At 47.1% G+C, this 72,089-nt stretch overlaps 2 protein-coding genes across 2 annotated transcripts in view; both read left to right on the top strand.

Moving 5' to 3' along the window:
- Positions 1 to 6,886, top strand: part of LOC130293904 (protein kinase C delta type-like) — a 12,955-nt gene extending 6,069 nt beyond the window's left edge. Inside the window, exons 2-3 of the mRNA XM_056543149.1 lie at positions 4,245 to 5,116; positions 6,278 to 6,886. Coding sequence (XP_056399124.1) covers positions 4,245 to 5,116; positions 6,278 to 6,290 — 885 coding nt within the window. The 3' untranslated portion in view covers positions 6,291 to 6,886. The remainder of the gene's footprint in view (positions 1 to 4,244; positions 5,117 to 6,277) is intronic.
- Positions 6,887 to 44,577: 37,691 nt separating this feature from the next.
- LOC130293947 (protein kinase C delta type-like) lies at positions 44,578 to 57,403 on the top strand. The gene is made up of 3 exons (XM_056543267.1): positions 44,578 to 45,447; positions 54,749 to 55,620; positions 56,783 to 57,403. Exons 1-3 carry the CDS (start codon positions 44,779 to 44,781, stop codon positions 56,793 to 56,795), a joined length of 1,554 nt encoding a protein of 517 aa, XP_056399242.1. The 5' UTR covers positions 44,578 to 44,778; the 3' UTR covers positions 56,796 to 57,403.
- The last annotated feature ends 14,686 nt before the right edge of the window (positions 57,404 to 72,089 follow it).

The raw sequence follows: 72,089 nt of genomic DNA, 5'->3' as shown, positions 1-72,089 counted from the left end.
CATCATTCCACCCTCCTCCTCCTCATCATTGCCCCCCCACACCCCATCCTCAGTCTCCTCATCATTCCACCCTCCTCCTCATCATCATCATTGCACCCCCCCAGCATCCCCTCCTCCTCCTCATCGCATTCCCCCCACCCCATCCTCAGTTTCCTCATCATTGCACTCCCCCCAGCTTCCCCTCCTCCTCCTCATTATCATTGCATCCCCCCAAACACCCCATCCTCAGTCTCCTCATCATTGCCACCCCCCCAACACCCCATCCTCAGTCTCCTCATCATTGCAACCCCCCAAACACCCCATCCTCAGTCTCCTCATCATTGCAACCCCCCAATACCCCATCCTCAGTCTCCTTATCATTCCACCCTCCTCCTCCTCATCATCATTGCACCCCCCAGCATCCCCTCCTCCTCATCATCGCATTCCCCCCACCCCATCTTCAGTCTCCTCATCATTGCACGCCCCCCATCTTCCTCTCCTCCTCCTCATTATCATTGCATCCCCCCCAACACCCCATCCTCAGTCTCCTCATCATTGCAACCGTCCCCCCCAGCACACCCCTCCACCTCATCATCATTGCAAACCCCCCTCCCCCTGGGTCCCGGTCCTCATTCTCCTGCTCATCAATATTACATCACCCCAGCATCCGAACCTCGATCTCCATACCTTCCTAGAGATTCGCAATGCTGCAGTGTGAGGATGCGGGGAAGGCTGCTGCTCATGTCACGCATTGCAGGGGTCAGAGGCTGTGACGCGTCAGAGGCTTGGTGCAGACGTGCGTGCCTACGCGGTGCTCGTCTACTCCCATAAGCCCCTGTCCTTTTCATGCAACCCAGAAATTATTTTTAAAGAGCCCGCGCCTTTGCAGGTGATAGTGCTGGCAGCGTTGGGCCCAGGCCGCGCCTGAGGTCCCGGCCTGTTGCTGCAGCATGTAGCATAGTGTAGTGGCAGGGGGACCGCTCCTCAGTGGCCTTTTTGGCGGCCAGCTGGGCCTATTTTACTGTAGGGGCCTGGAGCTGCAGCTCCATCAGTCCCTATGTTATTCCGGCCCTGCCCCACACCACTTACTTTATATGACCGATCCCCACACCACTTACTTTATATGGCCCATCCCCACACCACTTACTTGATATGACCGAGGTCCACACCACTTACTTACATGGCCCACATGTGATACATCAAGGTGCATCCAGATGAAGTATCCTCATTGAATTTTGTTCCCTTCAATGCTGCTCTTTTACTCTTTTAGGTATCCATACATGGACCTCTATAGCTTCATTACAATCTTACAGAAACCTACTTGGATCAGGAGATGAGAACCACACTGATCCCAACCAACTCAAAGACATGTCTATTCATTTTTCAAATTATTAATAGAGTTGGGAGATAAAGTAAGTGAACCCCCTGGAATTCCCTCTATTTGTGCATTAAAGGGGTACTCCGCTACTAGACGTCTTATCCCCTATCCAAAGGATAGGGGATAAGATATCTGATCGCGGGAGTCCCGCTGCTGAGGCCCCCTGCAATCTTCTCGCAGCAGTGGTCTTGACGTCACGCTATGCCCCCTCCATTCATGTCTATGGGGGGGGGATTGTCGACTGACACGCCCCCTCCCATAGACATGAATTGAGGGGGGGATAACGTGACATCACAAGGGGACATGGCAGTGACGTCACGATCACGGGCTCCGGCTCTGAGCGGTCTGAACAAAATGTCCCTTTAACTACTAGTAAGATTTGTTCCCCAAAAATGTAAGTGAATTCTTCTGATTCAGAACAAATTACTTGTTATACCTCCGGGATGTTGTCCTGTGACTGACCATGTCCGGCTCTCCTCCTTTTGGACCATCTGTGAACAGATGTTGGAATTCTGTGTTCATATGGATCCATATGTCCTGATCCTGGCACAAGTATCTTTACTTGGAGAACTTGACCCACTGTATTTGTAGGGATACATCCCCCATTGGTGCCTCTGGATGACCCATTCTCATCCTCTTTCTCAATGAGGATACTATCTTTCTTTCTGGATCCATCATTTCTGTAGGGATTTCTGCCCATTTTTGAGACTATTTATCATGTTGGACCCAAGAATTCCATGATAATAATTTCATACATTTTTTGGACCATTGTTTATATTGATGGGATCCCCTTCTTTTGCCTTTTCTACTTTCCCTATTTCACAGGGACTGTAACACTAATCTGGTAATCTTTGTCCCTTGAAGAAAACTGCAGTACCACAAAGTGGACTATTCTGCACAGGAATATTCATATATTGAGTGAATTTTTGAAAAATTTGATTTGGTTGATTTGCCGAATTTACTTGCAGCGAATCTGTATAAAAAATGGCTATTTCTGGCCTACAGAGAGCCTCAATAGGGGTGTAGAACACTTTGCCTTACTGTAACACGCATAGGGTGTGTGCTGGGTTAGTGAAATAATACTGTTATTCAGTATGACATGCAGATTAGAGGTGTCACTATTAGAATCACTGTCACATCAATAGCCTGAGAGTGTGGAGATGGAAGTGGTGTGACCTGTCCAAGTTGCTGTTGTCGCCCATCTTCTCTTCCACAAAATTGTGCAAGGCTGGTACTACCTTCTTCGCAAAGAAATGACTGCTTGGGACTCTTCACCTCGGCTCAGCACAAGCCATCAGTTTTTTGAAAGGTGCCGAGTCCACCTCTTGAAAAGGGAGGGACTGCAGCACCAGCAACTTGAACAGGAGCACATTCAGCTTCTGTGCCATTGGATTGGAGTGGGAGCATAATGTTGTCTCTTGGACATGGCTTCGCCAATGGATTGCTGGCGGAATGACTGACTTGAAGTAGGAAGAGCAGGAGCATCTGGAGCGACATAAGGTAGGTATGACACACAGCTCCCTTTGGCTGAGGTGGTGGAGCCTTGGCTGGCTGAAACAAGGAGCGGCGTGCCACTCGATGATGCAGCAGGCTGGACTACCACATCGGAGCCACCGTTCTCCATGGCCGCTTTATGGTGGCACAGCATATGTGTACGCAGGGCCGTGGTGCCAACATTGGGACCCTGGCCTTGCTTCACCTTCTGCCGACACATCTTGCATATGGCCATGTTAACCTCCTCCGGATGCTTGATGAAAAACTGCCACACCGTCGAGTAGCTGATTTTCACACCAACAGTCCCCACTGATTGACTGGTGCTGCCGCCGACTCCAGGAACCCCTGTTCCACTACCTCCCGAGAAGGTAGGCTGTCGCCTCTGTTCCATTTTACAAGCCTCAATTCATAGATTGTTTATCTTATGTAATAAATATAAAATCTACTGTTATATATCTGCATTATAGACAGGTGCAGAGGGAATATACCTGATATTCATTTGGTCGCTTCCCCCTTTACGCATGCGCACGGGTCTTTTTCTGCCAATTAAATTGGTAAATGTTCATATCAATAGGGATGTACGTTTAGTTGGCAAACGCCAACCTATTGCCTTCATATATTACATATCCTTATTTTTATTTATTTTCCCTATGTAAGGAAGCCTGAACATGTGCACCAATACATACCACTTTTGTACTTATTGTGCCCCAGCCAATTATTGCGCAAACGCATAAATGATTCCAAGTGCTGTCTGAACGTGCGTGTAATATCTTTGTAACTTTCGTATCTACTGCTTCTGTACGCCTGAATGGCAGGTTAGATACTACATCTCCACTATTAGCTGAATTGCTTTTGATTTCATCACATCGGCATCACCATTACGCACTGAATGCCCCTTGATATCATCACACTGACCGGCGCCATCTTGCGAAGTGGATTCCGTCAGGGTTCCGCCACCAAACCTTCCAGGTATCTTATTGGCGAGCAATATGTGGAATATCACTTTATTTAATCTCCATAGAGCATCCAATAGCAGATATATAAAGACGGTAGCTTAGTTGTCCTAAGCTGATGGTCTCTGGGTGCTATACAGCAGATCCAACACTTAGCCCCCCCCCCCCCCCCCCCCTTCCGTCTATATCAGTTTTTCTCAAGCACGGTCCTCAAGACCCCACCAACAGGTCATGTATTCCTGATTTCTTTAGTCTTTCACTGGTGATATGACTGTGGTGATGTCTGATTCACTGACCATAATTATATCACCTGTGAAAGACTAAGGAAATCCTGAAAACTTGACCTGTTGGGGGGTCTTGAGGACCGCGCTTGAGAGACACTGATCAATATCAACTTTATGATGTCTTCTAATGAGCCTCCTCTGTTTGTTTTCCTTTAGGTGGTCCTGGCATCAGTCCCTGGTCAAGACACCTACATGGCCATAAAAATCATCAACAAAAAAGAGGACAACGAGGATACCATCAAGAGAGAGCTGCGGATACTCCTGGCGGCCCGAGACTGTCCGTTTCTATGCCACATCTACGCCGCACATCAGTCTTTGGAGCGTGCCTACTTCATCACAGAATATCTGTCTGGCGGCAGTCTGGAGGATTTGATCAGGGTGTGCGGCTATCTGGACATCGACAACATAAGGTTCTACGCAGCAGAGATGGTATGTGGGCTCCAGTTCCTCCATGGACAGAACATCGTCCACAGAGACCTCAAGCCGGAGAACATCATGTTGGATGCAGAAGGCCACATCCGCATCATTGACCTGGGCCTGGCACAAGATGGAGTCACCGCCTCCAGTAGGATCGATGGAGTGACAGGAACATTCTACTACATGGCCCCGGAGGTGCTTCTCGGGAAGGAGTATTGTACAGCAGTTGACTGGTGGAGCCTCGGGATTGTGTTGTGCAGGATGGCAACAGGACGCTTCCCATTTTACATCGGCCACAGCAAGCAGAAGGTTTTCAGAGCCATCACCAGAAAGGAGCCGAAATTTCCACCCGGGCTGGATGCTGCTATTGAACATCTCATCACTCAACTGCTACGCAAGAATCCGGACAAGCGCCTGGGGGTGCGAAGAAACATCCGGACGCATCCATTCTTTTCCACCATTGGCTGGGAGGAGCTGGAGGAGAAGAGAGCAGAGCCACCATGGAAGCCGTATAAGACAGTTCTGCAAAATCACCATCTGCAGTGGCCAGAGGACACAGAGACTCCCCATCATGTGATCGGATTCAATTATACGTCACCAAGCTGGGCCCAGTAAGATCCTCCTACTATAAACAGGCCTTAAAGGGGTATTCCAGGCAAAAACATCTTATCCCCTATCGAAAGGATAGGGGATAAGATGTCTGATCGTGGGGGTGCTTGCCGCTGGGACCCCCCACGATCTCCCTGCAGCAGCCCGCATTAAATACGTAGCTGCGCCCGCATTCTATACGTAGCTTCCGAGACCGGGACGTGACACCACACCCCCTCCATTCATTTCTATGGGAGTGGACGCAAGGACCACAAGGCCCCCTCCCATAGACATGAATGGAGGGGGCATGGCGTGACGTCACGTCCCCGTCTTGGAAGCGGTTTCCAAAACTGCAGACGCAGCTACGCATAGAATGCGGGCTGCTGCAGGGAGATCGCGGGGGGTCCCAGCGGCGGCCCCCCCGCAATCAGACATCTTATCCCCTATCCTTTGGATAGGGGATAAGATGTTTTGGCCCGGAATACCCCTTTAAGAACACATGTAGAGGTGCCAAAACCACACAACAATTTAACCCCCCCGGGTTAACAAAACCTATTTTAATCCATGTGTTCACTATAAAACATAACTTTTATTAAATTTAACTAATATTATGAACCAGTGAGAAAACACACACACTTAAAAACACAACCCTATTTGCATTTGTAACTGCATAGTCCACACGTGTTGCACTGGGAACCACATTTAGGAACCTGAGGAATAGGTAATAGGTAAGTATTTCACCCTAAATTTGTAGTAACCAGTGGAGAAAGAAATATACCACTACTATTGTGCCACTCTCAAAAGGAGGATATATATTTGGGGTTAGCAACCCTGGATATACATCCTCCTTTTGAGAGTGGCACAAAAGTAGTGGTATATTTCTCTCTCCACTGGTTACCACAAATTTAGCGGGCGAAATACTTACCTGTTACCCATTCCTCAGGTTCCTAACTGTGGTTCCCAGTGCAACACATGTGGACTATGCAGTTACAGTCGTAAATAGGGTTGTGTTTTTAAGTGCGTGTTTTTTCACCGGTTCATAATATTAGTTAAATTTAATAAAAGTTATGTTTTATAATGAACACATGGATTAAAAGAGGTTTTGTTAACCCCGGTGGAGTTAAATTGTTGTGCGGTAAGATCCTCCTCACATGTTCTTCATTCCTCCATATGTGGATGAGAAGATCTGGACTCTGAGGACCCCGCGGCTACTGCCCAGAACCTCCGGTCTCTTGACCCCATGCCTCATGTCTCTGCTGCTGTTACCTTGGCTGTCCTAGAACATCATCTCCCGCCTCAACATTGACTTGGCATCCTTCAATCCTGGGCTGGCATCCAACATCACTGCAGCCCGAAGATCCTCTATGCCCCAGGAGCGGCCTGTGCTTAGATTCCATCTGGTGCGTTCAGGAACAATAGTCGCATGTTGTGGTCCTGGGATGCTGAGTGATGTCTATTATCCCTGAACTCACCCAAGCACAGGCCGGGTAAGTACCACACTCACCACAACCCACACACACCACACACACTACACGATAGGGATAGGTGCACACACATAGACACATACCACAGATAGGGGACATATATCGGCTCGATCTAGGGATTTATTCTGACCGCCATGTTTGGGGTCGGGAAGGAATTTTTTCCCCTGATTTGAGGACAATTGGCTCATTCCTTACAGGGGGTTTTCGCCTTCCCCTGGATCAACATAGCCGTAAATAGGTTTAGCAAATTAATATCATGAATTACCCTATTAGTAACAAAACAAATTCAAAAAAACATAATAATAAAAAAAATAATAATAAAAAATAATATATAGATATATATATATATATATATACATATATATATATATATATATATATATATATAAATAAATATTAATATATTTTTTATATTATCTTAAAATTGTATTTTTCCCAACCATAAACATTAGACTAGCACACACATGAATATTTAAATAAAATAATAATTTAAATTAATTTACCCCCCTACCTATCACTCAGGTTTGGTACCAGCCTTTGATCCTGGGATTTATTCTGACCGCCATATTTGGGGTCGGGAAGGAATTTTCCCCCCTGAAAATAAGGACAATTGGCTCATTCCTTACAGGAGGTTTTCGCCTTCTCCTGGATCAACATAACTGTAAATAGGTATAATATTTAGTGTATGTGTGTACATATATATATATATTTTAATAACATAAAAATTCCCTTTTACAAACAAAAGATATATATTAAAAATATCTATATTTGCCCTAAACATATACTTTAGACTAGTACACAATTATAATAAAAAATAATTTAAAACTAACCTACACCCCTACCACACACATAGATTAGGTATCGGCCTTTGATCCTGGGATTTATTCTGACCGCCATATTTGGGGTCGGGAAGGAATTTTCCCCCCTGGTAATAAGGACAATTGGCTCATTCCTCACAGGGGGTTTTCGCCTTCCTCTGGATCAACACGGTTCAGTACAACAGACCACAGACTTACACATACACATATATATTAGTATAAAGCAAATTTGTTCATCACTGTCCCCCCATCCCTATAAATAAACTCTTTCTTTTACCCCCTACATGGTTGTACTTGTCTTTATTTCCATTGGACGTCCATCTAATAAATGTTGTGTTCACCCTGCTAGTAGCCTCCAGGGCCGTCGTCAGGGGAGGGGGGGGGGGGGGGGTACAGCCAGTACTCCAGTAAGGGGCCCGAGCTCTTAGGGAGGTCCAGCCCCCCACTGCAGCAGCCTCAGTAAAGAATTAGCAGACCAGTTCATGCTCCCGGGGGCGGTCAGGCACTCAGGCACTGACCAAGCCTGAGAAGGGGCCCGCCACTGCCAGCATCATTTTTATTTTTTAACATTGCGGGCCCTTTAAATACTGCTCAGGGGCCGCGGCCATGCCGGGAAATGTGCACGGACGTTCAGGCCCCTCATGCTCCCCTGCCCTCGTGCAGCCCTAGTGGAGCAGACATTTGCTTTATTTCCTGCTCCAGTACATAACCTGACACCCACCAGCGCAGCTGGGAAACTTCCCCTGCCCATCGCTGGTGCCTCCCATCTGGGTAAGTAACTTTCTGGGGTGGGGTGGTGGTGGGGTGTTAGAGGTTGGTGGCCAATTCCAGTGTTTCTCCAGCAGGGTGCCCACAGCTGTTGCAAAACTACCACTACCAGCATGCCTTTGGCTGTGTGGGCTGCTGTTGTAGTTTTGCAACAGCTGGAGGCACCATGCTGGAGAAACACTGATCTATCATCTATCTCTTATCTATCTATTTCATATTTATCTATCTATCCAATATTTATCTATCTATCTATCTCATATCTATCTATCTCATATCTATCTATCTATCTATCTCATATCTATCTATCTCATATCTATCTATCTATCTATTGCATATCTATCTATATATCTCATACCTATCTATCTATCTCATATCTATCTATCTATCTCATATCTATCTATCTATCTCTCTATCTCATATCTATCTATTTATCTATCTATCTCATATCTATCTATCTCATATCTATCTATCTCATATCTATCTATCTCATATCTATCTATCTATCTCATATCTATCTCTATTTATCTATCTATAAACAGGAGAACACTGCTAGCACAAAGATACAGATAAAACATGAAATGCTATATTGCTACATGTATACCAGGTCCATGCATTAGTTTGTTATCAGTATGTGCTGGCCAACTTATCCTTTTTTGTGTTATACATATGGGGGTGGGGGGGTGGGGTTGCTACCTCCATGTTGGTTCTTGCACCCCACCCATCTTATAAGGTGCTGGATGTTCCAGACTTTACAAGCCATGTAACTGATTGTACAGGGGCACATTCACAGTGTAGGGTCCGTCTCAATGAGGTCACCTTATCACGGTGGAATGGTCCAAACTATTTGGCCGCCAAATTGGGAGTGAAGAACCTCAAAATTTTTTTTTGCATTGTAGCAATTTAGCATTTCATGTTTTATCTGTATCTTTGTGCTAGCAGTGTGCTGCTGTATTCTCCTGTTTATGTATATTCAGCCTAGGATCGTGCACCTCTATGCCAGGTCCATGCATTAGTTTGGTATCAGTGGGGGACATGTATCAAAGAATTGACACAGTTTTTGTGTGCAAATTCTTGCACAAAATTTAGCGCAAGCGGTTTTTTGCGTCTTTTTTTGCATACATTCTGATAGAGTATTTCCTCCTGTTTTCGTGATTTGGGGTACCTTGGAGTGACATCTATAGTAGGCACGGATTTATTAACAGCGTACTTTTCCTTTACACCTCAAAATTTTCCGCAAGTACCTTTTTTTTTTTAATGCAAATATAAGCCGTCTTGGACTGCACTTAGCGAGATGCTCTAAATCATCGATGTAATTTTTCAGAGCAGATTGCGGCGATTACTCTGCTTCTGCGTCTAGTCAGATTATCTCTGTTATACTTAAAATCTTTGCATGTACCTTTTAAAAACAATGTAATGATTATGGACACTTGTGATCACCCGGCTGCGGGAGTTTATAGGACTACAACTCCCGTCATGGACAGACTCTGCCCATGATGGGAGTTGTAGTCCGGGGGCTGAGGTGCAGATCGCACCGGGTCATTCTGCAGAGACCCGCTGAGAACCGCATTTATTAACTTAAAAAGCCGGCGGCATATGCGGCTCCACTGCGCTGCCCATGGCTCCTGTATACACTGTCATAATTCATAATCCCCACCGAGGGCGTGTGCAGTAGCGCACGTCAGAGCCGATGCCTAATCACTTAGCGGCACGGAGCGCTGATGAGGACAGATGGCTAAGACCTACCTGTCAAATACCTTAATATCTGTCCATATCAGTGCTCCGTGCCGCTAAGTGATTAGGCATTGGCTCTGAAATTAAAGGTTACGTTTTATAGCACATCCTGAGAAATATACTCTCTATTTTGTTGTTTTCAATAACTATCCAAAAATCAGAGCTCCCCTCTCCCGGCGGGGATTATGAATTATAAGAACTGTATATAGGAGCTGGCGGGCAGTGCAGTGTAGACGCATGTACCGCTGGCTTGTATAGTTAATAAATGCGGATCGCAGCTGGTCTCTGGAGAATGATTTGCTGCGATCTGCCCCTCTGCCCTTGGACTACTACTCCTATCATGAGTCTGTCCCATGATGGGAGTAGTTGTAGTACCGCAGCACTGCTGAGGGATGGCACTTGCACATCCCCTGGCTGCGGGACTTTATAGGACTACTACTCCCATCATGGACAGACTCTGTCCATGATAGGAGTTGTAGTCCAGGGGCTGAGGTGCAGATCGCACCGGGTCATTCTGCAGAGACCCGCTGCGATCCGCATTTAAGTTAGGAAGCCGGGCGGTACATGCGTCTACATCGCGCTGCCCCGCGGCTTCTATATACACTGACATAATTCAGAATCCCCGCCGCCGGGAGAGGGGTGCCCTGATTGGTCAATAGCTGTTCTCCAATCAGAGCTCCCGTGTTCCGGTGGCGATTATGAATTATGACAGTGTATATAGAAGCCGCAATCTAGACGCATGTACCGCCGCTGTGTATAGCTAATAAATGAGGATCGCAGTGGATCTCCAGAGAACGATCTGCTCCGATCCACATTTAAGTTAACAAGCCGGGCGGTACATGCGTCTATATACACTGACATAATTCATAATCCCCGCTGCCGGAACATGGGAGCTCTGATTGGAGAATACCTATTGACCAATCAGAGCTCCCCTCTCTTGGTGGGGATTATGAATTATGTCAGTGTATATAGAAGCCGTGGGCAGCGCAGTGTAGACGCATGTACCGCCCGGCTTGTTAACTTAAATGCGGATCTCAGCAGGTCTCTGCAGAATGACCCGGTGCGATCTGCACCTCAGCCCCTGGACTACAACTCCCATCATGAACAGAGTCTGTCCATGATGGGAGTAGTAGTCCTAAAAGTCCCGCAGCCGGGGGATGTGCAAGTGCCATCCCTCAGCAGCGCTGCAGTACTACAACTACTCCCATCATGGGACAGACTGTGTCCCATGATAGGAGTATTAGTCCAAGGGCAGAGGGACAGATTATGCGTTTTGCATAATGGGAACAGAGCAGTGTATTCCCAAACAGGGAGACTTCAGCTGTTGCTTAACTACTGCCCCCCATGATGGGAGTTGTAGTTTAGAAAAAAACTGGAGGCTCCCTGTTTAGGAACACGCTGCATTATGTGCGCTCTTCCCAGGGGAGAACGCAAAAAATGTACTAACCCATATTTACTGTTTTACTTTTCTTATCATTTCAGGGGGAGGACTACGTCACATTCGGTGGACTGCGACGATGAACAGTGTTTTTTTTTATTTCAATAAAATGGTTAACAAGGGCTGTGGGGGAGTGATTTTTTTTTATTAATATGTCGTGTTTTTTATAATTGAATTTTCAGGCTTAGTAGTGGAAGCCATCTTATAGACGGAATCCATTACTAAGCCAGGGCTTAGTGTTAGCCCCAAAATCAGCTAGCGCTAAGAGCCGATACCAACATGCCCGGAGCGTCAACAATGGCGCTCCTCGGTCTAGGCGGTAACAGGCTGGCGTTATTTAGGCTTGGGAGGGCCAGTAACAATGGTCCTTGGCCAACCTGGTAACGTCAGGCTGTTGCTGCTTGGTTGGTATCTGGCTGATACTAAACATAAACATTTTTTTTTCATAAATAAATAAATTTAAAAAAAGTGTGGTTCCCTAATTTTTTCAGCATCTGCCAGATACCAACCAAGCAGCAACAGTCTGATGTTACCAGAGTGGGCGAGGACCATTGTTACTGGCCCTCACCAGCCTAAATAACGCCGGCCTGTTACCACCTAGACCAAGGAGCTCCATTTTGACGCTCCAGGCCTGTTGGTACCGGCTCTTCCCGGCACCCCTGTGGCGATGGGTACCGAGGTAATAATTGGAGGTTAGCGCTAGCTGTTTTGGGGGCTAATGCTAAGCCCCGGCTTAGTAATGGATTCTGTCTACAAGATGGCTTCCACTACTAAGCCTGAAAATTCAATTATAAAAAACACAACACATTGAAAAAAAATGTTATTTAAAAAAAAACACTCCCCCACAGCCCTCGTTAACCCTTTTATTGACATTTAAAAAAAAGAAAACACTGTTCATCATCGCAATCCACCAAATCTGACATAGCCCTCCGCATTCACATATAAAAAAAATATTTGGAAAAGAAAAAAACAACAAAAAGTTTTGTAAATTTTTTTGTTTCCACACACCAGCAAAAACACAAGTAAAAAACGCAACAAAAACTGACAAAACACAGTTTTGTAAAGGGGTAGAACTGTGTCTACAATAGACAAATAATGATACATGTCCCCCAGTATGTTCTGGCCTATTTATCTATCTATCTATCTCATATCTATCTATTTATCTAAATCCCAAACAAATTGCTCCAATTGCACTCCAAGTAATTAAAGCAAAAGATAGTGTTTATTGATCCATGGTCAGCAGTGAATGCGACGTTTCAGCAGCATCTCGCCGTCTTTCTCAAGCTTGACAAAGGTGGTGAGATGCCGCTGAAACGTCGCATCCACTGCTGACCAGTGGTCAATAAACACTATCTTTTGCTTTAATTACTTGGAGTGTCATTGGAGCAATTTGTTTGGGATTTGCATGTCTACATGTTAGAACACAATGAGTCAAAGCACCAAAAAAGGAAAGGAGATATGCTCATAGATGTATAGGGTCCTGTGGTAAACACTCTAAATATGGAACCAAAAAGAAAAGAAACCACTTGAAAACGGACCATGTATAAACTAAAATAAATTTTATTTAGAATAATATAAAGACATAAAATAATTACACACACAGCGTGGACAAACAGAAGTGGGAACCAGGGAGCAGGGGGAGATAAAAAGAAGATAACAATAATATATATAGTGTCCAAGTGTGCTAAACAATTTAAAGTGCCAGCAGCGTGCCAAATAAATAGATAGAACCAATATGTTTAAAAACGCACACAAAACGGATCACAGAGAAAACCAGATGTAGTAGTGGCATAGAACAGTAACACTCCCTCCGCTCCCCAGTTACCCACCAGACCTCCAACGCGTTTCACCCAACGGGGCTTTATCCAGGAGTCTTCTGTTTGTCCACGCTGTGTGTGTAATTATTTTATGTCTTTATATTATTCTAAATAAAATTTATTTTAGTTTATACATGGTCCGTTTTCAAGAGGTTAGAACACAAGGGAACCTTTTAAAACTCATCTTTTATTGTATTACTTGCACGATATTAAATATTTGTGAAGAAAAACCGCCATAGTTCATAGTATAGTCTCTTATTGTGCACCATATATCTCTTGTCTCCTTTTATGTGCGTTTTTTGACCATAAATGGATGTGCAAATGTGCGTTTTAGTTGTCCAAGTGTTTCCTCAAAGAGGATACTGATGTCCATATATTTGTAATTGTCACCATCGGGCATGAAAATGTGCTACTATTTCTGGTCACAAATGTGCTTGTATGTCCAGACTTAATTATTGCACATAGTCCCCGCATATTATGTGCAATAGTGCTGTGCCTGGTATATATTGCTGCTGACTTTATACATGCGTAAATCAAACAATGTTCCTGTTCGCATTTCTCATAGTCCCCTCAGCATATGAAATCCATTCTATATTTCAATTCATTTGTATTCCATATAGATAACCCATAAATTAATATTGCACTTTGGTTTTTTGCACTTATATTATTGCACTTTAAACATATATTGCACTTCCTCTATTGCACAAATTCAGGTATTGCACATGCTCCACATTTCATTTATTGCACATTTTGCACTCAGCTTTCCAAATCAAGGTGCTTATGTTTAGTAGTGGTCGGTTTTCACATGGTGCGCTCCCGTCCTACGCGTTTCCTCCATTTAGAATTCTTCAGGGACTTGTGTGAGCGGACTTGTCAATCCATCTGGTGCGTGTGGCTCTGATGGCGGCCATACTCATATTGAAATTTGCGCCTTCTTTTATATCTAAAGACTCCTCCTCCTATCTGTTACGTAACATTACTTATCCTATTGGCAACTACCATCATCGCCGTCAGGACTTTATTTCACAGGTACGTACAGGGAGGGGTATGCGGTCCAACTCAGGAGACTCCACGCCTCGTTCTGAGCTCCGTGTCTGTGCACCAATCATCGCGGCTGTGTCCTTACCAGGTAGGTGTTCTCCGTGTTTGTTAACTCTTAGCTTCCCAGTCTTTTTCGTTCGTTATTGTTACTTTGTATATTTTCATTATTTTTTCTTCACAGTTTGGTTAATCGTTATATCTTACTTTGATGTTTTATTCAATGTAACTTGCATAAGATATATAATCATTCAGTCCTCCTGGTTTGAGGGCTTCCAATCTAAAAGTCCAATAGGCTTCCCTCTGTAGGAGGGTTTTGTCCCAATCCCCTCCTCTTTTTGGTGGGGGGACCACCTCAATGATCCGTGCTTTCAGGTTTATTACCTCACTTCGATGATGACTGGCAAAATGTATGCCCACCGGTGTCTCTCTTTCATTGGCAATGTCTCCAATATGTTCTTGCAGTCTCTTGTGGAATGTTCTAAAAGTTTTCCCAACATAGTTTTTGGGGCATGGGCAAGTTAATAGGTATGTCACCCCTTTAGTTTCACAGTTCGCAAAGTGATGAATGTCATATTCAGTTTTTGTAACTGCACTGGAGATTTTTTTTCCTTTCTGAACATATTTGCAGACACTGTATTTTCCGCATGAGAACATTCCTTGAGGTTTCGTGAGCCAATTTTTTCCAGTCTTTTCAGGTTCAAAAGAGCTTTTAATTAGTTGGTCCTTCAAATTCTTTCCTCGCCTATAGGTTATTAGAGGTTGTTCTGATATAATTTGTGACAGTGTAGTGTCCAACTTTAGTATATCCCAGTATTTTTGAAAAATGTATTTTATATTTGGGGCTTGTTCATCAAACGTGTCTATGATTCTAGAGACATTATCCCCCACTGTTTGCTGTTTGCGGGATTAGTAACTGTGACCTCTGTGATCTCATTGCTCTATGATAGGCTGTTTTTAATACTTTGTTGGGATAACCTCTGCTCCTCAACCTCATACGTAACTCATTGGCTTGAATTTGGAACTCACCTATACTGGAACAATTCCTGCGCAAGCGCAGGTATTGACCAGCGGGAATCCCCTGCTTCAGTGGGCGCGAATGGCAGCTCTCCCACCGAAGCAGGGAATTTGTGGCAGTTTCTTTACGATGCGTCCTTGTCTGAATACTACCTTCCTCAGTGAGCGTAATCTCTAGATCCAAGAACATCAATGTGTTCTTGCTAATTGTGCTAGTAAATTTCAGACCCAAGTTATTACAATTGAGGAAGTCTACAAAGCTGTTAAATGCCTTTTGTGTGGATGTCCATACGATCAGGACGTTGTCTATGTACCTGAGCCACAATTGTATGTGGTCAGTCCAAGACGATGCCTGATCGGAGAACACCACCTGGTCCTCCCAAGAGCCGAGGTATAGATTAGCGACTTGGATGTCTATACCTAATCTGCGACTGGGACCAAGTTACTATCCACGGGCACCCACCATCTTTACTTATTGCAAGGTTGTGCTGCTTCCACCACTTGTTCCTATCTATTTATCTATCTATCTATCTATCTATCTATCTATCTCATATCTATCTATCTATTTATCTATCTATCTATTTATCTATCTATCTATCTATCTCATATCTATCTATCTATTTATCTATCGCATATCTATCCAGCTATCTCATTTCTATCTATCTATCTCATATCTATCTATCTAATATCTATCTATCTATCTCATATCTATCTATATATCTATCTCATATCTGTCTATTTATCTATCTATCTCATATCCAGGGCCACCATCAGGGGGGTACAACCAGCACGCCAGTATGGGGCACGGACCCCCTGGGAGGCCCGGCTAGGCCCGACACTTTTTTTTTTAATGTCTTGGGAGTCAGTGTCACCCACACTGAGCGCTTGTGGGGGGTCCTCACTATACCCTGACTGACCGTACTATTTACAGTCAGTCAGTCAAACAGTCCCGCTGCGCTGCTCCACATACCTCCGGGCCGGCGGCCTCTGCCTGGTGGCTGCCGGGAGGTACTAGCGCAGCACGTCCGCTGAGCTATGATATAGCACGTTGGCCCTGACGTCAGAAGAGAGTGGCGCCAAGAAGAAAAGCCTGAACGGGGGAGCAGCTAGGAAGAGGCGTGGCTGGCTAGCCGGGAAGGTAGCTACAGCAGGCTGCCTTTAGTTCTTCAATTACTGCTCCGCTGTAGGCAGTGGTCCGGGGTTTACAACAAAATATGGGGGCCCAGGGGCCTATATATATATATATATATATATATATATATATATCTATAACAACTAATGGGGGCACAGGGGCCTATAACAACTAATGGGGGCATAGGGGCCTATAACTACTTATGGGGGAACAGGGGCCTATAACTACTTATGGGGGCACAGGGGCCTATAACTACTTATGGGGGCACAGGGGCCTATAATTTCTTATGGGGGCACAGGGGCCTATAACTATTTATGGAAGCACAGGGGCTTATAACTACTAATGGGGCACAGAGGCCCATAACTAATAATGGGGACACAGGGGCCTATAACTACTAATGGGGGCGCTGAGGCCCATAACTACTGATGGGGACACAGGGGTTGATAACTGCTTATGGGGGCACAGGGGCCTATAACTGCTTATGGGGACACAGGGGCCTATAACTACTAATGGGGGCACAGAGGGCCATAAATACTAATGGGGACACAGGGGCCTATAACAACTTATGTGGGCACAGGGGCCTATAACTGCCTCTGGGGGCACAGAGGCCCATAACTAGTAATGGGAGCACAGGAGCCTATATATATATATATATATATATATATATATATATATATACATATGTGGTGTCCCGGTACCGTACCTTGTACCGTACCTTGTGTGCTAAGTCCCCAAAGTCAGAGTTCCTATGTACCGGTGGGATCACCTCATGTCACCTCTTTCTTCTTTAATTTTATTATGTTTGATGTGAATAAATTGTATATATTTTATTGTATGTATAGTACTTCCAGGACCTTAGGTCACATGACTAATAAGTCTAATGTTAAGTTAAGCTTAAGGCCCTTCAGGGCACGTGATGTGGTCACATGATATACCATAATGCTTTGTGAAAGGACTGACAGCTGGTGGGAACCAATAAGCTCTAAGCCTGCCCCTCTCCATATAGGTGCGCTGTAACCAATCTCTCGCTCTCTTTCCCTCGCACAAATCTAAAGACAGAACTAGGCCTGAAGCCTATCACTGCTGCAACTTACTAACCATGAGTTTACCAAATCCAAATCCCGTTAATCCTGCGTGACTGCTGGACCTAAACAATTCCCCTAAATCCAGCGGAACAGCGTAATTCCAGACTCATATCTTATATACTACAAGGTCCCAACCCACTGTGAGGAACTTACAGACTACTCTTCTGTATAGACTGTTTGCCGTTATCAACCTGCATAAAAGCTGCAGTAAAGTTATCTACAGTTTACTAAACCTCCTGTTGTGGACAATCCTTTATTCCTCTCTATCGTTCCTGGAACGGGTGGCGGTAGGAAATATATATACTGAGGAAGAACCCGCACCCTGGCGTCACATTAAGGGTTAATCCAACACCCTTTCATCACTGCACAGCTACACCACCTACACCCTACACCCCCAAGCTACCACATAGCGCAAACACAAAGGACACACTTCATAGGTATGGGCAGGAATTCACCAGCGCTGATCAAAACCACCATGTAAGTTGAAGGAGTAGCTTTATTGGACCATCATGCCACACATTTCACTGCACAATGGCAGCTTCATCAGGCATAGCAGGTGTAACAAGGTAGACTACCTTCCTACACCTGCTATGCCTGATGAAGCTGCCAGTGAAACGCATTGCATGATGGTCCAATAAAGCTACTCCTTCAACTTACATGGTGGTTTTGATCAGTGCTGGTGAATTCCTGCCCATACCTATGAAGTGTACCGCACTCTGCTATATAGAGTAATTAGAAATATATAATTACAAATTAAAATTGGTTTGGGGGTGGGCCCTGGGGGCGGACTCAGGCAGGCCACTGGTAGTTGTGGTGGGGGGCAGGGCCCCAAGCAAAATGGACATGGAGGCCCCCCCCCCCCCTGATGTTCACGCACGTCACGCTCTAGGGCCGGCATCAGGACCTAGTAATGCCGGCCCTTGAATTCTGTGAGCACGATGTGAGCGAACGTCAATACGAGGCCCCCACTTTAGGTGCAGCACAGTTCCCCCTACATTAGGTGCAGCACAGTTCCCCCCACGTTAGGTGCAGCAGAGTTCCCCCCACGTCAGGTGCAGCAGAGTTCCCCCCACGTTAGGTGCAGCAGAGTTCCCCCACGTTAGGTGCAGCAGAGTTCCCTCCACGTTACGTGCAGCAGAGTTCCCCCCACTTTAGGTGCAGCAGAGTTCCCTCCACATTAGGTGCAGCAGAGTTCCCCCCCACAGTAGGTGCAGCAGAGTTCCCCCCACATTAGGTGCAGCAGAGTTCCCCCCACATTAGATGCAGCTGAGTTCTCCCCGCATAAGGTGCAGTATAGCGCCCCCAAATTAGGTGCAGTTCCCCCACATTAGGTGCAGTATATAGTTCCCCCACAATTAGGTGCAGTATAGTTCCCCCACATTAGGTGCAGTATATAGTTCCCCACATTAGGTGCAGTATATAATTCCCCACATTAGGTGCAGTTTATAGTTCCACACATTAGGTGCAGTATATAGTTCCCCACATTAGGTGCAGTATATAGTTCCCCACATTAGGTGCAATATATATTTCCCCACATTAGGTGAAGAATAGTTCCCCCACATTAGGTGCAGAATAGCTCACGCACATTATGTGCAGTATAGCTCCCCCACATTAGGTGCAGTATAGCTCCCCCACATTAGGTGCAGTATAGCTCCCCCACATTAGGTGCAGTATAGCTATCCCACATTAAGTGCAGTATAGTTCCCCACAATAGATGCAGTATAGCTCCCCCACATTATGTGCAGTATAGCTTCCCCACATTACGTGCAGTATAGTCCTCCACATTAGGTGCAGTATAGTTCCCCCCACATTAGGTGCAGTATAGTTCCCCCACATTAGGTGCAGTATAGATCACCCCACATTAGGTGCAGTATAGTCCCCCACATTAGGTGCAGTATAGTCCCCCACATTATGTGCAGTACAGTTCCCCACATTAGGTGCAGTATATAGTCTCCCACATTAGGTGCAGTATATAGTCCCCCACATTAGGCGCAGTATAGTTCCCCACATTAGGTGCAGTACAGTTCCCCACATTAGGTTCAGTATAGTCCCCCCACATTAGGTGCAGAATAGCTCACGCACATTATGTGCAGTATAGCTCCCCCACATTAGGTGCAGTATAGCTCCCCCACATTAGGTGCAGTATAGCTCCCCCACATTAGGTGCAGTATAGCTATCCCACATTAAGTGCAGTATAGTTCCCCACAATAGATGCAGTATAGCTCCCCCACATTATGTGCAGTATAGCTTCCCCACATTACGTGCAGTATAGTCCTCCACATTAGGTGCAGTATAGTTCCCCCCACATTAGGTGCAGTATAGTTCCCCCACATTAGGTGCAGTATAGATCACCCCACATTAGGTGCAGTATAGTCCCCCACATTAGGTGCAGTATAGTCCCCCACATTATGTGCAGTACAGTTCCCCACATTAGGTGCAGTATATAGTCTCCCACATTAGGTGCAGTATATAGTCCCCCACATTAGGCGCAGTATAGTTCCCCACATTAGGTGCAGTACAGTTCCCCACATTAGGTTCAGTATAGTCCCCCCACATTAGGTGCAGTATAGTTCCCCCACATTAGGTGCAGTACATAGTCCCCCCACATTAGGTGCAGTACATAGTCCCCCACATTAGGTGCAGTATATAGTCCCCCACATTAGGTGCAGTATATAGTTCCCCCACATTAGGTGCAGTATATAGTTCCCACACATTAGGTGCAGTATACAGTCCCCCATATTAGGTGCAGTACAGTTTCCCCACATTAGGTGCAGTATAGTTCCCCCACATTAGGTGCAGTATATAGTCCCCCACATTAGGTGCAGTATAGTTCCCCCAAAGTAGGTGCAGTATAGCTCCCCCACATTAGATGCAGTATGTTCCCCCCACAGACATACAGTCTTTAGCCATATACAGTGTATGGCTGGAGGCTGTATGCCTGTTTTACTGCCCCACTTCAGTATTCCGACCACCACTCCGGGGTCACGATCTACTGCTATGGCCCATAGCCTATGATCATGACCCCGGAGCGGTGGTCGGAATACTGAAGATGACTTACCGCTGCCCGCTGGTCACTTACCTACCATGCGCGCGCGTCCTCCTCATTGCTCCACTCTGTTGCCATGGGCGCATGCACGGGACGTCAGTGACGTCCCTGCGTGCGCTACTTCCCATCAGCCGCTGTGTTTTTAAAGTTGACGCGGGGCCGGCGGCCGCACAGCGGTAACCGGGGCATCCTTGTGTCCCGAAAAGATTTTTCGTGACACAGGGATGTCCTTAATAGTGATGGGGGGAATTGCCCCGTCACTACAGGACGGCCAAGCATTGCTTGGTTCGCCTGTCCTGTAGCAACAGCTTTTATGGTAATACAACAAGTGAGGGTTTGTTACAATGTATCAGTGCAAGTCAGAGCTAAGACTGAATGGAGGATTGCCTAGACTGAATACACAGTGGAGGACACTTCATGGAGTAATAGATCTTCAGGTGCTTCATGGACGCTCCTGTTATGAGATCATCCACAACAGAAGAGCATCAGAGCAGTATACGTGAAGAAGGAAAATTCCTGGTAGAGTAGTGTCCAGTCTACTGGACAAGCAGGATGACAACCAATATGGCCGCCATTACAGTCCCCACCCCAGAAGTGGTCTCCCAGCTCTAACACACTCCTAGAAAGTGAATCTTTCTATGGTCTATTCACACGGCAGAATTTCTGCTTGCGGAATTCCACCTCAAATTAAAGCCCATAGACTTCTATGGGATTCCGCACTCCCATTCACACTTCTGAATTTCCGTTTGCGCAAGTGGAAATTCCGCCATGTGAACAGACCCTATCTGTGTAAAGACACAATGATATCTAAGAATGGTCTCACGTATTGGAGCGGTGGTTACATGTGTACTAGGAGCTGCCAAAGATAGCCAAGCTTTTCCAATGGGAGATTCAGCACCTCATTCTTGAGAGGCAGGAGGGGGCAGCATTAGGACCCCTGTGATTATAAACTTCTGCTCCATCCTGTATAAGTGTTGTGGGCTGGAATACCCCTTTAGGGTAGGGTCACATGTACAGGGGCGGATCCAGAGTCGAGTCTCGGGAGGGGCACTATTAGAGTATTTTGTGTTGGCGGACAGAAAACAAGGTGTTGCTTACGAAACTTACAATATTATTAAATGTATCATACAGTCCTAACCTTGTTTAAGACTCTTAGGCCATGTTCACATGTCAGAATAATTATCAAATATACCAATTGCCACAGAATGGGAAAGTGCTAAAGAAGTTTTTACCATTTAAAACTACAGCTCCCAGTATGACCTAAGTAGTGGTAAGGGGATGCTGGGAGTTGTTGTTTCACCCATCATTACTGCAGAACTTCTTCAGTGACTACAGCTCTGATGTGACACACACAGGAGGATACAGTATGATATCAGTGACTACAGGTGGCGTCTTCTCTATAGTCTTTCCTTATCTAATTCAGATGAACTTACCACGGTACTTGTTCCAGCTAAATGCTCTCTCTGCAGAACTTGATGCCCAGACGTCTCCTCACTATGTCAGCGGATTCTGATCCTCTATATGAAAACAATAATTATTATAATACTGCCAAACACTGTATTCTTTGAATATAATACTGGCACATACCTTCTGAATATAATTCTGACACACTGTACCTCCTGAATATACAACACACTGTACCCTCTGAATATAATACCGCCACACACCGTACCCTCTGAATATAATACTACCACACACTGCACCATCTAAATATAATACTACCACACACTGTGCCCTCTGAATATAACACTACCACACACTGTGCCCTCTAAATTTAATACTAGCAAACACTGCACTCTCTGAATATAATACTACCACACACTGCACTCTCTGAATATAATACTACCACACTGTGCCCTCTAAATTTAATACTACCACACACTGCACTCTCTGAATAGAATACTACCACACACTGCACTCTCTGAATATAATACTACCACACACTGTGCCCTCTAAATTTAATACTACCACACACTGCACTCTCTGAATAGAATACTACCACGCACTGCACTCTCTGAATATAATACTACCAAACACTGCACTCTCTGAATAAAATACTACCACGCACTGCACTCTCTGAATATAATACTACCACGCACTGCACTCTCTGAATATAATACTACCACACACTGTGCCCTCTAAATTTAATACTACCACACACTGCACCCTCAGTATATAATACTACTGTCACGATGCCGGCTGGCAGGTAGTGGACCCTCTGTGCCAGAGAGGGATTGGCGTGGACCGTGCTAGTGGACCGGTTCTAAGCCACTACTGGTTTTCACCAGAGCCCGCCGCAAAGCGGGATGGTCTTGCTGCGGCGGTAGTGACCAGGTCGTATCCACTAGCAACGGCTCACCTCTCTGGCTGCTGAAGATAGGCGCGGTACAAGGGAGTAGGCAGAAGCAAGGTCGGACGTAGCAGAAGGTCGGGGCAGGCAGCAAGGATCGTAGTCAGGGGCAACGGCAGAAGGTCTGGAAACACTGGCAAGGGACACACAAGGAACGCTTTCACTGGCACTAAGGCAACAAGATCCGGCAAGGGAGTGCAAGGGAAGTGAGGTAATATAGGGAGTGCACAGGTGATAACTCTAATTGGAACCACTGCGCCAATCAGCGGCGCAGTGGCCCTTTAAATCGCAGAGACCCGGCGCGCGCGCGCCCTAGGGAGCGGGGCCGCGCGCGCCGGGACAGAACAGACGGGGAGCGAGTCAGGTAGGAGAGCCGGGGTGCGCATCGCGAGCGGGCGCTACCCGCATCGCGAATCGCATCCCGGCTAGCAGCAGGATCGCAGCGCCCCGGGTCAGAGGACGTGACCGGGGCGCTGCAGCGGAGGAGGTGAAGCGAGCGCTCCGGGGAGGAGCGGGAACCCGGAGCGCTCGGCGTAACAGTACCCCCCCCCTTGGGTCTCCCCCTCTTCTTGGAGCCTGAGAACCTGAGGAGCAGACTTTTGTCAAGGATGTTGTCCTCAGGTTCCCAGGATCTCTCTTCAGGACCACAACCCTCCCAGTCTACTAAAAAAAAATTTTTTCCTCTGACCTTTTTGGCAGCCAAAATCTCCTTGACCGAGAAGACGTCCGAGGAGCCGGAAACAGGAGTGGGAGGAACAGATTTGGGAGAAAAACGGTTGAGGATGAGTGGTTTGAGAAGAGAGACGTGAAAGGCATTAGGGATACGAAGAGAAGGAGGAAGAAGAAGTTTATAAGAGACAGGATTAATTTGACACAGAATTTTGAAAGGACCAAGATAGCGTGGTCCCAACTTGTAGCTAGGGACACGGAAGCGGACATATTTAGCGGAGAGCCATACCTTGTCTCCAGGGGAAAAAACGGGGGGAGCTCTTCTTTTCTTATCCGCGAACCTCTTCATGCGTGAAGAAGCCTGTAAGAGAGAATTTTGGGTCTCTCTCCATATAATGGAAAGGTCACGAGAAATTTCATCCACAGCGGGCAGACCAGAGGGCAAGGGGGTAGGGAGGGGGGGAAGAGGGTGACGGCCGTACACCACGAAAAATGGGGATTTGGAGGAAGATTCAGAGACCCTGAAGTTATACGAGAATTCGGCCCATGGAAGGAGATCTGCCCAGTCATCCTGGCGGGAGGAAACAAAATGTCGCAAATAATCACCCAGGATCTGGTTAATTCTTTCTACTTGTCCATTGGACTGGGGATGATATGCAGAGGAAAAATTTAATTTAATCTTGAGTTGTTTACAGAGAGCTCTCCAGAATTTAGACACGAATTGGACCCCTCTATCCGAGACAATCTGCGTAGGCAACCCGTGAAGACGAAAAATGTGTACAAAAAATTGTTTAGCCAACTGAGGCGCAGAAGGAAGACCAGGAAGAGGAATGAAATGTGCCATTTTGGAGAATCGATCAACGACCACCCAAATAACGGTGTTGCCACGGGAAGGGGGTAAATCAGTAATAAAATCCATACCAATCAGAGACCAAGGCTGTTCGGGGACAGGCAGAGGATGAAGAAAACCAGCGGGCTTCTGGCGAGGAGTCTTATCCCGGGCACAGATAGTGCAGGCTCGCACAAAGTCCCCAACATCCGTCTCCAGAGTTGGCCACCAATAGAAGCGGGAGATGAGTTGCACAGATTTCTTGATGCCCGCATGACCTGCGAGATGGGAGGAGTGACCCCATTTGAGGATTCCGAGGCGTTGGCGTGGAGAAACAAAGGTCTTTCCTGGAGGAGTCTGTCTGATGGAGGCAGGAGAAGTGGAGATCAGGCAGTCAGGTGGAATGATGTGTTGCGGAGGGAGATCAACTTCTGAGGCATCCGAGGAACGAGAGAGAGCATCGGCTCTAATGTTCTTATCGGCAGGACGAAAGTGAATCTCAAAATTAAATCGGGCAAAGAACAGAGACCACCGGGCCTGGCGAGGATTCAGCCGTTGGGCCGACTGGAGGTAGGAGAGGTTCTTGTGGTCGGTGTAGATAATAACAGGAAATCTTGATCCCTCCAGCAGATGCCTCCATTCCTCAAGTGCTAATTTAATGGCTAGAAGTTCTCGATCCCCGATGGAGTAGTTCCTCTCCGCTGGAGAGAAGGTCCTAGAGAAAAAACCACAAGTGACAGCATGCCCGGAAGGATTTTTTTGTAGAAGAACAGCTCCAGCTCCTACTGAGGAGGCATCAACCTCCAATAGGAAGGGTTTGGAAGGGTCAGGTCTGGAGAGCACGGGAGCCGAAGAAAAGGCAGACTTGAGTTGTTTAAAGGAGTCTTCTGCTTGAGGAGGCCAGGACTTGGGATCAGCATTTTTCTTGGTTAAAGCCACGATAGGAGCCACCATGGTAGAAAAATGTGGAATAAATTGCCTGTAATAATTGGCGAACCCCAAAAAGCGTTGGATAGCACGGAGTCCGGAGGGGCGTGGCCAATTTAAGACGGCAGAGAGTTTGTCTGGATCCATCTGTAGTCCCTGGCCAGAGACCAAATATCCTAGAAAAGGAAGAGATTGGCATTCAAACAGACATTTCTCAATTTTGGCATAGAGTTGGTTGTCACGAAGTCTCTGAAGAACCATACGGACATGCCGGCGGTGTTCCTCTAGATTGGCAGAAAAAATTAGGATATCGTCCAGATATACCACAACACAGGAGTATAATAGATCACGAAAAATTTCATTGACAAAGTCTTGGAAGACGGCAGGGGCATTGCACAGTCCAAAGGGCATGACCAGATACTCAAAGTGTCCATCTCTGGTGTTAAATGCCGTTTTCCACTCGTCCCCCTCTCTGATGCGGATGAGGTTATAGGCGCCTCTTAAGTCCAATTTAGTGAAGATGTGGGCACCTTGGAGGCGATCAAAGAGTTCAGAGATGAGGGGTAAGGGGTAGCGGTTCTTAACCGTGATTTTATTAAGACCGCGGTAGTCAATGCAAGGACGTAGGGAGCCATCTTTTTTGGAGACAAAGAAAAATCCGGCTCCGGCAGGAGAGGAGGATTTACGGATAAAGCCCCTTTTTAGATTCTCCTGGACGTATTCGGACATGGCAAGAGTCTCTGGGGCAGAGAGAGGATAAATTCTGCCCCGGGGTGGAGTAGTACCCGGGAGGAGGTCGATAGGGCAATCATAAGGCCTGTGAGGAGGTAGAGTCTCAGCTTGTTTTTTGCAGAAAACATCCGCGAAGTCCATATAGGCCTTGGGGAGACCGGTTACTGGAGGAACCACAGAGTTACGGCAAGGGTTACTGGGAACCGGTTTTAGACAGTTCTTGGAACAAGAGGACCCCCAACTCTTGATCTCCCCAGTGGACCAATCCAGGGTTGGGGAATGAAGTTGAAGCCAGGGAAGTCCAAGGAGAATCTCCGAGGTGCAATTGGGGAGGACCAAAAGTTCAATCCTCTCATGATGAGATCCGATGCTCATAAGAAGGGGCTCCGTGCGGAAACGTATGGTACAGTCCAATCTTTCATTATTTACACAATTGATGTAGAGGGGTCTGGCGAGACTGGTCACAGGGATGTTGAACCTGTTGACGAGAGAGGCCAAAATAAAATTTCCTGCAGAACCAGAGTCCAAGAAGGCCACTGTAGAGAAGGAGAAGGCAGAAGCAGACATCCGCACAGGCACAGTAAGACGTGGAGAAGCAGAGTAGACATCAAGGACTGTCTCACCTTTGTGCGGAGTCAGCGTACGTCTTTCCAGGCGGGGAGGACGGATAGGACAATCCCTCAGGAAGTGTTCGGTACTAGCACAGTACAGGCAGAGGTTCTCCATACGGCGTCGTGTCCTCTCTTGAGGTGTCAGGCGAGACCGGTCGACCTGCATAGCCTCCACGGCGGGAGGCACAGGAACAGATTGCAGGGGACCAGAGGAGAGAGGAGCCGAGGAGACGAAACGCCTCGTGCGAACAGAGTCCATATCTTGGCGGAGTTCCTGACGCCTTTCAGAAAAACGCATGTCAATGCGAGTGGCTAGGTGAATAAGTTCATGTAGATTAGCAGGAATTTCTCGTGCGGCCAGAACATCTTTAATGTTGCTGGATAGGCCTTTTTTGAAGGTCGCGCAGAGGGCCTCATTATTCCAGGACAATTCTGAAGCAAGTGTACGGAATTGTACGGCATACTCGCCAACGGAAGAATTACCCTGGACCAGGTTCAACAGGGCAGTCTCAGCAGAAGAGGCTCGGGCAGGTTCCTCAAAGACACTTCGGATTTCCGAGAAGAAGGAGTGTACTGAGGCAGTGACGGGGTCATTGCGGTCCCAGAGCGGTGTGGCCCATGACAGGGCTTTTCCGGACAGAAGACTGACTACGAAAGCCACCTTAGACCTTTCAGTGGGAAACAGGTCCGACATCATCTCCAGATGCAGGGAACATTGGGAAAGGAAGCCACGGCAAAACTTAGAGTCCCCATCAAACTTATCCGGCAAGGATAAGCGTATCCCAGGAGCGGCCACTCGCTGCGGAGGAGGTGCAGGAGCTGGCGGAGGAGATGACTGCTGAAGCTGTGGTAGCAACTGTTGTAGCATAACGGTCAGTTGAGACAGCTGTTGGCCTTGTTGCGCAATCTGTTGTGACTGCTGGGCGACCACCGTGGTGAGGTCAGCGACAACTGGCAGAGGAACTTCAGCGGGATCCATGGCCGGATCTACTGTCACGATGCCGGCTGGCAGGTAGTGGACCCTCTGTGCCAGAGAGGGATTGGCGTGGACCGTGCTAGTGGACCGGTTCTAAGCCACTACTGGTTTTCACCAGAGCCCGCCGCAAAGCGGGATGGTCTTGCTGCGGCGGTAGTGACCAGGTCGTATCCACTAGCAACGGCTCACCTCTCTGGCTGCTGAAGATAGGCGCGGTACAAGGGAGTAGGCAGAAGCAAGGTCGGACGTAGCAGAAGGTCGGGGCAGGCAGCAAGGATCGTAGTCAGGGGCAACGGCAGAAGGTCTGGAAACACTGGCAAGGGACACACAAGGAACGCTTTCACTGGCACTAAGGCAACAAGATCCGGCAAGGGAGTGCAAGGGAAGTGAGGTAATATAGGGAGTGCACAGGTGATAACTCTAATTGGAACCACTGCGCCAATCAGCGGCGCAGTGGCCCTTTAAATCGCAGAGACCCGGCGCGCGCGCGCCCTAGGGAGCGGGGCCGCGCGCGCCGGGACAGAACAGACGGGGAGCGAGTCAGGTAGGAGAGCCGGGGTGCGCATCGCGAGCGGGCGCTACCCGCATCGCGAATCGCATCCCGGCTAGCAGCAGGATCGCAGCGCCCCGGGTCAGAGGACGTGACCGGGGCGCTGCAGCGGAGGAGGTGAAGCGAGCGCTCCGGGGAGGAGCGGGAACCCGGAGCGCTCGGCGTAACAACTACCACACACTGCACTCTCTGAATATAATACTACCACACACTGTACCCTCTAAATTTAATACTACCACACACTGCACTCTCTGAATATAACTTGCTGTGCAGTGCACCCTCTGAATAAAATACCCAAATGTATTGTGGCCCATAAAAAAACGTACCACCCCAGAAATTCCTCATAATCTACAATATACTTCTGAAATGCAGAACACTCTGTGCCTTCACATATAGTAATAATGCCCCATCTTGTGCCCCTACATGTAATAATTATGACCCGTCCTGTTCCCCCCACATAATAATGCCCTGTGCCCCTAACATATATTGCCCCCTGTGCTGTGCCCTTCACATATAATTCCCCGTTCTTTGCCCCTCACATATAATGCCCCATCATGCGTCCCTCACATATAATGCCCCCTGTGCTGTGCCCCTCACATATAATGCCCCCTGTGCTGTGCCCCTCACATATAATGCCCCCCATGCTGTGCCCCTCACATATAATGCTCCTGTCATATGCCCCACACATATAATGCCCACTGTGCTGTGCCCTTCACATATAATGCCCCCGTTCTTTGCCCCTCACATATAATGCCCCCATCATGCACCCCTCACATATAATGCCCCGTGCTGTGCCCTTCACATATAATGTCCCCGTTCTTTGCCCCTCACATATAATGCCCCCATCATGCGCCCCTCACATATAATGCCCCCTGTCCTGTCCAGTCAGGGGGAATTATATGTGAGGGGCACAGGACAGGGGGCATTATATGTTTGGGGCACATGACAGGAGCATTATATGTGAGGGGCACAGGACAGGGGGCATTATATGTGAGGGGCGCAGGATGGCGCATTATATATGAGGGGCACAGGATGGGGGCATTATATATGAGGGGCGCATGATGGGGGCATTATTTGTGAGGAGCACAGGGGGCATTATATGTGTAGGGCACAGCACAGGGGGCATTATATGTGATGGGCACAGAACAAGGGGCATTATATGTGTGGGGCACAGCACGGGCATTATATGTGAGGGGAACAGCACAGGGGACATTATGTGTGGGGCACAGCACAGGGGGCATTATATGTGTGGGAAACTGCACAGGGGGCATTATCTGTGTGGGGCACAGCACAGGGGGAATTATGTGCGGGGCACAGCACAGGGGGCATTATATTATATAATGCCCCCTGTGCTGTGCCCCACACATATAATACCCCCTGTGCTGTGCCCCACACATATAATACCCGCTGTGTTGTGCCCCCCACACATATAATTTATATGTGTAAGCACAGCACAGGGGGCATTATATGTGTGGGGCACAGCACAGGGGGCATTATATGTGTGGGGCACAGCACAGGGGGCATTATATGTGTGGGGCACAGCACAGGGGGAATTATGTGTGGGGCACAGCACAGGGGGCATTATATCATATAATGCCCCCTGTGCTGTGCCCCACACATATAATACACCCTGTGCTGTGCCCCACACATATAATACCCCCTGTGCTGTACCCCCCACACATATCATTTATATGTGTGGGCACAGCACAGGGGACATTATATGTGTGGGGCACAGCACAGGGGGCATTATATGTGTGGGGCACAGCACAGGGGGCATTATATGTGTGGGGCACAGCACAGGGGGAATTATGTGTGGGGCACAGCACAGGGGGCATTATATCATATAATGCCCCCTGTGCTGTGCCCCACACATATAATACCCCCTGTGCAGTGCCCCACACATATAATACCCTCTGTGCTGTGCCCCCCACACATATAATTTATATGTGTGGGCCCAGCACAGGGAGCATTATATGTGTGGGGCACAGCACAGGGGGCATTATATGTGTGGGGCACAGCACAGGGGGCATTATATGTGTGGGGCACAGCACAGGGGGAATTATGTGTGGGGCACAGCACAGGGGGCATTATATCATATAATGCCCCCGGTGCTGTGCCCCACACATAAAATACCCCCTGTGCTGTGCCTCACACATATAATTCCCCCTGTGCTGTGCCCCACACATATAATTTATATGTGTGGGCACAGCACAGGGGGCATTATATGTGAGGCGCACAGCACAGGGGGCCCCCCTGTCATGTGCTCTTAACATATAGTGCCCCCAGTGCTTTGCCCTGCAGCACCTCACATTAAGAATTCCCCTTTCTCTTCCCCCCCCCTAAGTTTTTAAATCCCCCTCCCCCTCCGATACAGTGACCTTAACAGTGGCACATATTCGGTACCCCAAATCCCCTGGGCCCTGAGCATACTCTAAGTACTTACAGTATGCCGGCCACGGGGACGGGATTTCCGGGCGCCGGCACGATGATGTGACGTCATCGCGCCGGCCTGCAGAGGATCGCGTCCTCGCAGCTCACACGCTGTGTACTCACAGCGTGTGACAGCCAGGGTTAGTGAATGGTGGAGCGGAAGCTTACAGCTTCGGCTCCACAATTCTAGGGGGCGGGGTGCAGCAATTGCCCCGTTGCCCCCCCCCTGGATCCGCCACTGCACATGTAGCACATTGCCAGCATATTTGATGCTGCGGATGTGCTACTTAGTGTGCCTCCTGCTGTGCCCGTGTGTCCTGCTTTGTCTGCTCATAGGAGTAATCCACCGTTATGAACAGACACAGGGATCTGAAAATCAGAGATCCGCCATGTCCGCAAGTACACGCGCAGTGTACTCACAGACATTGCGGCCACTCTCAGCCTTGCTCATGGAACAAGGGGAGTGATCGCAATGTCTATGAGTAAACTGCGCATGCGCGTGACTCACAGATCACTGGGTGTCTGCTCGCATTGGCGTATCGCTGCTATGAGCAGACAAAGCAGGGTACATGGGCACAGCAGGAGGCGCACTCATTAGCGCATCCACAGCGTCAAATAACCTGCAGATGCGCTACGTGTGACCAGGGCCGGCCTTAGGTGTTCAGGCGCCCTGTGCGAGCTAACCTTTTTTTGCGTCTTTTTTTGCGCAAATTTTGATATAATTTTTCATCCCCTTGTCTACAGTTAAGTTTACCATAGAGTACTTTCTACTGCACTTTCTACTTTCTTGCGCAAATATACACCACCTCAGAGGACACATACCAAAAGTATCTATTTTGACACAGTAAGGACTGCTACAGCCCATGATGGGAGTTGTAGTCCAGGGGCTGAGATGCAGATCGCACCGGGTCATTCTGCAGAGACCCGCTGCAATTTATTAACTATACAAGCCAGCGGTACATGCGGCTCCACTGTGCGGCCTGCCGCTCCTGTATACACTGTCATAATTCATAATCCCCGCCAACGGGAGAGGGGAGCTCTGATTGGTCAATAGCTATTCACCAATCAGAGCTCCCCTCTCCCGGCGGGGATTATGAATTATAAGAGCTGTATATAGGAGCCGGCAGCAGCGCAGTGTAGATGCCTGTACCATTGGCTTGTATAGTTAATAAATGCATGTGATCGGCCCCCCTGCCCTTGGACTACTACTCCTACTACTATTCCCCGCTGCCGGGAGAGGGGAGCTCTGATTGGTCAATAGCTATCCACCAATCCGAGCTCCCGTCTCCCGGCGGTGATTATAAATTATTACAGTGCATATAGAAGCCGGCGGCAGCGCAGTGTAGCTGCATGTACCGCCGACTTTTTAACTTAAATGTGGATCGCAGCAGATCATTCTCTGGAGATCTGTTGCGTTCCGCATTTATTAACTATACAAACCGGACTTACATGTGTCTACACTGCGCTGCTGCTGGCTTCTATATACACTGTAATAATTTATAATCCCCGCCGGAACACGGGAGCTCTGATTGGTGGATAGCTATTGACCAATCAGAGCTCCCCTCTCCTGGCGGCAATTATGAATTATTACAGTGTATATAATATAGAAGCCGGCGGCAGCGCAGTGTAGACACATGTAAGGCCGGTTTGTATAGTAAATAAATGCGGATCGCAACAGATCTCCAGAGAATGATCTGCTGCGATCCACATTTAAGTTAAAAAGTCGGCAGTACATGCAGCTACACTGCACTGTCGCCGGCTTCTATATACTCTGTAATAATTCATAATCGCCGCCAGGAGAGGGGAGCTCTCTCCCACCAATCAGAGCTCCCGTGTTCCGGTGGCGGGGATTATGAATTATGTCAGTGTATATAGGAGCACAAGCGCACAGTGTAGCCGCATGTACTGCCGGCTGTTTAACTTAAATGTGGATCGCAGCAGATTATTCTCATGCGATCCGCATTTATTAATTATACAAGCCGGCCTTAAATGCCTCTACATCGCCCTGGCCGCCAGCTTGTATATACACTGTCACAATTCATAATCCCCGCCGGAACACGGGAGCTCTGATTGGTGGATAGCTATTGATCAATCAGAGCTCCCCTCTCCCGGTGGCGGGGATTATGAATTATGACTGTATATACAAGCTGGCGGGCAGCACGATGTAGGCGCATGTACCGCCGTCTTGTTATCTTAATAAATGTGGATGGCAGCGGGTCTCTGCAGAATGACCCAGTGCGATCTGCACCTAAGCCCCTGGACTACAACTCCCATCATGGGCAGAGTCTGTCCAAGATGGGAGTAGTAGTCCTAAAAGTCCCGCAACTGGGGGATGTGCAAGTGCCATCCCTCAGCAGCGCTGCGGTACTTCAACTAATCCCATCATGGGACAGACTCTGTCCCATGATAGGAGTAGTAGTCCAAGGGCAGAGGGACAGATCTCTGTTCACATTATGCGTTTTGCATAATGGGAACAGAGCCTTTCTGGCAGTGTGTTCCCAAACAGGGAGACTTCAGCTGTTGCTTAACTACTGCCCCCCATAATGGAAGTTGTAGTTTAGCAACAATTGGAGGCTCCCTGTTTAGGAACACACTGCATTATGTGCACTCTTCCCAGGGGAGAGCAAGATAAATGTACTAACCCATATTTCTTGTTTTTATTTTCTTCTCATTTCAGATACGTGAATGCGGAGGACTACATCAGATTCGGTGGACTGCGACGACCAGCGTTTTTTTTTATTTCAATAAAATGGTTAACGAGGGCTGTGGGGGAGAATGTTTTGCTAAATAAATTTTTTTTTGCTGCTTGGTTGGAATCTGGCTGATACTAAAAATAGGGGAACCCTACGCGTTTTTTTTTTTTTTAATAAATAAATAAAAAAAAGTGAGTGGTTCCCCCATTTTTTCAGTATCAGCCAGATGCCAACCAAGCAGCAACAGCCTGACACTACCAGGGTGGGCGAGCACCATTGTTACTGGCCCTCCCCAGCCTAAATAATGCCAGGCTGTTACCGCCTAGGCACAGAAGCGCCATTTTTGACACTCGGGGCCTGTTGGTACTAGCTCTTCCCGGTACCCCTGTGGCGGTGGGTATTGGGGCAATAATTGGGTGTTAGCACTAGCTTATTTGGGGGCTAACGCTAAGCCCCAGATTAGTAATGGATTCTGTCTACAAGACACATTCCACTACTAAAAACACAACACAATGGAAAAAAAACTTTTAATAAAAAAAACACTCCCCCCCCAAAGCCGTCGTTAACCTTTTTATTGACATTTAAAAACATAAAGCTGTTCATCGTCGCAATCCACAAAATCTGACATAGTATTCCACATTCACGTATCTAAATTTCGAAGAAAAAAAACAACAAAAAGTTTAGTACATTTTTTTGTTTCCACACACCAGCAAAAACGCAAGAAAAACTGACAAAACGCAGGGCTGTGGGGGAGTATGTTTTTTTAAATACATTTTTTTTTCAATGTGTCTTTTTTTTTTTATAATTGAATTTTCAGGCTTAGTAGTGGAATCTGTCTTATAGACCTAATGCATTGATAAGCCGGGGCTTAGCATTAGCCCCAAAATCAGCTAGCGCTAACCTCCAATTATTACCACGGAACCCACCGCCACAGGGGTGCTTGGAAGAGCCGGTACCCCAGGCCCGGAGCGTCAAAAATGGCGCTCCTGGGCCCAGGCAGTAACAAGCTGGTGTTATTTAGGCTGGGGAGGGCCAGTAACAATGGTCCTAGCCCACCCTGGTAACATCAGGCTTTTGCTGCTTGGTTGGAATCTGGCTGATAATAAAAATAGGGGAACCCTATGCGTTTTTTTTTTTTTAATAAATAAATAAAAAAAAGTGAGTGGTTCCCCCATTTTTTCAGTATCAGCCAGATGCCAACCAAGCAGCAACAGCCTGACACTACCAGGGTGGGCGAGCACCATTGTTACTGGCCCTCCCCAGCCTAAATAACGCCAGGCTGTTACCGCCTAGGCCCAGAAGCGCCATTTTTGACACTCCGGGCCTGTTGGTACTAGCTCTTCCAGGAACCCCTGTGGCGGTGGGTACCGGGGTAATAATTGGGGGTTAGCGCTAGCTGATTTGGGGGCTAACGCTAAGCCCCAGCTTAGTAATGGATTCTGTCTACAAGACACATTCCACTACTAAAAACACAACACATTGAAAAAAAAAAATTTATAAAAAAAAACACTCCCCCCACAGCCGTCGTTAACCCTTTTATTGACATTTAAAAAAAAAACGCTGTTCATCATCGCAATCCACAGAATCTGACATAGTCCTCCGCATTCACGTATCTAAATTTCGAAGAGAAAAAACAACAAAAAGTTTAGTACATTTTTTTGTTTCCACACAACAGCAAAAATGCAAGAAAAACTGACAAAACGCAGGGCTGTGGGGAGTATGTTTTTTTAAATAAAATTTTTTTTTCAATGTGTCTTTTTTTATAATTGAATTTTCAGGCTTAGTAGTGGAAGCTGTCTTATAGACCTAACCATTACTAAGCCGAGGCTTAGCATTAACCCCAAAATCTGCTAGCGCTAACCTCCAATTATTACCCCGGAACCCACCACCACAGGGGTGCTGGGAAGAGCCGGTACCCCAGGCCTGGAGTGTCAAAAGTGGCGCTCCTGGGCCCAGGCAGTAACAGGCTGGCGTTATTTAGGCTAAGACACATTCCACTACTAAAAACACAACACATTGAAAAAAAAACTTTTATAAAAAAAAAACACTCCCCCCCCACAGCCGTCGTTAACCCTTTTATTGACATAAAAAAAAAAAGCTGTTCATCTTCGCAATCCACAAAATCTGATATAGTCCTCCGCATTCACGTATCTAAATTTCGAGGAAAAAAAACTTTGTTAAATTTTGTTAATTTTTTTTGTTTCCACAAAGCAGCAAAAACGCAAGAAAAACTGACAAAATGCAGGAAAAAGCTGGGACAGTTTTTCTGGCATTTTTTATGATGGACAAAAATCCTCAATGGAATCCTGGCCTCAAAGCAATAGAACAAAATCCCTATGTCCACTTTTCCTGTGAGGTAGCGAAGGAGTGTACGGTAGAGCGAGAAGGGCGTTTCTATATGCGCACAATATTTATCAAAGGAGTGCACAGCCTTAGTAAATTCCGAGAAAAAGTGTACAATAGACAAGCAGTGTAAAGGGATAGAACTGTGTCTACAATAGACAAATAATGATAAATCTCCCCCTTAGTGTCCATGGCTGAGGAAAAAAAAAATTATCTGAAAAATATATATAAAATAAATAATCAATAGCTGTTATCAATAAAGCTACTAAACTAAAACATTAGGGTAACTAACTAACTAGAGAATCCATAGAAAGATGGTCGTGCTAGCGTACACTATAATAATAATAATAGTAACAATTATATAACCAATAAATTACACAAGTTATTACAAATTGATGATTTAAAAATGAAAAAAATAACTTCTAGCAGATATTGGTTGCCGTAAGCCGTTCTGGGAGAGTGGGATACTGAGAGCAATGCCGATGGTATTGCACAGTAACCACCTGGCCGTTCCACCCTTGCGTTGCCGTGACCCCGCCTCCGCGTGACGTCACAAAACGTTCTGCGCATGCTACAGGAGAGGTTTGGAGGAGGAGCATGTCCGTCCAACACTGTGCAGCGATATCGCTCACATCAGGGCCGGTTTTAGGCTTAGCGTGGCCCTGGGCAAAATCAAAAGTGGGGCCACAAAAGTCGTAATAGTGCACTAACCAGATTTGCTAATTTTTTGTCACTTCAAATACCATAAAAAAATATCTAAAAAGCAATTGAAAAGTCCCATCAAAACAAAAACGTACCGATAAAAACTACAAATCACAGCGCAAAAAATTACCCTCATACATCCCCATATAAAGAAAAATAAAAGTTATAGGTATCAGAATAGTAATTTATTTTTATTTTTGTATAGTTCCCCCACATTAGGTTGGCAGCATAGTTCCCCCACTTTCGGATGGCAGCATAGTTCCCCCACATTAGGTTGAAGTTCCCCCACGTTAGGTTGGCAGTATAGGCCCCCCCACATTAGGTTGGCAGTATAGTTCCCCCCCATTAGGTAGGCAGTATAGTTCCCCCCCATTAGGTTGTACTTCCCCCACATTAGGTAGGCAGTATAGTTCCCCCACATTAAGTTGTAGTTTCCCCACATTAGGTAGGCAGAATAGTTCCCCCACATTAGGTAGGAAGTATAGTTCCCCCACATTAGGATGTAGTTCCCCCACATTAGGTAGGCAGTATAGTTCCCCCACATAAGGTTGTACTTCCCCCACATTAGATAGGCAGCATAGTTCCCCCATATTAAGTTGTAGTTTCCCCACATTAGGTTGTAGTTCCCCCAAATTAGGTAGGCAGTTTAGTTCCCCACATTAGGTTGTAGTTCCCCCACATTAGGCTGGCAGTATAGTTCCCCCACATTAGGTTGTAGTCCCCCCCCCCATTAGGGTGGCAGTATAGTTTCCCCACATTAGGTGCAGTACAATTCCCCCAAACTATGTGCAGTAAAGCTCCCCCACAGAAATACAGCCTTCAGTCATATACAGTGTATGGCTGGAGGCCGAATGCCTGTGTACTACCCCACATCAGTGCTCCGACCACCACTCCTCCGGTCAGGGGTCACGATCTACTGCCTATAGGCCATAGCAGTAGGTCCCGGGACCGGAGGAGCCGTGGTTGGAGCACTGAAGATGACTTGCAGGTAACTTACCATGCGCGCGCGTCCTATGGGCGGATGCACGGGACGTCACTGACGTCCCAGCGTGCACTACCTCCCGTGGCTCCTGCATTTTAAAAGTTAACGCAGGGCTGCAGAAAGGTAACCGGTGCATCCTTGTGTCCCGTAAAGATCTTTTGGGACACAGGGATGTTTCGAATGTGACGGGGCCCCCTGCAGGCTGCTCAGTGTCGGATCTCCCCCCCTGGATCCGCCACTGAGCAGCCCGTAGGGGGCCTTCTGGAGGATGGGGCACAGAGGTGATAGAGCCTCAAGTTTGAGGCTCGATTAGGGTGTGCCCAGGCACACTAGGCACACCCCGTGCGCACGCCTATGCTCATATACTGTATATATATATAGATATATATATATATATATATATATATATACATACTGCATACATTTATATACCTTATTTATCGGCGTATAACACACACTTTTTAGGCTAAAATTTTTAGCCTAAAGTCTATCTACGTGTTATACGCCGATAAGCCGCTGCACTTCAATGATTTTAAGCGGGCGGTTTAAATCAATGAACTGCAGCGGCTTTGCAGGTGCAGAGACCTGCCGTCGCTGCCGGCTTCTCTGCCCCTGCCTGTCCTGGGGTCTAGAGCCCGGCTGCCGGCCCTTCTCTTCCCCTGGCTATCGGTGCCGCTGCCCATTCTCTCTAGACCCCAGGAGAGGCAGGGGGAGAGAAGCGGGCCGCGACGGCCTCTTTCCCCCTGCCTTTCCTGGGGGCTTCTGCGGGGTCAGAAACAGTGTATCGGGGTATACACATGCACACACACGCACCCTCATTTTACCAAGGATATTTGGGTAAAAAACTTTTTTTACCCAAATATCCTTGGTAAAATGAGGGTGCGTGTTATAGGCCGGTGATTGGTATACCCCATTAAATACGGTATGTATTTATTATAGATAAAAATATTTTAATAAAAAATAAGCAGCTTGGTTTACTTTATTTTTATTTGTTTTTGAACATTACTGTTACAGCGTGCGCTCCGGTCCCCGTCCCCGGAGCGTCCGCCCCCTCGGCCTTCTGCCCCTCGGGTTCTCTTGTGTCGGGGATGCGGCTGCCTTGACGGCTGGCTCCCGTTCACGCGCCGCGTCCTAGTTCCACTTATCTGCCTCCCGGCACGCGCAGCCCCGCTCTCTAGGGCGAGTGCGCACCGCCTTCAGTAAATTTAAAGGGCCAGCGCACCGGTAATTGGTGTGCTGGTTCCTCACTTCCCCTGCCTTCCCAATAAAAGGCACATGCCCCTTCCTGCCCTTGCCGGATCTTTGAGCCCTAGTGCCTCTGAGAAAGCGTTCCTATTGTGTGTATTGCCTTGCCTGTTGCCGAACCCGTTGCTACCACCTACTCGCCTGTGAACCCTTGTCGCCTGCCCTGACCTCTGCTACGTCTGACTACGCTCCTGCCTGCTCCCTGTGTACCAAACCATATCAGCTGCCAGAGAGGTTGAGTTGCTACTGGAGGATACGACCTTGTGGTTATTGCCGCAGCAAGACCATCCCACCTTGCGGCGGGCTCTGGTGAAAACCAGTAACCACTTAGAATCGGTCCAGTTTATCAAACTGTCAAAAAGAAATGGTCAGCTAATGAACAATCGAGTGAACATTTTCTGGCTGATTGCTCACCCTATTAGGCTTTGTTCGCACGGTGGGATATCCGCAATTTTGCACTAATTTTGTTTCTGTCAGAATTATGGTGGAATTTTGTCGGAAATCTGTGTTGTCAATTCTGCTTATTAAAGATTATTAGAATTGAGGTTACAGTGGTCCCTCAACATATGATGGTAATCCATTCCAAATGAACCATCGTTTGTTGAAACCATTGTATGTTGAGGGATCCGTGCAATGTAAAGTATAGCAAGCTGTACTCACCTGTCCCCGCCGCTCTGGACTCGTCACCGCTGCCCTGGATGTCGCCCTCCATCGCTGTCGCCGCGTTACGTGGTGTCCCCGACGCTCTGGACGTCTCTGCTTCCCCGGGTTCCTCGCTCTCCGCTCTCCATCGCCGTCATCACGTCACTACGCACGCACGCCACTTGTATTGGATAACGGGACAGCGTGCGCGTGAAGTGATGACGACGATGGAGAGCGCCGGCGATGGAGGGGATAGTGAAGATGACGCTCCGGAGCCCCGAGGATAGGTAGGAGACCATCACCGGAGCACACGGGGCACCGTAAACGGCTATCCGGCAGCAGATGAAGCAGTCAGCGCTGCCGGATAGCCGTTTATGCGATGTTCCCGACATACAAAAGCATCGTATGTTGATGCTGCCTTCAACATGCGATGGCCTCTGAGAGGCCATCGCATGTTGAAATTATCGTATCTCGGGGCCATCGTAGGTCGGGGGGGTCACTGTATTTAGTTTAGAAAAAAGAAGGCTTAGGGGCGACCTAATAACTATGTATAAATATATCAGGGGACCGTACAGAGATCTCTCCCATGATCTATTTGTACCCAGGACTGTATCTATAACAAGGGGGCATCTGCTACGTTTAGAGGAAAGAAGGTTTCTACACCAGCACAGACGGGGGTTCTTTACTGTAAGAGCAGCGAGACTGTGGAATTCTCTCCTGGAGGAGGTGGTCATAGTGAACTCAGTAAAAGAGTTCAAAAGGGGTCTAGATGCATTTTTGGAAAGTAATAACATTACAGGTTATGGATACTAGATTTATAGGGACAGAACGTTGATCCAGATATTTATTCTGATGCCATATCTGGAGTCGGGAAGGAATTTTTACCTCTAGTACGAGGGTTTTTTTTTCCTTCCTCTGGGTCAACTCAGTAGGGACTCATTAGGATTATAGATTGAACTTGATGGACTCAGGTATTTTTTCAACCTTATGAACTATGTTACTATGCTGAAATTCAAAGCCCCATTGAGTTCAATGGGATTCTGCCATGGAATTCTGCAAAATGGGACAGCAGAAGTAAATGGGCAGTAAATTTCTGCTGAATTTACAGTGGAATTCTTCAGCAGAATTCCGAAAGGAAATTTCACCATGCGAACATAGCCTCACACAGATCAATATAGGCCTGTTTGGCCAATTATAGCCCTATGTAATTAGGTCCCTACCCTGGGCTTTGTTCTGTATTCTACCTAGTCTCTGTCATTGCTTCTCTGTATATGGTGCAATCAAGTTTGGATCATGATAGGGGTTGCAGACTGGGTAACAAAAAAATAAAAAAAAGCAGTACTCATCTCACTGATCCACTGCAGTTTCAACAATCTCTGAGTGTCCGCTGATCTGATCAAGTTTCAACACAAGTAAATGCACGCTCACCCCACTAGTGACTGAGGTGGGCCCCTGTAGCCAGTAAGTGACTGAGTGGGTATTACTTTCAGCAACAATTGGGGATTTTGAGGTAAGTGCTTTTATTTTTATTTTAAAGGGGTACTCCACTGAAGGTTTTTTTTTTTTATCAATTGGTGCCAGAAAGTTAAACAGATTTGTAAATTACTTCTGTTTAAAAATCTTGAAGCTTTCAGTACTTATCGCCTGTTGTATGCTCCACAGGAAGTTCTTTTCTTTTTGAATTTCTTTTCTGTCTGGCCACAGTGCTCTCTGCTGACACCTCTATCCATGTCAGGTACTGTCCAGAGCAGGAGATGTTTGCTATGTGGATTTGTTCCTACTCTGGACAGTTCCTAAAATGGACAGAGGTGTCATCAGAGAGCACTGATAAAACTGTAAAGTAATCTGCGGGCGCACTACAGGGCTCAGGAGTTAGAGCGCACCATGTAAATTTGAGGCCTAAACTAGTGATTTGCACAGGGGTGGCTGCTGGTTACAGTGTTTCTGACATAAACGTAAAAAAAAAGAAAAAAAAAGAAAAGAAACACCCACATGTGACTCCATTTTAAACTACACCCCTCATGGATCATGACAAGGGGTATAGTGAGCCTTAACACCCCACAGGTGTTTGAAAAATATTCATTAAAGTTGGACGTGAAAATTAAAAAAAAAATGTCACTAAAATGCCGGTGTTACCCCAAAGCTTTCATTTTCACAAGGGGTGATAGTAAAAAAGCCCCCCAAAATTTGTAAAACCATACAAATTTTGGGGGGCTTTTTTACTATCACCCCTTGTGAAAATGAAAGCTTTGGGGTAACACCGGCATTTTAGTGACATTTTTTTTTTAATTTTCATGTCCAACTTTAATGAATATTTTTCAAACACCTGTGGGGTGTTAAGGCTCACTATACCCCTTGTCATGATCCATGAGGGGTGTAGTTTAAAATGGAGTCACATGTGGGTGTTTCTTTTCTTTTTTTTTCTTTTTTTTAACGGAAGGGAAGGAGAGCAATTGAACTTTAGGAGAGAGAATTTGGCTGGAATTGAAGGCTACGTGCGTTTACAAAGCCCCATGGTGCTAGAACTGTGCCCCCCCCACATGTGACCCCCATTTCGGAAACTACACCCCTCACATAAATTAATAAGGGGTGCAGTGAGTATTTACACCCCACTGGTGTCTGACAGATTTTTGGAACAGTGGTCCGTGAAAATAAAACGCCAGTGGGGTGTAAAAGCTCACTGCCACCTTGTTACGTCCTTGAGGGGTGTAGTTTTTGCCCCATGTACTGTGCCACTATGTCCCCACCAGATATGCCATTGTTCTCCCATAAACTGTACCATTATGTCCCATGTACTGTGCCACTTTGTCCCCATAAACTGTGCCACTTTGCCTCCATGTATTGTGCCACTATGCCCCATGTACTGTGCCACTATGCCCCCATGTACTGTGCCACTATGCCCCTATGAACTGCACCACTATGCCTCCATGAACTGTGCCACTATGCCCCCATGTACTGTGCCACTATGCCCCCATGTACTGTGCCACTATGCCCCTATGAACTGCACCACTATGCCCCATGAACTGCACCACTATGCCCCTTGAACTGTGCCACTTTGCCCCCATGTATTGTGCCACTATGCCCCCATGTACTGTGCCACTATGCCCCATGTACTGTGCCACTATTCCCCCATAATAGGTGCCACTATGACCCCCCCCTAAAACTGTGCCACTATGCCCCCATAAGATGTGCCATTGTGCCCCTATGAACTGTACCACTATGTCCCCATGTACTGTGCCACTATGCCCCTATGAACTGTGCCCCTATGCCCGCATGTACTGTGCCACTATATCCCCATATATTGTGCCACTATTCCCCATGAACTGTGCCACCATGGCCCCATGAAATATGCAACTATGCCTCTATGACCTGTACCACAATGCCCCCTATGACCTGTGCCCCTATGCCCTATGTACTGTGCCACTATGCCTCTATGAACTGTGCAGTTAAATCATCATGCCGCCTGTATAACAAAAGAAGCGCTGGGCCGCCGGGCAGGGAACAGAGTGTCTTGAAGACACCGATACAAATGAATGAGGGGAGAGCTGGCTAGTGGTCTTGGTGTCTGGCAGTAGCAGTCTGGATCTGGACCACGATCCACCAGTTGGGTACCACTGCTATACATTATATCTGGTGCTGAGTGTGCAGCAGATTTACAGGAATAGTTGTAATAGGAACACATTGCTAATTAAACTTACATAGAAAACTGTGAGTGTTTTATCTACTATATATAGTACTAGCTGAATACCCGGCGTTGCCCGGTTTTTCCTTCCTAATCCTTGTTGGGGAGGAAAATAAACAAAGGAGGAAGCTTTTGACTTCATATTCTGTCCTCATATATTGTTGTCATATCCCAACCCCATATCCTGTCCTCATATCCTGACCTCCTATCCCGTCATCATATCCCAACCTCATATCTCGTCCTCATATCCCGACCTCCTATCCCAAACTCTTATCCCAACCTCCTATCCCATCCTCCTATCCCGACCTCCTATCCCGACCTCCTAACTCAACCTCCTATTCTGACCTCCTATCCCGTCCTCCTATCCCAACCTCCTTTCTCAACCTCCTATCGTGACCTCCTATCCCGACCTCCTATCCTGTCCTCCTATCCCGTCCTCCTATCTTGACCTCCTATCTCGACCTCCTATCCCATCCTCCTACCTCGACCTCCTATCCCGACCTCCTATCCTGACCTCCTATCTCGACCTCCTATCTCGACCTCCTATCCCGAACTCCTATCTCGACCTCCTATCCTGTCCTCCTATCCCGACCTCCTATCCCATCCTCCTATCTCAACCCCCTATCCCGTCCTCCTATCTCCACCTCTTATCCCGACCTCCTATCCCGACCTCCTATCTCAACCTCCTATCCTGTCCTCCTATCTAGACCTCCTATCCCGACCTCCTATCTCGACCTCTTATCCCGTCCTCCTATCCCGCCCTCCTATCTCCACCTCAAATCCGGTCCTCATATCCCGAACTCCTAACTCGTCCTCCTATCCCGTCCTCCTATCTTGACCTCCTATCTTGACCTCCTATCTCGACCTCCCATCCGTCCTCATATTCCGACCTGTAATATGTGTACCAGGTATTGAAATATCTCCAACCGTACAGAAGTTATGAGAGAACATACATTTCCCATTGATTTGACTGGGACTTTAAACAAAACCCCTGACCCTCACAAATGGGGGTAGTTAAGGGTTAAATTAACTATCCTATATTTTAAGTGGACATATAAGTAACATGTGACCAAGTATTATCAAAATATCTCCAGCCGTTTGGAAGTTATGCAGTAACATATATTTCCCATAGACTTGTATAGGACTTTAAACATAAACCCCGCCCCTGGCAAATGTAGGTAAGTAAGGGTTAAATTACCTATCCTATGTTTGTTGTTGACATATAAGTAACATGTGTGCCAAGTTTCATGTTAATATCTTTAGCCGTTTGGAAGTTTTTGTGGAACATACATACACACACTCATGTTGAGTTTTATATATATAGATTACTATACAGAGATTTATATACAGTATACCGACTATATGACCACTGTGCCAATATATACCACTTCTAGTTCCACCACCTACCCCCCCCCCCCCATGAATTATTATTGTCTTTGTTCACTTTAGACCATAACCAGGGGTATGTGACCTATACCAGGACACTAGGGGCATCTCCAGCCTTTACCAATGGAGGTGCCCAATGTCCTTGACACCTTGAGCTTGTATCCCAAGGAACATAATTGATGCCTGAACCCATATAGTTCACCATTTGTTTCCTAACTGTGGACCTCCTGATATTGCAAAACTACAACTCCCAACAAGCCTTGCTGGGAGTTGTAATTTTGCAACATCTAGAGGTCCATAGTTTGGAGACCACTGTGGTCCATCATAAGGTCCCTTAAACTGCAGAGGGTACCAACCAAGCTAAGGCCAACTCTAGATGTCTTTTATGATGCTCACATCACATTGTATAAGGTAGAGCAAGTTTATAGGGCCACTGTCTGGCATGTGCCACCTGAGGTCCATGGCCGATGACATCACCTGCACACGGCCAACTGCTGTTTACTTTCTGCTGGCGACCGACGTGACTGGACCGAGGTCTACAGGCTGAAGGAGAACTGCGGAGATGGCGTCTACTGGACATGGAGAAGATGGCGAGGAGGTGAAGAGGAAGAGAGAAGACAAGAGGAAGGGGGAAGAGGAAGGTGAAGATGGAGTCAAGAGGAGGAGAGGAGATGACGATGGAGGATCAGAGGATGAGGAGCCAACACCTCGGATGGTGTCCACTGGACATGGAGAAGATGGCGAGGAGGAGAAGAGGAAGAGGGAAGAGGAAGGCGAGGATGGAGTCAAGAGAAGGAGAGGAGACGACAATGGAGGATCGGAGGATGAGGAGCCAACACCTGGGATGGCGTCCACTGGACATGGAGAAGATGGCAAGGAGGAGAAAAGGAAGAGCGGAGGCAAGAGGAAGAGGGAAGAGGAAGGCGAGGATGGAGTCAAGAGGAGGAGAGGAGACGGCGATGGAGGATCAGAGGATGAGGAGCCAACACCTGGGATGGCGTCCACTGGACATGGAGAAGATGGCGAGGAGAAGAGGAAGAGTGAAGGCAAGAGGAAGAGGGAAGAGGAAGGCGAGGATGGAGTCAAGAGGAGGAGAGGAGACGGCGATGGAGGATCAGAGGATGAGGAGCCAACACCTGGGAGCAGCCAAGGAACATTGGGCACCTACCCCAGACTAACGGTCAGCAGCTACCATCTCCACCAGCTCCTGGGTAGGGGCAACTTTGGCAAAGTAAGTTCTAGCTCTATCTTGTTTTCTGTTATTATCCATTTCAGGCTGGATATGTGTTGTAGGGGGAGATTGGGGGAGGGTGGTGGTGCAGTGTTGTTGTTAGGTGGTTTTGCTGGTACTTGTAGTCCCACAATGTATATTTTCCTGATGGCTTGAGTTTTTATGCAGACCCATATAAGACTCCCTGAAGGGCCTACACTTGGTACTAGGTGTGAACGGATCCCTTGGGGCGCGTCCATGTACTGTGTTCTGGTAGATGGTAGATGGAAGTCGGGGTGCCCAAGATGGTAGAAAACCAGATGCAGGGAGAAGAGGAGAAGATACAATGGGGTCTTTACTTCTGGAGCAGGGTGTAAACGGTACATACATGGGGAGATTTATTAAGACCTGTGCAGAGGAAGAGCAGTGTAGTTGCCCATAGCAACCACTTTCAAAAGGCCTCTGAAAAATGAAAGAAGCCATCTGGTTGCTATGGGAACTGCACTGCTCTTCCTCTACACAGGTCTTTATAATGGGCACGGGAATAAGCAATAATATAAAGTTGATTTATAAAAGTGCATATGTGCTAATATTATATCGCTTGTAATGAATAATAAAATCTCTTCACATGTAATGTCTATAGGACTCATATAAACACAATAATAAAGTGCAAGTGCAACAAAAGAGTTCCCCTATGGCAGGGGTCTGCAACCTTTAAGACAAAAAGAGCCACTTGGACCCGTTTCCGAAGGGAAAAAAAAACTGGGAGCCGCAAAACCCCCCTCCCCTCTGATGCCCTGGTTGGGATACACTGGCATACACACACAAAAGGGACTACAACTCCCAGCATGTGTTATTCAGGAGTCTTCAGTCTGTGGTATAACACCAGCATGCTGCCTCTGTAGTCTACTGGGAGTTGTAGTTCACCAACACCTCTATTGTATCTGAGTAGTCTCCTGGGAGTTGTAGTTCACCAACACCTCTATTGTATCTCAGTAGCCTCCTGGGAGTTGTAGTTCACCAACACCTCTATTGTATCTTAGTATTCTCCTGGGAGTTGTAGTTCACCAACACCTCTATTGTATCTCAGTAGTCTCCTGGGAGTTGTAGTTCACCAACACCTCTATTGTATCTTAGTAGTCTCCTGGGAGTTGTAGTTCACCAACACCTCTATTGTATCTTAGTAGTCTCCTGGGAGTTGTAGTTCACCAACACCTCTATTGTATCTTAGTAGTCTCCTGGGAGTTGTAGTTCACCAACACCTCTATTGTATCTCAGTAGTCTCCTGGGAGTTGTAGTTCACCAACACCTCTATTGTATCTCAGTAGCCTCCTGGGAGTTGTAGTTCACCAACACCTCTATTGTATCTGAGTAGTCTCCTGGGAGTTGTAGTTCACCAACATCTCTATTGTATCTTAGTAGTCTCCTGGGAGTTGTAGTTCACCAACACCTCTATTGTATCTTAGTATTCTCCTGGGAGTTGTAGTTCACCATCACCTCTATTGTATCTCTGTAGCCTCCTGGGAGTTGTAGTTCACCAACACCTCTATTGTATCTCTGTAGCCTCCTGGGAGTTGTAGTTCACCAACACCTCTATTGTATCTCAGTAGTGTCCTGGGAGTTGTAGTTCACCAACACCTCTATTGTATCTCAGTAGCCTCCTGGGAGTTGTAGTTCACCAACACCTCTAATGTATCTCAGTAGCCTCCTGGGAGTTGTAGTTCACCAACACCTCTATTGTATCTTAGTAGTCTCCTGGGGGTTTTAGTTCACCAACACCTCTATTGTATCTTAGTAGTCTCCTGGGAGTTGTAGTTCACCAACACCTCTATTGTATCTTAGTAGTCTCCTGGGAGTTGTAGTTCACCAACACCTCTATTGTATCTCAGTAGTCTCCTGGGAGTTGTAGTTCACCAACACCTCTATTGTATCTGAGTAGTCTCCTGGGAGTTGTAGTTCACCAACATCTCTATTGTATCTTAGTAGTCTCCTGGGAGTTGTAGTTCACCAACACCTCTATTGTATCTTAGTATTCTCCTGGGAGTTGTAGTTCACCAACACCTCTATTGTATCTCAGTAGTCTCCTGGGAGTTGTAGTTCACCAACACCTCTATTGTATCTTAGTAGTCTCCTGGGAGTTGTAGTTCACCAACACCTCTATTATATCAGTAATCTCCAGGGAGTTGCAGTTCATACACCAGTGTTTCCCAACCAGGGTGCCACCAGATGTTGCAAAACTACTACTACCACCAGCATTTCCTGGTTGGGAAACACTGGCATACACACACATAAGAGGGACTACAACTCCCAGCATGTGTTATTCAGCAGTCCCCGTCCCCCCATCATTCCCAGTATGATATTTATTCCCCTGCAGTCTTTACATCCCCAGCCTGTGTAATATGTCTCCTCACACATAGAAATCTTCCCCAGCCCCTGCAGTGCAGTATGTCTCCTCTCCCCTCACCCGCTCTGTGTTTCCCCTGTGCAAACATGAAACCTCCCCGTGAAAAATTAGGTCCTGTCTGTACAGAGCTGGGGGAGGAGCTTTTCCCCCGTGAAAACATGAAACCTCCCCGTGAAAAATGAGGTCCTGTGTGTACAGAGAAGGGGGAGGGAGGAGCTGTGTCCGTCCCCACTCTCCCACTGTCTCCTTGTATTATGCAGAGCTGCGCTCTCGCGCTCTCCATCCTCCGTGAGGGGGCGTGGCTTCATTATCTGCAGACGTGCGGTGAAAAAATCAAACCTATGGCTCTGCCCTCGATCCTCCCCACTGTAGCTTCGGAAAACTTGCCCCTCCCTTTTTCACCTCACATCGGGTTGCCGACCCCTGCCCTATGGGATTACGGTTCTCTATTCATTATTGTCTATTTTTGCCGTATATCACTGTATGCTCTGTTGTATTTGCTTTTTTTTTGCACATTTTCTTTCTTTTCTGCATTACTTGGAGGTCAGATGGTACTTATTACATATATTTTGCCTTTGTTTTCCCTGCCCCTGGTTGAACCCTTTTGTAGTCCAATGAAATTGAGCTAACTGGCCTGGATATTCCTGGCGGTGGACTGAGGAAAACCTGTAGGATCCCAACACCATTTACTTTGTATGGCCCCTCCCCACACCACTTACTTTATATGGCCCCTCCCCACACCACTTACTTTATATGGCCCCTCCCCACACCACTTACTTTATATGGCCCATCCCCACACCACTTACTTTACATGGCCCATCCCCACACCACTTACTTTACATGGCCCATCCCCACACCACATACTTTATATGGCCCCTCCCCACACCCCTTACTTTATATGACCTATCCCCACACCACTTACTTTATATGGCCCCTCCCCACACCACTTACTTTATATGGCCCCTCCCCACACCACTTACTTTATATGGCCCCTCCCCACACCACTTACTTTATATGGCGCATCCCCACACCACTTACTTTACATGGCCCATCCCCACACCACATACTTTATATGGCCCCTCCCCACACCCCTTACTTTATATGACCTATCCCCACACCACTTACTTTATATGGCCCAAAAATAGGACTGGGACCAAAAATAGGCCCGGGCATTTTAAAATAAGCAGCCCATTTTTATGGTGGACGTCAGACTGCTGGGACCCCAACCAATCCCCTCGGTTCAAGTGGCTCTCCAGCTGTTGCTAAGCTGTAACTCCCATCATGTCTGAAGAGACTCAGGAATTAAGGAAGTTGCTGTTTTGATACAGCTGGAGAGCCACATAATGGTGTACAGTGTCACCCATCATCACTGCGGAACTTACAAGTGACTTCAGCTGATGGGACAGTCAGAAGAATACATAATGATATCAGTGACCTGAGTGATGTCTTCTCTGTTGTCTTTCCTTTCCTTCTTTATCTGGTCCAGACGCCAGGAATTCCTCCAGCTCCATCTTCTCTGCAGAGTCTGACGCCCGGACATCATTGGCTCCTCACATTGTCAGCAGATCTCTGTATAAAGACAATGGGGGAGATTTATCAAAACCTGTGCAGAGGAAGAGTGGTGCAGTTGCCCATGGCAACCAATCAGCTTGCTTCTTTCATTTTTAAAGAGGCCTGTGAAAAATGAAAGAAGTTATTTGATTGGTTGCTATGGGCAACTGCACGACTTTTCCTCTACACAGGTTTTGATAAATCTCCCCAATATTCATTATAACACATTATAATTCTGCCAAATACCGTGCAACCTGAATATAATACTGCCACGCACTGTACCCTCTAAAGATATTATTGCCACACACTGTACCCCCTGAATATAATACTGCTTACCACTGTACCCTCTAAATATATTATTGGAACACACTGTACCCCCTGAATATAATACTGCCACACACTGTACCCCCTGAATATAATACTGCCTACCACTGTACCCTCTAAATATATTATTGCAACACACTGTACCCCTGAATATAATACTGCTTACCACTGTATCCTCTAAATATATTATTGCAACACACTGTACCCCCTGAATATAATACTGCCACACACTGTACCTCCTGAATATAATACTGCCGCACACTGTACCCTGTGAATATAATACTGCCACACACTGTACCCTCTGAATATAATACTGCCACACACTGTACCTCCTGAATATAATACTGCCGCACACTGTACCCTCTGAAAATAATACTGCCCCACACTTTACCCCCCGAATATAATACTGCCATACTCCGCAAACCCTTCATCAACCCCCCCCCCACCCCATGCTTGGTTATTTAATCACCCCAATGCCCCCTCCGCCACATCCTCGCTATTCTCATCACCCCATACATCCCACCCATCCTTGGCTCTTCACCCCCGCACTCCATATTATTCCCCCCCATCCTCAGTCTCATCATTGCAACCCCCCCCCCACGCACCCTTATCCTCAGACTCCTCATCATCATCATTGCACACCCCCCACACCCAATCCTCAGTCTCCTCATCATTCCACCCTCCTCCTCATCATCATCATCATTTCACCCCCCCCCACACCCCATCCTCAGTCTCCTCATCATTCTACCCTCCTCCTCCTCATCATCATCATTGCACCCCCCACACCCCATCCTCAGTCTTCTCATCATTCCACCCTCCTCCTCCTCATCATTGCCCCCCCACACCCCATCCTCAGTCTCCTCATCATTCCACCCTCCTCCTCATCATCATCATTGCACCCCCCCCAGCATCCACTCCTCCTCCTCATCGCATTCCCCCCACCCCATCCTCAGTTTCCTCATCATTGCACTCCCCCCAGCTTCCCCTCCTCCTCCTCATTATCATTGCATCCCCCCAAACACCCCATCCTCAGTCTCCTCATCATTGCCACCCCCCCCAACACCCCATCCTCAGTCTCCTCATCATTGCAACCCCCCAAACACCCCATCCTCAGTTTCCTCATCATTGCAACCCCCCAACACCCCATCCTCAGTCTCCTTATCATTCCACCCTCCTCCTCCTCATCATCATTGCACCCCCCAGCATCCCCTCCTCCTCATCATCGCATTCCCCCCACCCCATCTTCAGTCTCCTCATCATTGCACGCCCCCCAGCTTCCCCTCCTCCTCCTCATTATCATTGCATCCCCCCAACACCCCATCCTCAGTCTCCTCATCATTGCAACCGTCCCCCCCAGCACACCCCTCCACCTCATCATCATTGCAAACCCCCCTCCCCCTGGGTCCCGGTCCTCATTCTCCTGCTCATCAATATTACATCACCCCAGCATCCGAACCTCGATCTCCATACCTTCCTAGAGATTCGCGATGCTGCAGTGTGAGGATGCGGGGAAGGCTGCTGCTCATGTCACGCATTGCAGGGGTCAGAGGCTGTGACGCGTCAGAGGCTTGGTGCAGACGTGCGTGCCTACGCGGTGCTCGTCTACTCCCATAAGCCCCTGTCCTTTCCATGCAACCCAGAAATTATTTTTAAAGAGCCCGCGCCTTTGCAGGTGATAGTGCTGGCAGCGGTGGGCCCAGGCCGCGCCTGAGGTCCCGGCCTGTTGCTGCAGCATGTAGCATAGTGTAGTGGCAGGGGGACCGCTCCTCAGTGGCCTTTTTGGCGGCCAGCTGGGCCTATTTTACTGTAGGGGCCTGGAGCTGCAGCTCCATCAGTCCCTATGTTATTCCGGCCCTGCCCCACACCACTTACTTCATATGACCGATCCCCACACCACTTACTTTATATGGCCCATCCCCACACCACTTACTTTATATGACCGAGGTCCACACCACTTACTTACATGGCCCACATGTGATACATCAAGGTGCATCCAGATGAAGTATCCTCATTGAATTTTGTTTCCTTCAATGCTGCTCTTTTACTCTTTTAGGTATCCATACATGGACCTCTATAGCTTCATTACAATCTTACAGAAACCTACTTGGATCAGGAGATGAGAACCACACTGATCCCAACCAACTCAAAGACATGTCTATTCATTTTTCAAATTATTAATAGAGTTGGGAGATAAAGTAAGTTAACCCCCTGGAATTCCCTCTATTTGTGCATTAAAGGGGTACTCCGCTACTAGACGTCTTATCCCCTATCCAAAGGATAGGGGATAAGATATCTGATCGCGGGAGTCCCGCTGCTGAGGCCCCCTGCAATCTTCTCGCAGCAGTGGTCTTGACGTCACGCTATGCCCCCTCCATTCATGTCTATGGGGGGGGGGGGGGATTGTCGACTGACACGCCCCCTCCCATAGACATGAATTGAGGGGGGCATAACGTGACATCACAAGGGGACATGGCAGTGACGTCACGATCACGGGCTCCGGCTCTGAGCGGTCTGAACAAAATGTCCCTTTAACTACTAGTAAGATTTGTTCCCCAAAAATGTAAGTGAATTCTTCTGATTCAGAACAAATTACTTGTTATACCTCCGGGATGTTGTCCTGTGACTGACCATGTCCGGCTCTCCTCCTTTTGGACCATCTGTGAACAGATGTTGGAATTCTGTGTTCATATGGATCCATATGTCCTGATCCTGGCACAAGTATCTTTACTTGGAGAACTTGACCCACTGTATTTGTAGGGATACATCCCCCATTGGTGCCTCTGGATGACCCATTCTCATCCTCTTTCTCAATGAGGATACTATTTTTCTTTCTGGATCCATCATTTCTGTAGGGATTTCTGCCCATTTTTGAGACTATTTATCATGTTGGACCCAAGAATTCCATGGTAATAATTTCATACATTTTTTGGACCATTGTTTATATTGATGGGATCCCCTTCTTTTGCCTTTTCTACTTTCCCTATTTCACAGGGACTGTAACACTAATCTGGTAATCTTTGTCCCTTGAAGAAAACTGCAGTACCACAAAGTGGACTATTCTGCACAGGAATATTAATATATTGAGTGAATTTTTGAAAAATTTGATTTGGTTGATTTGCCGAATTTACTTGCAGCGAATCTGTATAAAAAATGGCTATTTCTGGCCTACAGAGAGCCTCAATAGGGGTGTAGAACACTTTGCCTTACTGTAACACGCATAGGGTGTGTGCTGGGTTAGTGAAATAATACTGTTATTCAGTATGACATGCAGATTAGAAGCGTCACTATTAGAATCACTGTCACATCAATAGCCTGAGAGTGTGGAGATGGAAGTGGTGTGACCTGTCCAAGTTGCTGTTGTGGCCCATCTTCTCTTCCACAAAATTGTGCAAGGCTGGTACTACCTTCTTCGCAAAGAAATGACTGCTTGGGACTCTTCACCTCGGCTCAGCACAAGCCATCAGTTTTTTGAAAGGTGCCGAGTCCACCTCTTGAAAAGGGAGGGACTGCAGCACCAGCAACTTGAACAGGAGCACATTCAGCTTCTGTGCCATTGGATTGGAGTGGGAGCATAATGTTGTCTCTTGGACATGGCTTCGCCAATGGATTGCTGGCGGAATGACTGACTTGAAGTAGGAAGAGCAGGAGCATCTGGAGCGACATAAGGTAGGTATGACACACAGCTCCCTTTGGCTGAGGTGGTGGAGCCTTGGCTGGCTGAAACAAGGAGCGGCGTGCCACTCGATGATGCAGCAGGCTGGACCACAACATCGGAGCCACCGTTCTCCATGGCCGCTTTATGGTGACGCAGCATATGTGTACGCAGGGCCGTGGTGCCAACATTGGGACCCTGGCCTTGCTTCACCTTCTGCCGACACATCTTGCATATAGCCATGTTAACCTCCTCCGGATGCTTGATGAAAAACTGCCACACCGTCGAGTAGATGATTTTCACACCAACAGTCCCCACTGATTGACTGGTGCTGCCGCCGACTCCAGGAACCCCTGTTCCACTACCTCCCGAGAAGGTAGGCTGTCGCCTCTGTTCCATTTTCCAAGCCTCAATTCATAGATTGTTTATCTTATGTAATAAATATAAAATCTACTGTTATATATCTGCATTATAGACAGGTGCAGAGGGAATATACCTGATATTCATTTGGTCGCTTCCCCCTTTACGCATGCGCACGGGTCTTTTTCTGCCAATTAAATTGGTAAATGTTCATATCAATAGGGATGTACGTTTAGTTGGCAAACGCCAACCTATTGCCTTCATATATTACATATCCTTATTTTTATTTATTTTCCCTATGTAAGGAAGCCTGAACATGTGCACCAATACATACCACTTTTGTACTTATTGTGCCCCAGCCAATTATTGCGCAAACGCATAAATGATTCCAAGTGCTGTCTGAACGTGCGTGTAATATCTTTGTAACTTTCGTATCTACTGCTTCTGTACGCCTGAATGGCAGGTTAGATACTACATCTCCACTATTAGCTGAATTGCTTTTGATTTCATCACATCGGCATCACCATTACGCACTGAATGCCCCTTGATATCATCACACTGACCGGCGCCATCTTGCGAAGTGGATTCCGCCAGGGTTCCGCCACCAAACCTTCCAGGTATCTTATTGGCGAGCAATATGTGGAATATCACTTTATTTAATCTCCATAGAGCATCCAATAGCAGATATATAAAGACGGTAGCTTAGTTGTCCTAAGCTGATGGTCTCTGGGTGCTATACAGCAGATCCAACACTTAGCCCCCCCCCCTTCCATCTATATCAGTTTTTCTCAAGCACGGTCCTCAAGACCCCACCAACAGGTCATGTATTCCTGATTTCTTTAGTCTTTCACAGGTGATATGACTGTGGTGATGTCTGATTCACTGACCATAATTATATCACCTGTGAAAGACTAAGGAAATCCTGAAAACTTGACCTGTTGGGGGGTCTTGAGGACCGCGCTTGAGAGACACTGATCAATATCAACTTTATGATGTCTTCTAATGAGCCTCCTCTGTTTGTTTTCCTTTAGGTGGTCCTGGCATCAGTCCCTGGTCAAGACACCTACATGGCCATAAAAATCATCAACAAAAAAGAGGACAACGAGGATACCATCAAGAGAGAGCTGCGGATACTCCTGGCGGCCCGAGACTGTCCGTTTCTATGCCACATCTACGCCGCACATCAGTCTTTGGAGCGTGCCTACTTCATCACAGAATATCTGTCTGGCGGCAGTCTGGAGGATTTGATCAGGGTGTGCGGCTATCTGGACATCGACAACATAAGGTTCTACGCAGCAGAGATGGTATGTGGGCTCCAGTTCCTCCATGGACAGAACATCGTCCACAGAGATCTCAAGCCGGAGAACATCATGTTGGATGCAGAAGGCCACATCCGCATCATTGACCTGGGCCTGGCACAAGATGGAGTCACCGCCTCCAGTAGGATCGATGGAGTGACAGGAACATTCTACTACATGGCCCCGGAGGTGCTTCTCGGGAAGGAGTATTGTACAGCAGTTGACTGGTGGAGCCTCGGGATTGTGTTGTGCAGGATGGCAACAGGACGCTTCCCATTTTACATCGGCCACAGCAAGCAGAAGGTTTTCAGAGCCATCACCAGAAAGGAGCCGAAATTTCCACCCGGGCTGGATGCTGCTATTGAACATCTCATCACTCAACTGCTACGCAAGAATCCGGACAAGCGCCTGGGGGTGCGAAGAAACATCCGGACGCATCCATTCTTTTCCACCATTGGCTGGGAGGAGCTGGAGGAGAAGAGAGCAGAGCCACCATGGAAGCCGTATAAGACAGTTCTGCAAAATCACCATCTGCAGTGGCCAGAGGACACAGAGACTCCCCATCATGTGATCGGATTCAATTATACGTCACCAAGCTGGGCCCAGTAAGATCCTCCTACTATAAACAGGCCTTAAAGGGGTATTCCAGGCAAAAACATCTTATCCCCTATCAAAAGGATAGGGGATAAGATGTCTGATCGTGGGGGTGCTTGCCGCTGGGACCCCCCACGATCTCCCTGCAGCAGCCCGCATTCTATACGTAGCTGCGCCCGCATTCTATACGTAGCTTCCGAGACCGGGACGTGACACCACACCCCCTCCATTCATTTCTATGGGAGGGGACGCAAGGACCACAAGGCCCCCTACCATAGACATGAATGGAGGGGGCATGGCGTGACGTCACGTCCCCGTCTTGGAAGTGGTTTCCAAAACTGCAGACGCAGCTACGCATAGAATGCGGGATGCTGCAGGGAGATCGCGGGGGGTCCCAGCGGCGGGCCCCCCCGCAATCAGACATCTTATCCCCTATCCTTTGGATAGGGGATAAGATGTTTTGGCCCGGAATACCCCTTTAAGAACACATGTAGAGGTGCCAAAACCACACAACAATTTAACCCCCCCGGGTTAACAAAACCTATTTTAATCCATGTGTTCACTATAAAACATAACTTTTATTAAATTTAACTAATATTATGAACCGGTGAGAAAACACACACACTTAAAAACACAACCCTATTTGCGTTTGTAACTGCATAGTCCACACGTGTTGCACTGGGAACCACATTTAGGAACCTGAGGAATAGGTAATAGGTAAGTATTTCACCCTAAATTTGTAGTAACCAGTGGAGAAAGAAATATACCACTACTATTGTGCCACTCTCAAAAGGAGGATATATATTTGGGGTTAGCAACCCTGGATATACATCCTCCTTTTGAGAGTGGCACAAAAGTAGTGGTATATTTCTCTCTCCACTGGTTACCACAAATTTAGCGGGCGAAATACTTACCTGTTACCCATTCCTCAGGTTCCTAACTGTGGTTCCCAGTGCAACACATGTGGACTATGCAGTTACAGTCGTAAATAGGGTTGTGTTTTTAAGTGCGTGTTTTTTCACCGGTTCATAATATTAGTTAAATTTAATAAAAGTTATGTTTTATAATGAACACATGGATTAAAAGAGGTTTTGTTAACCCCGGTGGAGTTAAATTGTTGTGCGGTAAGATCCTCCTCACATGTTCTTCATTCCTCCATATGTGGATGAGAAGATCTGGACTCTGAGGACCCCGCGGCTACTGCCCAGAACCTCCGGTCTCTTGACCCCATGCCTCATGTCTCTGCTGCTGTTACCTTGGCTGCCCTAGAACATCATCTCCCGCCTCAACATTGACTTGGCATCCTTCAATCCCGGGCTGGCATCCAACATCACTGCAGCCCGAAGATCCTCTATGCCCCAGGAGCGGCCTGTGCTTGGATTCCATCTGGTGAGTTCAGGAACAATAGTCGCATGTTGTGGTCCTGGGATGCTGAGTGATGTCTATTATCCCTGAACTCACCCAAGCACAGGCCGGGTAAGTACCACACTCACCACAACCCACAAACACCACACACACTACACGATAGGGATAGGTGCACACACATAGACACATACCACAGATAGGGGACATATATCGGCTCGATCCAGGGATTTATTCTGACCGCCATGTTTGGGGTCGGGAAGGAATTTTTTCCCCTGATTTGAGGACAATTGGCTCATTCCTTACAGGGGGTTTTCGCCTTCCCCTGGATCAACATAGCCGTAAATAGGTTTAGCAAATTAATATCATGAATTACCCTATTAGTAACACAACAAATTCAAAAAAACATAATAATAAAAAATAATAATAATAAAAAAATAATATATATATATATATATATATATATATAAAAATAAATATTAATATATTTTTTATATTATCTTAAAATTGTATTTGTCCCAACCATAAACATTAGACTAGCACACACATGAATATTTAAATAAAATAATAATTTAAATTAATTTACCCCCCTACCTATCACTCAGGTTTGGTACCAGCCTTTGATCCTGGGATTTATTCTGACCGCCATATTTGGGGTCGGGAAGGAATTTCCCCCCCTGAAAATAAGGACAATTGGCTCATTCCTTACAGGGGGTTTTCGCCTTCTCCTGGATCAACATAACCGTAAATAGGTATAATATTTAGTGTATGTGTGTACATATATATATATATATATTTTAATAACATAAAAATTTCCTTTTATAAACAAAAGATATATATTAAAAATATATATATTTGCCCTAAACATATACTTTAGACTAGTACACAATTATAATAAAAAATAATTTAAAACTAACTTACACCCCTACCACACACATAGATTAGGTATCGGCCTTTGAGCCTGGGATTTATTCTGACCGCCATATTTGGGGTCGGGAAGGATTTTTCCCCCCTGGTAATAAGGACAATTGGCTCATTCCTCACAGGGGGTTTTCGCCTTCCTCTGGATCAACACGGTTCAGTACAACAGACCACAGACTTACACATACACATATATATTAGTATAAAGCAAATTTGTTCATCACTGTCCCCCCATCCCTATAAATAAACTCTTTCTTTTACCCCCTACATGGTTGTACTTGTCTTTATTTCCATTGGACGTCCATCTAATAAATGTTGTGTTCACCCTGCTAGTAGCCTCCAGGGCCGCCGTCAGGGGAGGGGGGGGGGGGTACAGCCTGTACTCCAGTAAGGGGCCCGAGCTCTTAGGGAGGTCCAGCCCCCCACTGCAGCAGCCTCAGTAAAGAATTAGCAGACCAGTTCATGCTCCCGGGGGCGGTCAGGCACTCAGGCACTGACCAAGCCTGAGAAGGGGCCCGCCACTGCCAGCATCATTTTTATTTTTTTAACATTGCGGGCCCTTTAAATATTGCTCAGGGGCCGCGGCCATGCCGGGAAATGTGCACGGACGTTCAGGCCCCTCATGCTCCCCTGTCGTGCAGCCCTAGTGGAGCAGACATTTGCTTTATTTCCTGCTCCAGTACATAACCTGACACCCACCAGCGCAGCTGGGAAACAAAAGACTTCCCCTGCCCATCGCTGGTGCCTCCCATCTGGGTAAGTAACTTTCTGGGGTGGGGTGGTGGTGGGGTGTTAGAGGTTGGTGGCCAATTCCAGTGTTTCTCCAGCAGGGTGCCCACAGCTGTTGCAAAACTACCACTACCAGCATGCCTTTGGCTGTGTGGGCTGCTGTTGTAGTTTTGCAACAGCTGGAGGCACCATGCTGGAGAAACACTGATCTATCATCTATCTCTTATCTATCTATTTCATATTTATCTATCTATCCAATATTTATCTATCTATCTATCTCATATCTATCTATCTCATATCTATCTATCTCATATCTATCTATCTCATATCTATCTATCTCATATCTATCTATTTATCTATCTATCTCATATCTATCTATCTATCTATTGCATATCTATCTATCTATCTATCTATCTCATACCTATCTATCTATCTATCTATCTCATATCTGTTACGCCTAGCGCTCCGGGTCCCCGCTCCTCCCCGGAGCGCTCACGGCGTCTTTCTCCCTGCAGCGCTCCGGTCGGTCCCGCTGACCGGGAGCGCCGCACTGTCATGGCCGTTGGGGATGCGATTCGCACAGCGGGACGCGCCCGCTCGCGAATCGCATCCCAGGTCACTTACCCGTCCCGGTCCCCTGCTGTCATGTGCTGGCGCGCGCGGCTCCGCTCTCTAGGGCGCGCGCGCGCCAGCTCTCTGAGACTTAAAGGGCCAGTGCACCAATGATTGGTGCCTGGCCCAATTAGCTTATTGGCTCCCACCTGTTCCCTGGCTATATCTAGTCTCCTCCCTTGCACTCCCTTGCCGGATCTTGTTGCCTTGTGCCAGTGAAAGCGTTTAGTGTGTCCAAAGCCTGTGTACCTGAACTTCTGCTACCCATCCTGACTACGAACCTTGCCGCCTGCCCCCGACCTTCTGCTACGTCTGACCTTGCCTCTGCCTAGTCCTTCTGTCCCACGCCTTCTCAGCAGTCAGCGAGGTAGAGCCGTTGCTAGTGGATACGACCTGGTTGCTACTGCCGCAGCAAGACCATCCCGCTTTGCGGCGGGCTCTGGTGAAAACCAGTAGCCTCTTAGAACCGGTCCACTAGCACGGTCCCCGCCAATCCCTCGCTGACACAGAGGATCCACTACCTGCCAGCCGGAATCGTGACAGTAGATCCGGCCATGGATCCCGCTGAGGTGCCGCTGCCAAGTCTCGCTGATCTTCCCACGGTGGTCGCTCAGCAATCGCAGCAGATTGCCCAACAAGGACAGCAGCTGTCGCAGTTGACCGCCATGTTACAGCAACTTCTGCCTCTGCTACAGCAGCAACCATCTCCTCCGCCAGCTCCTGCACCTCCTCCGCAGCGAGTGGCCGCTCCTAGCCTCCGCTTGTCCCTGCCGGACAAATTTAATGGGGACTCCAGACTCTGCCGTGGATTTTTGTCTCAGTGTTCCCTACATATGGAGATGATGTCGGACTTGTTTCCTTCAGAACGGTCTAAGGTGGCGTTCGTAGTAAGCCTTCTTTCAGGAAAGGCCTTGTCTTGGGCCACACCGCTCTGGGACCGCAATGATCCTGCCACAGCCACAGTCCTGGCCTTCTTCACTGAACTCCGGAGTGTCTTCGAGGAGCCAGCCCGAGCTTCTTCTGCCGAGACTGCCCTGTTGAACCTGGTCCAGGGTAATTCTTCCGTTGGCGAGTATGCCGTACAATTCCGTACTCTTGCTTCAGAATTATCCTGGAATAACGAGGCTCTCTGCGCGACCTTTAAAAAAGGCCTATCCAGTCGCATCAAGGATGTGCTGGCCGCACGAGAGATTCCTGCCAATCTGCAAGAACTCATCCATCTAGCTACCCGCATTGACATGCGTTTTTCTGAGCGACACCAAGAGCTCCGCCAGGAAAAAGACTTAGATCTCTGGGCACCTCTCCCACAGTATCCGTTGCAATCTACGCCTGGGCCTCCCGCCGAGGAGGCCATGCAAGTGGATAAGTCTCGCCTGACCCAGGAAGAGAGGAATCGCCGTAGGGAAGAAAATCTCTGTCTTTACTGTGCCAGTACCGAGCATTTCTTGGTGGATTGCCCTATCCGTCCTCCACGCCTGGGAAACGCACGCACGCACCCAGCTCACGTGGGTGTGGCGTCTCTTGGTTCCAAGTCTGCTCCTCCACGTCTCACGGTACCCGTGCGGATTTCTTCTTCAGCCAGCTCCTCCCTCTCAGCCGTGGCCTGCTTGGACTCCGGTGCTTCAGGAAATTTTATTTTGGAGTCGTTTGTTAATAAATTCAGCATCCCGGTGACCCGTCTCGTCAAGCCGCTCTACATTTCCGCGGTCAACGGAGCCAGATTGGACTGCACCGTGCGTTACCGCACAGAGCCCCTCCTCATGTCTATTGGACCCCACCTTGAGAGGATTGAGTTCTTTATTCTCCCCAACTGCACCTCTGAGGTCCTCCTCGGTCTGCCTTGGCTCCGGCTTCATTCCCCCACCATTGATTGGACCACCGGGGAGATCAGGAACTGGGACTCTGCCTGCCACAGGAAGTGCCTCTCCCCCCCTCCCAGTTCCGTCAGGCAAGCCTCTGTGCCACCCCATGGCCCCCGTCCTGGTGTCACACTGCCCCGTGCCAGGCCTCGCCCTCTGCCCTCCCTCCCCATTCCCACTCCTGCTGTACTGCCTGCCGTGGAGGAAACCCTCCATTCTTTCCCGGTGTCCTCATCCCAGGGGAGGCAGTTACTGGCCAAAGAGAAGGGGAGACCTAAGGGGGGGGGGGGTACTGTTACGCCTAGCGCTCCGGGTCCCCGCTCCTCCCCGGAGCGCTCACGGCGTCTTTCTCCCTGCAGCGCTCCGGTCGGTCCCGCTGACCGGGAGCGCCGCACTGTCATGGCCGTTGGGGATGCGATTCGCACAGCGGGACGCGCCCGCTCGCGAATCGCATCCCAGGTCACTTACCCGTCCCGGTCCCCTGCTGTCATGTGCTGGCGCGCGCGGCTCCGCTCTCTAGGGCGCGCGCGCGCCAGCTCTCTGAGACTTAAAGGGCCAGTGCACCAATGATTGGTGCCTGGCCCAATTAGCTTATTGGCTCCCACCTGTTCCCTGGCTATATCTAGTCTCCTCCCTTGCACTCCCTTGCCGGATCTTGTTGCCTTGTGCCAGTGAAAGCGTTTAGTGTGTCCAAAGCCTGTGTACCTGAACTTCTGCTACCCATCCTGACTACGAACCTTGCCGCCTGCCCCCGACCTTCTGCTACGTCTGACCTTGCCTCTGCCTAGTCCTTCTGTCCCACGCCTTCTCAGCAGTCAGCGAGGTAGAGCCGTTGCTAGTGGATACGACCTGGTTGCTACTGCCGCAGCAAGACCATCCCGCTTTGCGGCGGGCTCTGGTGAAAACCAGTAGCCTCTTAGAACCGGTCCACTAGCACGGTCCCCGCCAATCCCTCGCTGACACAGAGGATCCACTACCTGCCAGCCGGAATCGTGACAATATCTATCTATCTATCTATCTATCTATCTATCTCATATCTATCTATCTCATATCTATCTATCTCTCTATCTCATATCTATCTATTTAGCTATCTATCTCATATCTATCTATCTCATATCTATCTATCTCATATCTATCTATCTCATATCTATCTCATATCTATCTATCTATCTCATATCTATCTCTATTTATCTATCTATAAACAGGAGAACACTGCTAGCACAAAGATACAGATAAAACATGAAATGCTATATTGCTACATGTATACCAGGTCCATGCATTAGTTTGTTATCAGTATGTGCTGGCCAACTTATCCTTTTTTGTGTTATACATATGGGGGTGGGGGGGGGGGGTTGCTACCTCCATGTTGGTTCTTGCACCCCACCCATCTTATAAGGTGCTGGATGTTCCAGACTTTACAAGCCATGTAACTGATTGTACAGGGGCACATTCACAGTGTAGGGTCCGTCTCAATGAGGTCACCTTATCACGGTGGAATGGTCCAAACTATTTGGCTGCCAAATTGGGAGTGAAGAACCTCAATTTTTTTTTTTTGCATTGTAGCAATTTAGCATTTCATGTTTTATCTGTATCTTTGTGCTAGCAGTGTGCTGCTGTATTCTCCTGTTTATGTATATTCAGCCTAGGATCGTGCACCTCTATGCCAGGTCCATGCATTAGTTTGGTATCAGTGGGGGACATGTATCAAAGAATTGACACAGTTTTTGTGTGCAAATTCTTGCACAAAATTTAGCGCAAGCTGTTTTTTGCGTCTTTTTTGCATACATTCTGATAGAGTATTTCCTCCTGTTTTCGTGATTTGGGGTACCTTGGAGTGACATCTATAGAAGGCACGGATTTATTAACAGCGTACTTTTCCTTTACACCTCAAAATTTTCCGCAAGTACCTTTTTTTTTAATGCAAATATAAGCCGTCTTGCACTGCACTTAGCGAGATGCTCTAAATCATCGATGTAATTTTTCAGAGCAGATTGCGGCGATTACTCTGCTTCTGCGTCTAGTCAGATTATCTCTGTTATACTTAAAATCTTTGCATGTACCTTTTAAAAACAATGTAATGATTATGGACACTTGTGATCACCCGGCTGCGGGAGTTTATAGGACTACAACTCCCGTCATGGACAGACTCTGCCCATGATGGGAGTTGTAGTCCGGGGGCTGAGGTGCAGATCGCACCGGGTCATTCTGCAGAGACCAGCTGAGAACCGCATTTATTAACTTAAAAAGCCGGCGGCATATGCGGCTCCACTGCGCTGCCCATGGCTCCTGTATACACTGTCATAATTCATAATCCCCACCGAGGGCGTGTGCAGTAGCGCACGTCAGAGCCGATGCCTAATCACTTAGCGGCACGGAGCGCTGATGAGGACAGATGGCTAAGACCTACCTGTCAAATACCTTAATATCTGTCCACATCAGTGCTCCGTGCCGCTAAGTGATTAGGCATTGGCTCTGAAATTAAAGGTTACGTTTTATAGCACATCCTGAGAAATATACTCTCTATTTTGTTGTTTTCAATAACTATCCACCAATCAGAGCTCCCCTCTCCCGGCGGAGATTATGAATTATAAGAACTGTATATAGGAGCTGGCGGGCAGTGCAGTGTAGACGCATGTACCGCTGGCTTATATAGTTAATAAATGCGGATCGCAGCTGGTCTCTGGAGAATGATTTGCTGCGATCTGCCCCTCTGCCCTTGGACTACTACTCCTATCATGAGTCTGTCCCATGATGGGAGTAGTTGTAGTACCGCAGCACTGCTGAGGGATGGCACTTGCACATCCCCTGGCTGCGGGACTTTATAGGACTACTACTCCCATCATGGACAGACTCTGTCCATGATAGGAGTTGTAGTCCATGGGCTGAGGTGCAGATCGCACCGGGTCATTCTGCAGAGACCCGCTGCGATCCGCATTTAAGTTAGGAAGCCGGGCGGTACATGCGTCTACATCGCGCTGCCCGCGGCTTCTATATACACTGACATAATTCAGAATCCCCGCCGCCGGGAGAGGGGTGCCCTGATTGGTCAATAGCTGTTCTCCAATCAGAGCTCCCGTGTTCCGGTGGCGATTATGAATTATGACAGTGTATATAGAAGCCGCAATCTAGACGCATGTACCGCCGCTTTGTATAGCTAATAAATGAGGATCACAGTGGATCTCCAGAGAACGATCTGCTGCGATCTACATTTAAGTTAACAAGCCGGGCGGTACATGCGTCTATATACACTGACATAATTCATAATCCCCGCTGCCGGAACATGGGAGCTCTGATTGGAGAATACCTATTGACCAATCAGAGCTCCCCTCTCTTGGTGGGGATTATGAATTATGTCAGTGTATATAGAAGCCGTGGGCAGCGCAGTGTAGACGCATGTACCGCCCGGCTTGTTAACTTAAATGCGGATCTCAGCAGGTCTCTGCAGAATGACCCGGTGCGATCTGCACCTCAGCCCCTGGACCACAACTCCCATCATGAACAGAGTCTGTCCATGATGGGAGTAGTAGTCCTAAAAGTCCCGCAGCCGGGGGATGTGCAAGTGCCATCCCTCAGCAGCGCTGCAGTACTACAACTACTCCCATCATGGGACAGACTGTGTCCCATGATAGGAGTATTAGTCCAAGGGCAGAGGGACAGATTATGCGTTTTGCATAATGGGAACAGAGCAGTGTGTTCCCAAACAGGGAGACTTCAGCTGTTGCTTAACTACTGCCCCCCATGATGGGAGTTGTAGTGTAGAAAAAAACTGGAGGCTCCCTGTTTAGGAACACGCTGCATTATGTGCGCTCTTCCCAGGGGAGAGCGCAAAAAAATGTACTAACCCATATTTCCTGTTTTTCTTTTCTTATCATTTCAGGGGGAGGACTACGTCACATTCGGTGGACTGCGACGATGAACAGTGTTTTTTTTATTTCAATAAAATGGTTAACAAGGGCTGTGGGGGAGTGATTTTTTTTAATTAATATGTCGTGTTTTTTATAATTGAATTTTCAGGCTTAGTAGTGGAAGCCATCTTATAGACGGAATCCATTACTAAGCCAGGGCTTAGTGTTAGCCCCAAAATCAGCTAGCGCTAAGAGCCGATACCAACATGCCCGGAGCGTCAACAATGGCGCTCCTCGGTCTAGGCGGTAACAGGCTGGCGTTATTTAGGCTTGGGAGGGCCAGCAACAATGGTCCTTGGCCAACCTGGTAACATCAGGCTGTTGCTGCTTGGTTGGTATCTGGCTGATACTAAACATAAACATTTTTTTTCATAAATAAATAAATAAAAAAAAAGTGTGGTTCCCTAATTTTTTCAGCATCAGCAGGTTCCAACCAAGCAGCAACAGTCTGATGTTACCAGAGTGGGCGAGGACCATTGTTACTGGCCCTCACCAGCCTAAATAACGCCGGCCTGTTACCACCTAGGCCAAGGAGCTCCATTTTGACGCTCCAGGCCTGTTGGTACCGGCTCTTCCCGGCACCCCTGTGGCGGTGGGTACCGAGGTAATAATTGGAGGTTAGCGCTAGCTGTTTTGGGGGCTAATGCTAAGCCCCGGCTTAGTAATGGATTCTGTCTACAAGACGGCTTCCACTACTAAGCCTGAAAATTCAATTATAAAAAACACAACACATTGAAAAAAAATGTTATTTTAAAAAAAAACACTCCCCCACAGCCCTCGTTAACCCTTTTATTGACATTTAAAAAAAAGAAAACACTGTTCATCATCGCAATCCACCAAATCTGACATAGCCCTCCGCATTCACATATAAAAAAAATTTGGAAAAAAAAACAACAAAAAGTTTAGTAAATTTTTTTGTTTCCACACACCAGCAAAAACACAAGTAAAAAACGCAAGAAAAACTGACAAAACACAGGAAAAAGCTGGGACAGTTTTTCTGGTGTTTTTTTGCTGTGTAAAGGGGTAGAACTGTGTCTACAATAGACAAATAATGATACATGTCCCCCAGTATGTTCTGGCCTATTTATCTATCTATCTCATATCTATCTATTTATCTAAATCCCAAACAAATTGCTCCAATTGCACTCCAAGTAATTAAAGCAAAAGATAGTGTTTATTGATCCATGGTCAGCAGTGAATGCGACGTTTCAGCAGCATCTCGCCGTCTTTCTCAAGCTTGACAAAGGTGGCGAGATGCCGCTGAAACGTCGCATCCACTGCTGACCAGTGGTCAATAAACACTATCTTTTGCTTTAATTACTTGGAGTGTCATTGGAGCAATTTGTTTGGGATTTGCATGTCTACAGGTTAGAACACAATGAGTCAAAGCACCAAAAAAGGAAAGGAGATATGCTCATAGATGTATAGGGTCCTGTGGTAAACACTCTAAATATGGAACCAAAAAGAAAAGAAACCACTTGAAAACGGACCATGTATAAACTAAAATAAATTTTATTTAGAATAATATAAAGACATAAAATAATTACACACACAGCGTGGACAAACAGAAGTGGGAACCAGGGAGCAGGGGGAGATAAAAAGAAGATAACAATAATATATATAGTGTCCAAGTGTGCTAAACAATTTAAAGTGCCAGCAGCGTGCCAAATAAATAGATAGAACCAATATGTTTAAAAACGCACACAAAACGGATCACAGAGAAAACCAGATGTAGTAGTGGCATAGAACAGTAACACTCCCTCCGCTCCCCAGTTACCCACCAGACCCCCAACGCGTTTCACCCAACGGGGCTTTATCCAGGAGTCTTCTGTTTGTCCACGCTGTGTGTGTAATTATTTTATGTCTTTATATTATTCTAAATAAAATTTATTTTAGTTTATACATGGTCCGTTTTCAAGAGGTTAGAACACAAGGGAACCTTTTAAAACTCATCTTTTATTGTAATACTTGCACGATATTAAATATTTGTGAAGAAAAATCGCCAGAGTTCATAGTATAGTCTCTTATTGTGCACCATATATCTCTTGTCTCCTTTTATGTGCGTTTTTTGACCATAAATGGATGTGCAAATGTGCGTTTTAGTTGTCCAAGTGTTTCCTCAAAGAGGATACTGATGTCCATATATTTGTAATTGTCACCATCGGGCATGAAAATGTGCTACTATTTCTGGTCACAAATGTGCTTGTATGTCCAGACTTAATTATTGCACATAGTCCCGCATATTATGTGCAATAGTGCTGTGCCTGGTATATATTGCTGCTGACTTTATACATGCGTAAATCAAACAATGTTCCTGTTCGCATTTCTCATAGTCCACTCAGCATATGAAATCCATTCTATATTTCAATTCATTTGTATTCCATATAGATAACCCATAAATTAATATTGCACTTTGGTTTTTTGCACTTATATTATTGCACTTTAAACATATATTGCACTTCCTCTATTGCACAAATTCAGGTATTGCACACGCTCCACATTTCATTTATTGCACATTTTGCACTTAGCTTTCCAAATCAAGGTGCTCATGTTTAGTAGTTCTGGTCGGTTTTCACATGGTGCGCTCCCGTCCTACGCGTTTCCTCCATTTAGAATTCTTCAGGGACTTGTGCGAGTGGACTTTTCAATCCATCTGGTGCGTGTGGCTCTGATGGTGGCCATACTCATATTGAAATTTGCGCCTTCTTTTATATCTAAAGACTCCTCCTCCTATCTGTTACGTAACATTACTTATCCTATTGGCAACTACCATCATCGCCGTCAGGACTTTATTTCACAGGTACGTACAGGGAGGGGTATGCGGTCAAACTCAGGAGACTCCACGCCTCGTTCTGAGCTCCGTGTCTGTGCACCAATCATCGCGGCTGTGTCCTTACCAGGTAGGTGTTCTCCGTGTTTGTTAACTCTTAGCTTCCCAGTCTTTTTCGTTCGTTATTGTTATATTGATACTTTATATATTTTCATTATTTTTTCTTCACAGTTTGGTTAATCGTTATATCTTACTTTGATGTTTTATTCAGTGTAACTTGCATAAGATATATAATCATTCAGTCCTCCTGGTTTGAGGGCTTCCAATCTAAAAGTCCAATAGGCTTCCCTCTGTAGGAGGGTTTTGTCCCAATCCCCTCCTCTTTTTGGTGGGGGGACCACCTCAATGATCTGTGCTTTCAGGTTTATTACCTCACTTCGATGATGACTGGCAAAATGAATGCCCACCGGTGTCTCTCTTTCATTGGCAATGTCTCCAATATGTTCTTGCAGTCTCTTGCGGAATGTTCTAAAAGTTTTCCCAACATAGTTTTTGGGGCATGGGCAAGTTAGTAGGTATGTCACCCCTTTAGTTTCACAGTTCGCAAAGTGATGAATGTCATATTCAGTTTTTGTAACTGCACTGGAGATTTTTTTTCCTTTCTGAACATATTTGCAGACACTGTATTTTCCACATGTGAACATTCCTTGAGGTTTCGTGAGCCAATTTTTTCCAGTCTTTTCAGGTTCAAAAGAGCTTTTAATTAGTTGGTCCTTCAAATTCTTTCCTCCCTAGAGGTTATTAGAGGTTGTTCTGATATTATTTGTGACAGTGTAGTGTCCAACTTGTATATCCCAGTATTTTTGAAAAATTTATTTTATATTTGGGGCTTGTTCATCAAACATGTCTATTATTCTAGAGACATTATCCCCCACTGTTTGCAGTTTGCGGGATTAGTAACTGTGACCTCTGTGATCTCATTGCTCTATGATAGGCTGTTTTTAATACTTTGTTGGGAGAACCTCTGCTCCTCAACCTCATACGTAACTCATTGGCTTGAATTTGGAACTCACCTATAGTGGAACAATTCCTGCGCAAGCGCAGGTATTGACCAGCGGGAATCCCCTGCTTCAGTGGGCGCGGATGGCAGCTCTCCCACCGAAGCAGGGAATTCGTGGCAGTTTCTTTACGATGCGTCCTTGTCTGAATACTACCTTCCTCAGTGAGTGTAATCTCTAGATCCAAGAACATCAATGTGTTCTTGCTAATTGTGCTAGTAAATTTCAGACCCAAGTTATTACAATTGAGGAAGTCTACAAAGCTGTTAAATGCCTCTTGTGTGGATGTCCATACGATCAGGACGTTGTCTATGTACCTGAGCAACAATTGTATGTGGTCAGTCCAAGGCGACGCCTGATCGGAGAACACCACCTGGTTCTCCCAAGAGCCGAGGTACAGATTAGCAACTTGGATGTCTATACCTGATCTGCGACTGGGACCAAGTTACTATCCATGGGCACCCACTATCTTTACTTATTGCAAGGTTGTGCGGCTTCCACCACTTGTTCCTATCTATTTATCTATCTATCTATCTATCTATCTCATATCTATCTATCTATTTATCTATCGGATATCTATCCAGCTATCTCATTTCTATCTATCTATTATCTATCTATCTATCTCATATCTATCTATCTAATATCTATCTATCTCATATCTATCTATCTATATATCTATCTATCTCATATCTGTCTATTTATCTATCTCATATCCAGGGCCACCATCAGGGGGGTACAACCAGCACGCCAGTATGGGGCACGGACCCCCTGGGAGGCCCGGCTAGGCCCGACACTTTTTTTTTTTAATGTCTTGGGAGTCAGTGTCACTCACTGAGCGCTTGGGGGGGGTCCTCACTATACAATGACTGACCGTACTATTTACAGTCAGTCAGTCAAACAGTCCCGCTGGCCTGCTCCACATACCTACGGGCCGGCGGCGTCTGCCTGGTGGCTGCCGGGAGGTACTAGTGCAGCACGTCCGCTGAGCTATGATATAGCACGTTGGCCCTGACGTCAGAAGAGAGTGGCGCCGAGAAGAAAAGCCTGAACGGGGGAGCAGCTAGGAAGAGGCGTGGCTGGCTAGCCGGGAAGGTAGCTACAGCAGGCTGCCTTTAGTTCTTCGATTACTGCTCCGCTGTAGGCAGTGGTCCGGGGTTTACAACAACATATGGGGGCCCAGGGGCCTATATATATATATATATATATATATATATATATATATAGGGACACAGGGGCCTATAGCAACTAATGGGGGCACAGGGGACTATAACAACTAATGGGGGCACAGGGGACTATAACAACTAATGGGGGCATAGGGGCCTATAACTACTTATGGGGGCACAGGGGCCTATAACTACTTATGGGGGCACAGGGGCCTATAACTACTTATGGGGGCACAGGGGCCTATAATTTCTTATGGGGGCACAGGGGCCTATAACTATTTATGGGGGCATAGGGGCTTATAACTACTAATGGGGCACAGAGGCCCATAACTAATAATGGGGACACAGGGGCCTATAACTACTAATGGGGGCACTGAGGCCCATAACTACTAATGGGGACACAGGGGTTGATAACTGCTTATGGGGGCACAGGGGCCTATAACTGCTTATGGGGACACAGGGGCCTATAACTACTAATGGGGGCACAGAGGGCCATAAATACTAATGGGGACACAGGGGCCTATAACTACTTATGGGGGCACAAGGGCCTATAACAACTTATGTGGGCACAGGGGCCTATAACTGCTTCTGGGGGCACAGAGGCCCATAACTAGTAATGGGAGCACAGGAGCCTATATATATATATATATATATATATATATATATATATATATATACATATGTGGTGTCCCGTTACCGTACCTTGTACCGTACCTTGTGTGCTAAGTTCCCAAAGTCAGAGTTCCTATGTACCGGTGGGATCACCTCTTGTCACCTCTTCCTTCTTTCATTTTATTATGTTTGATGTGAATAAATTGTATATATTTTATTATATGTATAGTACTTCCAGGACCTTAGGTCACATGACTAATAAGTCTAATGTTAAGTTAAGCTTAAGGCCCTTCAGGGCACGTGATGTGGTCACATGATATACCATAATGCTTTGTGAAAGGACTGACAGCTGGTGGGAACCAATAAGCTCTAAGCCTGCCCCTCTCCATATAGGTGCGCTGTAACCAATCTCTCGCTCTTTTTCCCTCACACAAATCTAAAGACAGAACTAGGCCTGAAGCCTATCACTGCTGCAACTTACTAACCATGAGTTTACCAAATCCAAATCCCGTTAATCCTGCGTGACTGCTGGACCTAAACAATTCCCCTAAATCCAGCGGAACAGCGTGATTCCAGACTCAGATCTTATATACTACAAGGTCCCAACCCACTGTGAGGAACTTACAGACTACTCTTCTGTATAGACTGTTTGCCGTTATCAACCTGCATAAAAGCTGCAGTAAAGTTATCTACAGTTTACTAAACCTCCTGTTGTGGACAATCCTTTATTCCTCTCTATTGTTCCTGGAACGGGTGGCGGTAGGAAATATATATACTGAGGAAGAACCCGCACCCTGGCGTCACATTAAGGGTTAATCCAACACCCTTTCATCACTGCACAGCTACACCACCTACACCCTACACCCCCAAGCTACCACATAGCGCAAACACAAAGGACACACTTCATAGGTATGGGCAGGAATTCACCAGCGCTGATCAAAACCACCATGTAAGTTGAATGAGTAGCTTTATTGGACCATCATGCAACACATTTCACTGCACAATGGCAGCTTCATCAGGCATAGCAGGTGTAACAAGGTAGACTACCTTCCTACACCTGCTATGCCTGATGAAGCTGCCATTGTACAGTGAAACGCATTGCATGATGGTCCAATAAAGCTACTCCTTCAACTTACATGGTGGTTTTGATCAGTGCTGGTGAATTCCTGCCCATACCTATGAAGTGTACCGCACTCTGCTATATAGAGTAATTAGAAATATATAATTACAAATTAAAATTGGTTTTGGGGTGGGCCCTGGGGGCGGACTATGGCAGGCCACTGGTAGTTGTGGTGGGGGGCAGGGCCGTTTGAAGGAATTTGGGGGCCCAAGCAAAATGGACATGGAGGCCCCCCCCCTGATGTTCACGCACGTCACGCTCTAGGGCCGGCATCAGGACCTAGTAATGCCGGCCCTTGAATTCTGGGAGCACGATGTGAGCGAACGTCAATACGAGGCCCCCACATTAGGTGCAGCACAGTTCCCCCTA

The sequence above is a fragment of the Hyla sarda genome, chromosome 10 (assembly GCF_029499605.1).
Source record: "Hyla sarda isolate aHylSar1 chromosome 10, aHylSar1.hap1, whole genome shotgun sequence".
Taxonomy (NCBI): domain Eukaryota; kingdom Metazoa; phylum Chordata; class Amphibia; order Anura; family Hylidae; genus Hyla; species Hyla sarda.
The sequence above is the reverse complement of the archived record's forward strand: the minus strand, read 5'-3'. Positions and strand labels throughout refer to the sequence as shown.

Bases quoted from the DNA above. Each gene is read 5' to 3' on its own strand.
- LOC130293947 (XM_056543267.1), top strand. From the start codon at position 44,779: ATGGCGTCTACTGGACATGGAGAAGATGGCGAGGAGGTGAAGAGGAAG. The intron at 45,448-54,748 runs GTAAGTTCTAGC...GTTTTCCTTTAG, and splicing joins GTAGGGGCAACTTTGGCAAA to GTGGTCCTGGCATCAGTCCC.